Raw genomic sequence first — 60,948 nt, 5'->3', positions numbered from 1 at the left:
TACAATCACCCCAAAATGCTGATTAGATGATCCAACTTGGCTTCCTCCCAAGATCCACAACATCACAGAAGCCAGTCTCCAGGCAATTCAATTCACTCCATGTGGTACAGAGAAACACCTGAGAACACTGGATACAATAAAACCTGCGGATCAGACAACATCTCACCTGCAGTACTTATGAATCCATGATCTAAAATTAGCTGGTCTCTAGCCAAGAAGCTGCTGTACAGACACAGCATGGCATCCACCCACCAATGTGGAAAATTTTCAGTTGTCCCCCTCTCAAAAAGGGGAAATTCAATCTGGCTAATTACTCACCTCACCCCCCCCCCCCCACCCCACCCCACCCCAAACACACACAATCTACTCTCGATCAATAGCAGCATGATGGAAGATATTGTTGACAATGCTATCAAGTTCATTTAACCTACTCACCGATGCTTATTTAGATTTTGTCAGGACCACTCAGGTCCATACCTCATTGCAGCCTTTGTCCAAAGGTGGGGTGAGAGTTGCTACGCTTGACATGAAGGCAGAATTTGACTGAGTATGGTATCAAGGCTCCCTAGTAAAACTGAAATCAATGGGAAAACATTCCAATGGATGAATATGGCTGTGGCTGTCAGAGGTTAATCAATTCTAGTCAGAACATTTCTGCAGGATTTCTTCAGATCAATATTTTTGGCCCAATCATCTTCTGCTGCTTCATCAAAAAATCTTTCTTCCATCAAGGTCAGAAGTGGGTTTGTTCAGTCACAATGTTCAATTCCATTTGCAACTCCTTAGCAAATGAACAGTCCCTGGCTGTATGCAGCAAGACCCAGGTATTCAGGTATGGGCTGATAAATGGCATGCAACATTCATGCCAGAGAGGTACAAGGAAATGACTATCTCCATCAAAAGGGAATCAAACCACCTACCCTTGCCATTCAATGGCATTACTATCACCGAATCAAACACCCATTAATATCCTGGAGGTCACCAGAAACTCAACTGGACTAGCCATATCATGACCACTGAGCAGGTCAGAGGCCACGTATCCTACTATGAATGACTCACCTCCTGATACCCCAAGGACTTTCCACCATCTAAAGACACAAATCAGGAGCATCACGGAATACTCTCCAGTTGCCCGGATGAATACAGCACCCATGTGGACTCAGGAAAAATGTGCAAATTCCAGACAGACAACACCCAAAGTCAGGATCGAACATGGGTTGCTGGAGTTGTGAGTCAGCAGTTCTACCAGCTGTGCCACTCCAATCTTGTTAGTAATAAGAAATAGCTTATAATATGGGTAGAGAGAAATAACTTGATTTGGAAGTAATGGAGCTGATAAGGTAGATATAGGCACAAAAAGTAAAACCTAGTTGTTCAGAGTTGTTGCCCATGTTCAATTACAAGCTGCTCACACAATTATATCCATTAATATGGAACTCATGAATGCCTAAACTTGAGGTTAACAGATTTCATTAGTATGTGGTATGTAAATTAGTAATTTGCCTGCATTTCCTCTATGGAAGTTAAATGAAAACTAATAAAGCCAATGAATGCAAGATGTTCTATTGCTCAATGAAACATTATATAATGCCTTGTGTTTGGAACAAGGAGTGTACGAAACATAAAATAGTCTAGTTCTGCAATAATATCAGTGACACTAAATTTATCTCCAGAGTATCTTTCTTCCCCTCAATTTGTTTTGCACTGTACCTATGAATTAGAGGACGCAAAGAAATATGTGCATACAGATATGTGCTACACATCATCTGTCTGCTTTTAAAAATGTGGCTTATCTGCCAAATATACCAACTTGTTAACTGACACTTCTTGGAATAAATATGCTGAATATCTGTAAAACTGAATTTTATGTATACAACAGCTACAAGAACAAAAATATAATTATTACAATGCTTAATGACATAATTTGTATCTTAGAATTGCTTCTAGATTTTCTACATAGACATATAAAAACTTTTTTTTTTGGTAAAATGAAAGACATGTATTAACAGAACTTTTCCATAATGCTTCATATGGACAGGTTAGGCTAGACATGGTCTAGTCTTAATTGTTAGCTTCAAAAATCATTGCAGCAGTGATAACATATAATTCTCTTGTGTTTTAAGAGAATGAGATTAATTTAAAGGATTAAAATTTCCCACAATATTTAATCAATGCAAAAGAATAAGCATATTTTCTTAATGCAAATAATATAATCCAAGATTAAAAAACATATCTTAACAGATATGAAGTGACAAAACTGGTTACATCTGAATTAAAAAGGTTAAAACCTTAGTCCACTGTACACAGACAGCTTAGTTATCTTACATAATGGAATTAACTAAAAATTGATTTGCTGTTCAATGGGCTCGTTGTATATCTTCGATAAGTACATTAAAATTTAATAAAAATAAAAATAATCTTTGTAGTTCACCAATGATTACTCAGTCTTTGTTTTGCTACTTAGTGCACAGTTAACAGGAGAATCACCAAACTGTCGGCAGAGCTACGTGGAAAGTAAAAATATTGAGTTCTCAGTGATGGTGGCTTCCACCTGTTGCAGTGCTTTTCTCAGAAATATGGTGCAGGAAAGTGCTCTCGCTGTGACATCTGTGATTTACTGCTTCAGAATTGAAGAGGGCTGGTGGTGGTGGTGGTGGAAGGTGTGCAACAGTTGGAATTGAAAGTGTATGGTGATGAAGATGCAGATGAGAAAGTGGATGGGGCATTGGTCGCGGAGGAAATGAACTGAGAGAGCTTATGGTGACTGGTGGAAGTGAGGAAGTAGTTGTGATGGCAATAGAGGCAGTGGTAGCACTGGTTGGGAAGTTGACAGGACTGGTTACTCGGAAACACTTCTCTTTGTGAGCTTTCAACATGTTAGAGAATCGGAATCGTTGGCCACAGACATCACAAGGGTATGGCTTCTCCCCGGTATGAGTTCTGCGATGGCGTTTCATGTTGGGTCTGCTTGTGAAACTTTTTCCGCAAATTTCACAGATAAATGGCTTTTCACCTGAAAAGCAAATTAAAGAGTTTGGTTACACAAATAAATATTTAAATATTTCAAGTTTGCTGTTGACTCCAAGTAGACTGATTGGAGGAGTAAAAAGATAGAATGGATTTATCCTGCTTTATGTGGACAGGATATTGCTAGGTAATTTTCCATGTTGAGTAGATGCTGGCACTGCAACTATATTTGAACAATTTGGTTAGAGGTATGCCTAGATCTGGGGCACCAGCCTTGGTACTATGGCAAAGATGCTGTCAAGGTCCAAAGTTTACTGTATCCAACAGGCTTGGTAGTTTTCTACAACACAAGCTGTGAACTGAGTTGGATGGCATGGCTTTTGTGATGATGTTAATGTCAGAGGGGTGAGATGGTCAATTCATTCAGCACTTGTGTATAGAAGATTAGAAACACTTGCTTATCATCTTTTGCACTTGTGTGTTGGCTTTGCTGCCATCAAGGACATTCATGGAGCTGCCTTTCCCATTGTTTAGTAGTCTGTCAGTATTCCAGACTGGAAGTGGCAGTATGCAGAAGTTTGATCTGATCCATTAGTTGAAGTATTGCTTAGCATCCATCCATAGCAAGCTGCTTCTGCTCCACAGCATTCTATAATACTATGCTGTAGTTTCACTAGGTTGGTGCCAAGTTTTTTTTTTAAAAGATACCTCTAGGGCATACTCTTCTGTATTTCTCATTGAACTAAGGCTGATGCTTTGGCTCAATGGTAATAGTGGTATGAGGGATGATCAAGGCAATGGGTTTACTAACTATGGTGAAGTACAATTCTGTTGTTTTAATTAATTGCTCACAATGCTTTATGGATCCTGTGTTTTGAGCTGATAGATCCCATTTAGTATGCTATTAGTCCCATTAAACAAGATGGAGCATATCTGTGGTATGAAGATAGGCCCTCTTCTCAAGAAGGATGCTTTGGAGGCCACTTGGACAAATGTAGCAATAATGGTACATTGGTTCCTCATGTTGCTTAACCAACTTTGGCATTGGTTTATTATTGTCACTTGTACTGAGATACAGTGGAAAAATCTTGTCTTGCATACAGTTTGTACAGATCAATTCACTACACAGTGCATTGAGGTAGTACAGGGTAAAACAATAACAGAATGCAGAGTAAAGTGTCACAGCTACGGGGAAGTGCAGTGCAGGTGGACAATAAGGTGCAAGGTCACAACAAGGTAGATTGTGAGGTCAAGAGTCAATCTTATCATACAAGGGGACCATTCAATAGTCTTATAACAGCTGGATAGAAGTGGTTCTTGAGCCTGGTGGTATGTGCCCTCAGGCTCCTTATCTTCTGCCTGACAGAGCGAGAGCGAATGTCCCGGGTGGGTGGGGTCTTTGATTATGCTGCCTGCTTCACCTAGGCAGTGAGAAGTATAGACAGAATCCATGGAAGGGGAGTTTGGTTTCCATGATGTGCTGGGCTGTGTCCACAACTCTGCAGTTTCTTGCGATCCCAGGTAGAGCAGTTGCTATACCAAGCCATGATGCATCCAGATAGGATGCTTTCTATGGTGCATCGATAAAAGTTGGTGAGTGTCAAAGGGGATGTGCCAAATTTCTTTAGCCTGCTAAGGTAGCAGATGTGATGGTGAGCATCAAAAAGAAAATGTTTGCAGGCAATCACAGTGGAAAATGCAAGATTGAGCAACTCACCGATTTTCTGAAATTGTGATCTGTAGCACATGGCCTTAGCAAAAACTGGAAATTATTTAAAATTACACTAACAGATTTGCTTGACTGACAGCATAAATTCTTATGCAAAAAGAAAACAATTACAGCATTGGGTTTAAATTTCATCATTTTGTTTTAGTCATACTTCATCAGCATCATGTTTCACTTGTTTACAACTTAATTCAAATTAAACCAATTTTATTGGCCTTGTTCTTGATAAAGTCAAAGAAACAAAATTAGATTCCACCACCTCTCATGACACAATTAAATGTCATTTTTCCTCCAAAAGTATTTGTTTGAAAGAAGCTGGCTCTTTGAAATACTCACATGGTAGTCAAGTTGAGGACAGCCAATTTCATAAAACGTACATAGATATAAAAATTCTGATTAGAAACAGACAAAACTTTAGTCACAGAAGCACATGCTTACCAGTGTGAGTTTTCATATGCTCATCAAAATACTGTTTCATGTTAAAATCCTTGCCACACCACTGGCACATAAATTGTTTATGACCAATATGAATACTCATGTGGGAGCGAAGTTGATACTTGTATTGAAATCGTTCATCACAGTTCTGAAATGAAAAGATGAATCTATTTTAACATTTGATTATTTCACATTGTATAATGATGAATCAATTTGTTTCATGGTCCCTTCAACAACTTCTGGAGCAAACAATTTAGAAAATTATTCAAACTTTGAAAAGATGCTTTTAGCTTCATATAAATTAATACTTTGAGCATGATATAGCAGAGTGTATAATAATTTTAAAGTATTTATTTCAGTTCTCCATTAATGAATCTTTAAGAGCATATTGTTTACTGTTGGAATATCAACATTGGCTTTAACTTGGCTGACTGATAAAAGGATGCGCTTTCACAATTGGTTCATGGATACTTTGTATTTGGACTGCATCCAGCAACAATCAGTAATCCAATAATGAATGACCATCGCAGAAGACGTGTAGTTCAAGTTCACATCAGTTTTTTTTAATGTAACTATATGCTTCATCTGCCATACTGTACAGGTCTTACTTCACTACAATTGATTTTCACTAGTAACGTACAATGTTCAAGTAAACTATTCAGTTAGATTCTAGGATCAATTTCTAGTGTCCAGTTTAGTCATGTCAATTTTTCAACATTGTTTGATATACTTACATTTTACCTAAGCATATATGACCAGATTTAGTCACATTGCAAATAGCTTGTCAGGTTAATGACTACTATTTAGGGTTGGGTTTATCCACTTAACTAAGCAGTGTTCAGGCACCTTGTGATAAGACAGGCAATAAATTACCACTGATCCATTTTGACCCAGAGTTTGAGGTCAGTAACAGAGCAATGGTACTTGCTGCCAATCTCAAAGAAAGCTCCCCGCATACATCTAGTAACTTCTATCGCAAGAACCCTGCATTTTCCAAATGCCTGCACTTATTAGGTGTCAGCTCAATTGGATCACCGGTGCCAATTTGTTGTCACCAAGTAATTGCCTTAAAGAAATCTCTCAGTGCACCCAATTGCAATAGGTACAAGTTTTAAGTAACAAATATTACAGAGTATAATAGAAGCAGAAATAATAAATACACCTTAAAATCATTAAAAAATAATTACCTTAAATCCCTTGGAAAGGTGTCTTAAGTACAAGGGCAAAGCCCAACTTATGAATGCCACGTACATGCAAATATGCTCCCTTAAATTCAAAGGTCTGATGTACGTACACATGTTCGTTCCAACAAATGGCAGAACTAGTTTCCTCTCTCCCCACTTTTAGCAATTGTTCTTTCAATGGTGCTATTCGTTACAATACTGTGGAGGGATTGTTACCATATTGAGTGATTTTTGCGTATTTTCCGACTTATGGTCATCTGTAAGAACGGGACCCATTCAATACCCAGGGATGGCTTGTACAAGAACCTGCTAATGCAAAATTTAATTGTGCATGAGACCAAAGATATTGGGAAGGCTAGCATGGTTAATGTTGGGGATGAAGGGCAGGGAATAGAGAAACTCAGAGATGAATAAGGGTTAAGTAAGTCAGTCAAGGGTGTGATGGTTCAGGTCACAATTGGGTTGTCAAATTGTGATGGGGAAGGGGTGTTGGGGGTCATGAGAGGTAGGTTTTTTTTACTTTAAGTCAACTTACTTGAAGCTGGACTCCATAGACCGGAACCTGCTCGGGCAAGTTCCCTTTAACTTATACCAGATGCGAGTTGCATGCTATCAGATGCCATTCCACAAGTCTGGTATATCCATGCATTGTCGTGTCAGATGCATGGAAGATTCAGAAGAAAAATCAGACTTTGCACTGTGCAATAAGTATTCATTTATGCATTGCAACAAATTGTGTGAAGAAATTCTATCTCCTGGTGCACATAATTGCTAGGCCCTTATATCTTGAAATAGTCATGCAAGAAAATGATAATGCACATCTATAAATTTCTGGGGCCATACTAATCTTGGCTTAGTATATCTTTGCAAACTCACTTGGTCCTTTTGTTACCAAGTATTCAATCCTCAGGATATTTTGCCATGTGACCAGCTCAAGTGATTGCTGCCAACTGCAGTGACAAAGGCTGTAAATATGCAGTCTGTGGATGTATGTTAAATCTTGAAGTTACTGTCAGTTTTGCAGAGCTATAACATTAATGCTGGTCGTCTTTACCACATAAATCCAGACTACAGCTTCCTTTGTTTTGTTAACTGATCTTAAACATTTTTAAAGAAATATTAATAAGCAAAATATCTTAACTATGTAGCTTTATATCTTATCTTTAAATAAACCAAAATATTGAACTAAGACCTTATCTTTAAGTTCTTCTACATCCTTACTAACTTAAAACTTATCAACTTCTCCTCAGGTGGTTCCTCAGCACTGAGGTTTACTTTTTTCTACTTCAGTTCCATGGGTTCTGAGGTATCCACAGCCCTTTCCATAGGTGGAGCAGGAGGTGCCTGACGGAGGGTGGGAGAGGGAGTATGTATGCAGTTTGAGAGATGAAGTGTCCCTTAGTTTTGTTTTATTCTTTGCATCTGAATGCTTCTGATGAAAGGACCTGAGATACTCAATGTCATCCCCAATGCTCCTCCATTTAGAGCAGTTTTATACTAGGGATTCCCATAAAATATTAAGAGGAATAGATAGAGTATAGAGCCAGTGCCTCTTTCCCAGGGCACAAATGCTCAATACAAGAGGGCATAGCTTTAAAATAATGGGTGGGAAGTTCAAGGGAGATATCAGGAGGTTTTTTTTAACCCAGAGAGTGGTTGGGGCATGGAATGAGTTGCCTGGGGTGGTGGAGGAGGCAGGTATAATAGTCAAATTCAAGAGATTGTTAGATAAGCATATAGAGGAATTTTAAAAAAGGCGATATGTGGGAGGAAGGGGTTAGATAGTCTTAGGTGTGGTTTAAAGGTCAGCACAACATGGTGGGCCAAAGGGCCTGTACTGTGCTGTACTGTTCTATGGTTCTATGGAGATAGCTGAGAAGTTAAGACTTTTTCTAGGGAGACTTTGAGAACATTCTTGAATTGTTTCCTCTGTCCAGCCAGTAATAACTTGCTATGGTAGGTTTGGGATAGAGTGTTACAGGAATTTGACCATGGGGATGCAAGCCATATGGTGTGCCTAATGGAGTGGGCTGACTGTAATTAGAGACCTTAAGTTTGAGGTACTTTGGCTTCAAAGAGAATGATGACGACATTGGTTTTCTTATCCTTAATGGATCTGGTGCATCTTACAGAAACAGTTATTATTCCAGAGATTTCAGATGTCTGCTGTAGAGAGTACGAAAGTGTATAGGAGGGCAGGGCTACTAATGCCTGGTAGACCACAAGGTTTGTGCAGAATTTGAGATGTTGATCTTTATTCCCCCCTCCAGACAGCCAAATATTGTACTAGTGCACTGAAGGGAATAGTGAATTTCATCATCCACATCTGCCTTCGCTGAGGGGTTGCTCCCAAAATAAGGGAAGTGGCTGACATATTCCAGGATTGATCTGTTGACTATTATTGTTTTCAGGGCAGTGCTGCACAACAGGGGCAGGTTGAAGCTACGAGATTTGAAGGCCACAGACAGCACAGCAACCCCCCCACCAAGAGCTTCATATTCTCTACTTCAGAGAATTTAGGTGACAGCAAGCAGGTGAATCTAGACCAGAAAGGGGAGGGAGAAAATCAAAATTTGGCATCCATCCCACCTTAAAGTGTGGATTGCAAGATTCTGTCCAGGATCATTAGCAATCGAAACAAGTTTGCTCTAGACCTGGTGATTTACCCAGGCCAGATCTGCACTACACCTGGCAGGAAGATTGGACAACCTTGCAATGCGCAGGGATACTATCACCTATGCAGAGGACAATGAGACTGACACTTGCCTTGTCAGTTTAGTCCAGGAGAAGGCCTTTGATAGCATAAGATAGACATGTTCTCCAAAATGGGTTTTGGTGAGGGAATCATGAGCAGACATGATCATCTGTAATACAGTGTTAATCCATGGGTAGGAAACAGAAAGCTTCCCCATCATATCTGGGGCTAGGCAAGACTGATTTCTCTCATGTCTTGGCTTTGTCACCACAGAAACCTTTGCAGAGTGTATCAGGAAGGAACACACAAAAGGAGCTGAAGGAACTCAGCCGGTCAGGCAGCACCAATGGAGGGAAACTGACAGTTGTTGTTTTGGATCGAGACCCTTCATCAGTCCTGTCAATTGTCCATTTTCTTCTGTAGATGCTGCCTGACCCACTGAGTTCCTCCAACTCTTGTGCGTTGCTTCAGATTTCCAGCATCTGCAGTGTTGTGACTCTATCAGGAAGGACGTGTGTTTAACAGGAGTGACGATTCCAGGTTGTTGAGGTACTCAGATCAAAGCCTCCCTGCATATGGACAATGCCACCAATTTTAGCTTGAACTCACTGTTGGCCCACAGATTAATGTCCATTTGCGACATTGAGGGCCAAAGCCAAATGAATATGCTCTTTGACAGCTGCTCTGAAAGATCTATTTTTCCTCTCACTGTCAAGTCCAGTTCTTGATGGTGCTGGATAAGTGGTTAGGAGGAGCTAGGACACAAACCTAGAATGGGATTTAGATAAAAGGTAAAGAAAAAGCTCACAGCCAATTACGTGAACAAATCTGGTCATCAGGTATGAGGTGCTCTCTGTGTAGCTGTACCTGGCATAGGTGCAGCCCTATTTCACAAATGCACTGTAATAATCACTTTTTCTGCTTTATCTGGAGCTCAAAAATGGAATGAATTTGCATATCTTTGACGTATAAAGCTCCAGAAAAAAGCAGAAAAATTTATCCAAAGAGGCCTTCATTCTGATGGCTACTTTTGTATGTGGTTGCATCAAGCTGTGCATATATCCCAGGTACACAAACACCATGCATCACTATGTATTGAAATTCTGTCTGTCACCAATGTTGTGAAGGATGGGTATCCTGTAGAATGCTTTATAGAGCAGAATAACTGATACAAAAAAATTAGATAGGAGTCTGTATGAAATGTTATCAGAGCCTTGAAGGCAAAGGAAATGGTACATCCTATGGTATGTTTCCCCAAGCAGACTGTCAAAGTCATTTGGCAGAATGCCTCATTATCAAAGTTTTCCAACAAGTATCAAGGTCTCGCTGCCTTATTAGTTATGAGAAAGGCCCTCCCCATAAATGTTCATGTGTTACTGGCATTTGGCCATATTGCATGCTGCCTTTGTTATGATCTTTGCTCATCTCCTTAGCAGATCCCTCATTGCCAGGAAGGTCTGGGATGAGATGCAGGTGTATTTGTGCAGGATTACCCTGAACAGCTGGATGACAGAACATTCTGTGCTGTACTGACTGTTCTGGGGATACAAACTGAGCCAAATATTATCTGCTGCTTGGAAACCATTAATGCAGTGGAAGAAACCTTCCAGGACTAAGTGCTAAGGAACATGCTGAAGCTGCGACAACAAATAAGATGCTGGAGGAACTCGGGGGGCCAGGCAGCATCCGTGGAGGGAAATGGACAGTCTATGTTAATTCTGGAGAGGAGGCCAAGTATATTAAAGTTTTCCATTTACTCTCCAGATTTGTTCCGCACCAGCAGGAAGATTGTTCGACATAAGGTGTAGCAATACATTGAGAAAGATTGAGAATGACACTGCCTTAATTGACACCAATCGGCAATGGGCTTGCTGAATGAAAACAAAGACCTAGGAGCTAATTAGTTGCAAACACAAGGCAGTCCTGGATTCAAAGGTCTACCACACCTCAAGTGAAAAGCAGCAGCTTGACAGACATCTCAAAGCTATGTTCTATCAGAAAATCTAGAGGACAGATATTGGGTGGAAACAGCACACCGATAACCATTACATTCACCGTTTCTTCAGCACCTTCAAGCCCATCTATGACACAAAAATGGAAGGAGCACTTGAAGAACTCAACTGTGACTTTGACATGAGCATTCTTGACTTCCTCCTACAGCAAGCTATCTAGTTCAGCCTTGTCACCATCCCCAACTGATAGGGAATTGAAAAGGCTGTATGCCAAATAAAATAAAAAAGGCCTTGGGGGTTGACAATATTGCTGTTAAAAGTTCTGAAGCTTGGCAGATTATGAACTTGAGTTGCAAATTTGCTACCTGGTTGTTCACATCTGAAGGACATGTCAGCTTAGCAATATATATGATACAGCACTTCCCAATACTAGAAATGTCCATCCGCGATATTTTGATTTTGCTGTAATTGTCTGGCAGGATAGATTTTTCTCTCTCATGGAACAAATATGCAATATGGATGTATATGTTACCTAGTTGTTAGTATTAAACAGAAGTTATTTTGGTTACAGAATTAGATTAGAAATTTTGCACAGTTGGATATATATAAAAAACGTTGCAGCAAATTTGAAATTGAATGATTCTGTTACAGGTAATAAATATATTGCCTCTAGAAAGCAGATCTGCACATTAAAATTATACATAATTCAAGTGAAGATAGAAGTGTTAGAGTGCATGTTCATAGTAAAATTTATTTTGTTTTTGTGTTGCAAACATTTGGAAACCCAGGTCATAAAACACTAAAATAGCCTCAAAAACCATAATTTCAAATATATAATATTTACATCAAAAATGAAACATTACCATATTAACATACCTCACACTTGAAAGGTTTTTCTCCTGAATGTTGAAGAGAATGGACCTTCAAAGACATACTGCGTTTGAAAGACTTTCCACATGTTTCACAGGTGAATGGCATGTCCTTTGTATGTGCTGAAAATAACAAAAGGTCAGAAATATTTCACTGATACCTATCATCTTTCAATTAACACACTATACCTTTCAAAATGTCACAATAATTTTCATAATGTCATCAAGCTAAATATTTACTAAAATAGATGAATCAAACCCAAGTGAAGAACAAAGTACTGGAGGAACTCAGCAGGTTGAGCAGCATCCATGCAGGGAAAGGAATTGTCGTGGTTTCAGGTCAAGACACTGCATCAGGACTGAGGGGGGAGAGGGAAGGCAACTGGCATAAAGAGGAGAGGAAGAGGGTGAGATGGGGCCAGTGGGTGATAGGTGGACTGGTGGTGGTGGTGGTGGTGGTGGGGGGGGTGCACAGCGGGGAGGATGATGGACAGGTAGAGCTAAGTGTGGGAGGGGAGGGGCAAGGTGGAGACAGTCTAGAGGGTAATAAGTGGGAACATAAAAGGCTACAATTGCTGAAATCAGGTAAGTAAGAAAGGAAAGAGATGATGGGAACCATTCAAGGGAGAGTGGGCAGCTGGAAACAGATGGGGGAAAGAGATCTGGTGGGTGAAGTGGGTAGGTAGTAGGTGGATGGAACTAGGATGGTGGGGGGGCATCAAAAGGTGATGGGGGGCTGTAGGAGGGGTATGGAAAAGGGAATAAAAATGGGAGGATCATGGGTGAATCAAAAGGAGAAGGAAGAACACAGGGGGTAAGGGTTACTTGAAACTGGAAAATTCGATGTTCATACCACTGGGTTGTAGACAACTCAGGCAGAATTTTAGTAGCTCCAAAATCAAACATGGATCCAAACCAAATTGTGCATGAAAAAGTTTGCTGAGTGATACTTAAACTACTATTAAAGCTATAGACTGCATATTAAAACTCTTATTGTGACTAATCAGCATCTTTAAATTATATAGCAACTAATAATTCTCAGCTACATGTCAGTGCTTTCTTACATCAAAACATAGCATTATTATTATTCCAATGTAATATCTAGTCTTTTTTTTAAAAACTAATTACAAACATTTATCTTCAGTCTACCCGACGTAGATTTTATATAAAGTTATTTACTTGAAATAAAAAGGTACAGAGGACCAGAAGAAAGTACAACTTTGAAAAATTTGCAGTGGAAGATAGTAATCTGCATACATATTGTTTTCCCTTGATTCAGTAATTTGCCAGAAGACTGGGAGTGCATTGTAGCTCAGTTAAGAGTGGAAAAGGTCTGACAATGCTATTCTGGCTTTGATAATGAAGCCAAAGAAAAACCTGTGCAGCAGACATTGGATCGTAGAAAATATAAACCGTTCAGCATCTTAGACTGGAAGTAGGAAGAATAAAAGGATTTTCAAATTCCCTTGGAGGTCAAGGCACTAATTATTCTCTAGAAAAGTTTGAATCCTTTTCTAATGTAGATCCAAAGGAACTATTAATTTCCAAAACTAGCATTATCAATATATAATTTCAGCAATGTTATCCTGATTTACTCTTGCAGTACTCTTGTGGAAGTACTCTAGTTGCATAATGTGCTTGTAAATGTCCCCATTAAACCCAGATCAGAGATATGCCCTTTGTTCTACCCATCTCTCCACTACTGAAAACTAACTTGTTTTTATTCCTTTCCCAGTTCTGACAAAGGCTCCTGGACTAGAAACATTAACTACTTCTCTTTCTGCAGATGCTGTCTGTACTGCTGGGTGTTTCAGGTATTTTCTGTTTTTATTTCTAATTTGAGCTCTGTTCTTGCATGCTATATTTTATTGCACAAAGGAACATATCCTACATGCCTTCCTAATCACTGTATCTACCTGCTTTCCCAAATTCAAGTGTCTTCTACACCTCAGTACCCTACCATTTAATAGTTACTGATTTGCCTAATCTGTCCCCCGCCCCCCATGCATTAGTTCACCCTTCTCCAGACAGAATTCCATTTGTTACTTTTCTATTCACCTGACAATTGATTCATTGATGTTTTTCTTCAGTTTATAGAATTTTGTTCTTACTATCGTCCACATGGGCAATTTTTGTATCACCCACAAACTTCCTAGTGATTTAGATTTAAATGTAGGAGGCAGCATTATCTATACCACAAAAAGCAAAGAACATAGCACTGAGCCCTGTGATACCCCTATGCAGCAGACTTCTAGTCAACCAAAACACATTGACAATTATCTTGCTTCCAGCCATTAACCCAGTTTTAGTATTTTCTCATGATTCTCATAGGCTTTAAGCTTTCTAAACTGCCATGCAGGACTTCATTGAATGCAGTACCTTTGTTAATCCTCGTTACCTCTAAATCTTTTAACAAACCCAGCTGGCTATCTCTGATTAAACTCTCTCTCCAGTATACTCTCCCCAACATTTTGTTCCCATAATTTCCTTACCAACATTATTAGGTTGATTGGCCTGTAGTAACTATTTCCCAGAAAAGGTATCTTGTTAACAGTCTTCCAGAACTCCAATACCATTCATGTAGGCAGACAGGATTGAAAACTGAGGCTGAAACTCTTATTTCCTCTCTTAACAGTCTGGTGCATTAACAACTTATTAAAAAGCAGAACCACTTAATATATCCTACATTTATCATACCCAATACTACCTGACCTTCCTCGTTAAGTATGATGACCGCATACTGTGTGTCCTGTTTGGTAAAGATAACTACAAGTATTTACTTATAATCACACCTGTACCTTCTGCTTCTGCACACAGGTTACCACTTAGTCTCTAATAGGTTCTAGTCTTTCTTTTGTTCTCATCTTGCTCTTCATTAAAATTATGCTAAAATCTAACCTGATGTTTACAAAAGCCAAAGTGATCTTCTATTAATCCCCCTTCAAATGCCCCTCTTCATTCTCTAAAATTATATCCAGAATTGTTCCTTTCTTTTTAAGCTTGCTACATGCTGAATAAAAATGTAGTCAAATGCATTTTAAGAACTCAACATCCTCTACCTGGTTTATGATGAAATGGTTGAAATTGTTCATTTGTGGTCTACTATTTTTGGACTTCCCAGTAATTTGCCCACAGATTTATCTCCCTCTCCTCTTATATCTCCCTCCAACCATTTGGAAGCTATTCTACACTTTTCAGTAACGTGACTGTCCCTATTGCATCTTCAGTTCAATTCAAATTGCTTCTTTTGTTGAGTTCTATGATGTACCCATAAGTCATAACCGTTTATTTGAACAATACTGCAGCTATATTTTTGTTCCAATCCATCTCTCTTATCTGAAAACCTTGCAACTAGCAATATCAAATGGACATTCCTTCCCTTTTATAAACCATGCCTTAGTAATTGCTATATCATGCTTCCACATAGGCCCATTTGTGCTCTCAGCTCACCTACACTTCTGGATTTTTTTGCACTGTATTATTTGCATTTGTATGATTTCACGTCAATGGTCTAAACGGATATGAGCTATGATCAGAATATTCAAAGTAACAGCATAAAACTATAGTAATTTTTTGTGTTGCCAATGATGTCACAGAATTTATCCCATAACCAAAATTTAGAATGCAGCAGTGATACCCCTTGCATATTACTAGACTACTTAATTTTGAAATGGGCATCACCTACATTGATTTTAGTTAAATTGCCCTCTTTTCCAAGTAGTGAGGGCCGTAACTCGGAGCGAGAGGCTGGACTCTCTGTGCGAGAAGTGGGAGCCATGTAGAGGTGAGCGTCAGGACCCAGTTCTTTTCCAGGTCATCAGAAGTGGGACTCTTGGTCTCCAGTGCCTAGCTAAGCAGTGAAATAGATCCAGGGTCAGTAGTGTGTTCTTCCTGCCAGATGTGGAAGATCAAGTCCCCCAGATAGCTACATCTGCAGGAGGTGCATACATCTGCAGCTCCTTAGACAGTGTTGGGGATCTGGAGCTGCAGCTGGATGACCTTCAGCTCATACGGGAGAATGAGGAGCTGATAGATAAAAGCTACAAGCAGGTAGCCTCACCTAAGTTGCAGGTGGCAGGTAGCTGGGTGACTGTTAGGAGAGGGCAAGGGAATAGGCAGGTAGTGCAGAATATCCCAGTGGCCAGTCCCGAGTAACAGGTGTACCACTTTGGATACTATTGGGGGGGTGAGTGGAGACACAACCTACCAGGGGAAAGCCGCAGTGGTCAGGTCACTGGCACTGAGTCTGGTTGTGTGGTGCAGAAGGGAAGGGGGTAGGAGAGCGGTAGTGATAGGGGATTCGATAGTACGGGGGGCAGACAGGAGATTCTATGGCTGTGAAAGAGACTCATGGATGGTATGTTGCCCCCCAGATGCCAGGGTCAGGGACGTCTCAGATCAGGTCGACAGCATTCTGAAGAGGGAGGGTGAACAGCCAGACGTTGTGGCACATATTGTACCAATGACAGAGGTAGGAAAAGAGATGAGGTCCTGAAGAGGGAATAGAGGGAGCTAGGTAGGAAGCTGAAAAGCAGGACCTGAAGGGTAGTAATTGCTGGATTGCTGCAAGTGCCACGCGCCAATGAGGGCAAGGATAAGTTGATTTGGCAAATGAATGCGTGGCTGAGGAGTTGCTGCAGGGGGCAGGGTTTCCAGAGTTGTTGATCATTGGGTTCTCTTCTGGGGAAGGTACAACCTGTACAAAAAGGACAGGTTACACCTGAACTGGATGGGGACTGATATTCTTGTGGGCAGGTTTGCTAGAACTGTTGGGGAGGTTTAAACTAGTTTGGCAGAGGGATGGGAACCCGAGTGATAGGTTAGCAGTTGGTGCATTTATTGTACAAGTAGATGCAGCATATAGATAGACTGAGGAAGGATAGGCAGTTGAAAGGGCAAAATTGCAGTTGGATGGGCTGAACTGTGTCTACTTTAATGCGAGAAGTATCAGGAACAAGGGTGATGACCTTAGGAGCATGGGTACATACATGGAACTAAGACATTGTGGCCATGACAGAGACTTGACTATCACAAGGGCAGGAACGGCTGCTGGATATTCCAGGGTTTAGATGTTTCAAAAGCAAAAGGAATGGAGGTAAAAGAGGCGCGGGTGTGGCTTTGCTGATCAGGGACAGTGTCACAGCTGTAGAAAGGGAGAACAGCCTGGAGGGACTGTCTACCGAGTCAGTGTGGGTGGAAGTCAGAAACAGGAAGGGAGCCACTAATATTCCCTAATATTGATTGGCACCTCCTTAGTGTAAAGGGGATAGATGGGGCAGAGTTCGTTAGGTGTATCCAGGAAGCATTCCTGACACAGTATGTGGACAGACCGACTAGAGGAGAGACCATATTGGACCTGGTACTAGGCAACGAGCCCGATCAGGTTTCAGATCTCTTGGTGGGAGAGCATTTTGGAGACAGTGACCATAACTCCTTCACCTTTACCACAGCCTTGGAGATGGATAGGAGCCGATGATATGGGAAAGTAGTCCTAATTCCAACCAGATGTTATTTCTGCTTACTTTCAACAAACCTGAAGGGCTATTATCAGGTTGATTAATGCAGCACTGAAGTGCTTCAGAGACTGCTCCTGCATTTGATCTGAGGGTTCCCAGTATTTTACCAGACTTGCTTATATTCTCTTAAAGTAAATGTGTTGTAACCGTTTATGATTGCACACAGTTGAAACACACTGCTCCAAAATATTCCAAGAAAGAATAAGTGGGATTAGACCCAAAAGGTAAAAGCATTAAGAAATTAGGTAAAATGGACAGGCAGGAGAAAGCAAGCAAGAATCATGCTGAGAATACTGGGGGGGGGGGGGGGGGGGCGAAAAAAAAAAAAAAAAATCGGATGAGGTATCACTAGATGCTCAAGAATGTTTAAAGGGCTCTTTTTGCTGTAGTTGGTTGTTTTTTTTTTTAAAAAGTGCACTACTATGACTTAGGTTTATAATCCTCAGCACCTCGGGAAAGGAACAGCCAGATATACGGCAATACCTCCCTCGTAGTTGCTCAGTTGGTTACAATCTAGCAGCTAGAACTTGAATGTATTTTGATTAGGCAGAAAATAAGCATTTAAAAATATGTCGTCTTAAGTTGTGAAAGTAGTAAACAAAAACTTTGGGCACCTCCTTTATTGGTGTTGTGCCAAGTTCCATTTCCCCTTGGGCCATAATTTCTGAAAGATGTTGGGTTATAAATTGAATGCCACACTGTACATTTTTGGATGAGGTGCAATATTTGCAGCATCTTCTACCCTAAAATAAAAGTGTTGAAAAGCATTGTTATGAAACATGGATTGTTGACAAGTGGTCAGCAATCACAGTAGGGCCCTTGGTTGAAAGGTAAATGTAATTGGTTTGGTCCATGGTCAGACTATTGTTGTTAAGTGGTGCCATAAATGATTTCCTAACCCTGTAGTAATCTAACAATTTGTTTTCGCACCTATCTGGTTTATATTTCTACACGATACAAAGACTGTAAACAAAAGAAAAGAATGCTTTGTGGTATGATTATAACTAAATGATTCAAATTATGTTCCTCATTGAGCTGCTAATTTAGTTTTGCACATCAGATAAAATGTTATAGCCAAGGCTAATATAGTATTTTCCTTACACACACAATTATAACATGAAGCCAAGATCTGGGCTTTGAAATTAAGATGGACCCAACACTTCTCATACGAAATTTCTTTATCTGAATGAGAGTACTTGTCCCTAACATTGGTGGTGTTCATTTTATCATCAAATGTGGAATATTGATATGCAAAACTAGCTGCTACATTTTCTCTACTACAACAGGGGCTACACTTCAACAGTACTTCACTAGCTGTACTTTGAGAGATCTGCACATTATCAAAAATGCTATAAAATGGAAATAACACATTTAAAAAACAGTCACAGTCATATAGGAGCCATTCTAGTGATGAACATCTGCTTGGCAGACAATTCTATTTTTCCTCAAATGTTATCTACAAACTTTTAGGCTCTCACTTAGTACATCCAGTTCTGGACTACAGCATGAAGTTGGAGCAACTTCTCCACAACTTACCGTGGGAATCCATTTTAATAACCGAATACCCTAATGTACCCAAGGTAGTAACTACTTCTGCATTACTTTAAATGGAGGTGAACTGTTGCACAGGGCAAATGTAAGCATCAATTAAACTCAAATAATTTATCAGAATTGGTTTTAAACATTTTAATTTTTAATACTTAGTTTTTCAATTTTAATAACGTGGGTAGATTAAAAGATTTCAATACCTCAATGCTTTTGAATGTATTGTTTTTTGGTAAGCTAAGCCAGGCAAAGGAGGTTAGGAGGAGAGGCTTAGTTGAAGGTTTTTATCCCCCCATCATGGAGAATCATTGTGATAGATGGAGTTAGTTTCCCTTAGTAAGTTTCCACTGTGGAGGTGGCAGTGGTTAGGATGTGATAGCACGAGTTAATTGTAAATCTTCTGAAGAAATCAGCTGGGATTCTGGTCAGCTCATCACTAACCACAAATTCTGGACCATATACTGTGCTTGGGTTGATGACTTTACCTCAGAACTGAAAAAAGTTCACATACTCAATAGTGTTGAAACAGCTATGAATGATGTTGAAAGAGATTGAAGTCTTAAGAGATGTCACATGTTCCAATAAAGGAAAAAGAATATTGAATCACAAGGCCAGAATGGTCATGACCGATCTTTACAGTGGTCTGGTCAGAACACACCTCAAGTACTGCACTCAGTTCTGGCCAATGAACTTAACGGAGAGGTACACAACACAGTAAGTACTACTATGAAGAAAATAAGTCTAAAAGATTAAATTTTGAACTTGTCACCATATTCTACACAAATTATAATAATTTTACCAATGATAAAGAAATACCATTTTACCTATATTTGTTATAACCTCTGAAATGGTAGAAAGGAGAATTCTGGATAGATTCAAGAAACCACCTACAGTAGTAGGAGCACATTTTAAAAAAAGTGATTTCAAAATGTAGAATACATTGGCAGTTCCAAAACTTAGTTGTGCTTCTCCTTAGACTGTTTAATCTTTGTGGTATGGTGCTTCCATAAATGTTGCAAAGAAAATTCTAGGCACACTGACCCAGCAACAAAGAGGGTAATTGAAGGTAGTGCCCTCATATTTTCAACTTACCAACCATGTGTTTTCGAACATGAGCCATTGTGTAGAACTTCTTCTCACAAATCTCACAGGAGAATTTCTTTTCAGCGAAGCCATGGACAACTTTGATATGTTCATGCAGAGACCACAGTTTCTTGAAAGATTTTCCACAGGAAACACACTAAGGGAAAATAGGAAGATTTTAAACATTCTGTATAATGGTGTGTCTAACAAGGTGAAACATACTGTGGGATACAATTCAATGAATGCCATGTTTCTCTCTCTCAGATTCAGCAATTCATCCTGCAGTAAAATTCCATGAGCACTGGAGCCCTTTGGCACTTCATCCACATGACTAATGAGATTACTTGGATATTCAAATATACTTTCAGCCAGAGGGAGGCCACAGAAAGGCAATAACAGCTGCCACATGCACTTTTAAGAAACACTTTCAAAATTCCTTGCAACTAACCACTGACAGTTTTTATTATTGTTTCATCATTCCACTTTTAGATGATAGGATTTCTGTGTAGGCCAGCCATAACCTGATTGCATAGAAAACGGTCAAGGTGATGAATGATCTATTCCTTTATGTTCTACCATAAGCCTTTGTTTTTACTCAGGTAGATAGGATGGATGGGGATAAACTTTTCTCTCTAAGAGGTGCCTAGAAACTGAGGGTTAGGGTTAAGTTGAGGAATAAGAGGGGATCTGAAAAAAATTCTTTTCATCAGAGGGTGGTTCTGTCTGAGAAGGCAGATACTCTTACAACGTTTTAAAAGAACTTGGATGAGCACATGAAATGTCAAGGCATAGAAGACTACAGGCCAAGTGATGGTAAATGAAATTAGAATAGATAGGTACTTAATGGTTGCCATGGACATGGTGGGTCAAAGAGCTTACTTCAGTGCTGCACGACTATGAATCTACAAATCGATATCGTGGTCCAATAAGTGAGCAAAATTAATATAGTTCCACAGATTCATCAAGGAAATAAGTGTAAATTACCTATTTACATAAAATATATTTGCTATCTTAACTTTATCAGTCTAAGATAAATGGAATTCCAAAGCTATGCTTGAGTAACCAAACCAGGCAACTAGAAAATCTACATCCACTTCCAGGGTTTCCATGTTCTCAAAGCATATTGTACAACTTCTTCCATATAATTCCACTTGCTTCTGAACTTAGGATCCCCAAGTATAGATAAAAGTATTAGTGTGTAATTCACTAAAATGATACATCAGACCTGAACAGATCACCATTCATAAGCAAGCAATTAGGGAAGACAGATTAAAAGTAAACTAGCACAAAATAAGAACAGATAGTAGAAGTTTTTTTATTATTATATAAAGCGGAAAAAGGTGGCTAAAGTGAACGTAGGTCCTTTGGAAGATGAGAAGGGGGAATTAATATTGGGTAATGTGGAAATGGCTGATACCTTGAATGACTATTTTGTGTTGGTCTTCACGGTAGAGGACATCTAACATGCTAAATAGAGATGTTATGGATGCGATGGGAGCTGAGAACCTTACAATCGCTGTCACTAAAGAGGTAGTGATGAGAAAACTAGTGGGCCTAAAGGTAGGCATGTCCCCTGGTCCTAATGAGATGCACCCCAGGATACTGAAAGAAATAGTGGAAGTTGCAGTAGACACACTTGTGGTAATTTACCAAAATTCTCTGGACTCTGGGCAGGTCCCAGTGGATTGGAAGACAGTGAATATCATGCCACTGTTTAAAAAAGGATGTAGGCAAAAGGCAGGTAACTATAGGTCAGTTAGCTTAACATCTGTAGTCAGAAAAATGCTTGAAGCTATTAAGGAAGAAATAGTGAGACATATGGATAGAAATGGTTCCACCAGGCAGACACAGCATGGATTCAGGAAGGGCAGATTCTGTTTGACAAACTTATTGGAATTCTTCAAGGACATAATGAGTGCAGTAGATGGAGGGGAACAGGTGGATGTTGTATACTTGGATTTCCAGAAGGCATTTGATAAAGTGCCGCATAAAAGACATACATAAGATAAGGATGCATGGAGCTGGAGGTAATTCATTAGCATGAATAGAGGATTGGTTAACCAACAGAAGGCAGAGAGTTGGGATAAATGGGTGCTTCTCTGGTTGACCATCAGTGGTGAGTGGGGTGCTGCAGGGGTCAGTGCTGATCCCCTTCACTATTTGGAAGAGGGGACCGAGTGTAGCATATCTAAGTTTGTTGATGACACTAAATTGAGTGGAAAACCAAATTGTGCAGAGGATGTGGAGAGTCTACAGAGAGATATAGATAGGTTAAGTGAGTGGGCACGGGTCTGGCAGATAAAGTGCAATGTTGGTAAGTGTGAGGTCATCCACTTTGGAAGGAAAAATAGATCATATTATTTAAATGGTGAAAGATCACAGCATACTGTTGTGCAGAGGAACTTGGAAGTGCTTGTGCATGAATCGCAAAAGGTTGGTTTGCAGGTACAACAGGTTATCAAGAAGGCTGGCCTTCATTGCTAGAGGGATTGCGTTTAAGAGCAGGGAGATTATGCTGCAACTACACAGGGTACTGGTGAGGCTAATCTGGCTTTGGAGGAGGTTCACCAGCTTGATTACAGAGATAAGGGAGTTAGCCTATGAGGAGAGATTGACTTGTCTGGGCCTATACTCGCTGGAATGCAGAAGAATGAGAGGGGATCTTATAGAAACAAAAAATTATGAAAGGGATAGATAAAATAGAGGCAGGTAGGTTGTTTCCACTGGTAGGTGAAACTAGAACTAGGGGACATGGCCTCAAGATTCAGGGGAATAGATTTAGGACAGCAATGAGGAAAACTGCTTTTCCCAGAGAGTAGTGAATCTGTGGAATTCTCTGCCCAGGGAAGCAGTGGAGGCTACCTCATTAAATATATTTAAGATACAGTTAGATAGATATTTGCATAATAGGGGAATTAAGGGTTATGGGGAAAAAGGCAGGTAGGTGGATCCAAGTCCATGACCAGATCAACCATGATCTTATTGAATAGCAGAGCAGGCTCGACAGGCCAGATTGCCTACTCCTATTTCTTACATCCTTATGTCTGCTATTATTTACGCAGCTTTTGATCACCCACCCACTTAGAAAGGGCAATTTGGTGTTGAATGCTTCAACAACTGGTTTCATTTGTCAACCAAGTAATAATAGTTTTGTGGACTTCTGCAGCTTAGGTATCAACTTGATAAATTTACTATGCATGTTCAAAACTTCCAATGTCACATGCAGGATCACAAATGAGCTGGGAGGAACTCAGTGGGTTAGGCAGCCTCTATGGAAAGAAATGGACAGTCAATGTTTTGGATCAGGACCCTTCATCAGTCTTGAAATGTTGAGATTTCAGCATCTGCAGTCTCTTGTGTTTCCAGTGTCACATGGCATTTTTGTAATCATTTGGCCTGTCCAGAAGCAAGCCACTAGTTAAATAATAGACAACTCTCAGGAACAGCAGGAACTAGAGTTTAACACAAATTTGTGGAAACCCAATTACTTTGGTTGAGATTTCACATTTAAACCTATAATTTAATCAGTTGGATTCCTGTGCCATCTGCAGGAGATATGTAGCAACTGCAGTTAAAAATAACAGCAGCATCTTTTGGTGAAACAGGAGATGAATATGGCAGTTTTGAATTCACTGCAAACACACACATTACAGTTTAAATACTAACTATATATTTCTCTTCATACATAGATAACGTGACATTTATCACTGAGAAATAAATATCTTCATGGAACATTACAGCACAGTACAGGCCCTTCAGCCCACAATGTTGTACTGACATTTTATCCTGCTCTAAAATCTATCTAACCCTTTCCTCCTACATAGCCCTCCATTCCTCTATCATTCATGTGTCTAACAGTCTCTTAAATGTCCCTAATGTATCTTCCCCCACAACCTCTGCCAACAGTGCATTCCCTGCACCCACCACTCTAAAAATAAAACTTACCCTTGACATCTGCCTTATATCTTCCTCCAATCACCTTAAAATTATGTCCCCTCATGTTAGCCATTGTCACCCTGGGAAAAAGTCTGACTGTCCACTCGATCTATGCCTCTTATCTTGTACACCTATCAAGTCACCGCTCATCCTCCTCTCCAAAGAGAGAAGCTCTAGCTGACTCAACCTGTCCTCAGAAGACATGCTCTCCAATCCAGGCAGCATCCTGGTAAATCTCCTCTGCACCCACATCCTTCCTATAATGAGGCGACCAGAACTGAACACAATACTCCAAGTGTGGTCTAACCAGTGTTTTATAGAGCTGCAACATTACCTGGCAGCGCTTGCACTCAATACCCTGACTAATGAGGGCCAACACATCATACACCTTCTTAACAACCCTATCAACCTGCACAGCAACCTTGAGGGATCTATGGACGTGCACCCCCAAGATCCCTCTGTTCCTCCACACTGCTAAGAGTCCTGCCATTAATCTTGTATTACACCTTCAAATTTGATCTCCTGAAGTGTATCACTTCACTTTCCTGGGTTGAACTCCATCTGCCACTTCTCAGCCCAGCTCTGCATTCTATCAATATCCTGTTGTAATCTACAGCAACCTTCTACACTATCCACAACACCACCAACCTTTGTATCATCAGAAAACTTACCAACCCACCCTTCCACATCCTCATCCAAGTCATTTATAAAAATCACAAAGAGCAGGGGTCCCAGAACAGACCCCTGCAGAACACCACTGGTCACCGACCTCCAGGCAGAATACACTCCATCTACTACCACCTATGAACGAGCCAATTCTGAATCCACACAGCCAAGTTTCCCTGGATTTCTGAATGAGCCTTCCATGAGGAACCTTATCAAACACCTTACTAAAATCTATGTACACCACATCCACTGGTCAACCTTCAATATCCTTTGCCATATCCTCAAAGAATTCAAATCAGGCTCATGAGGCATGACCTGCCCCTCACAAAGCCATGCCGACTGTCCCTAATCAGCCTAAGCTTCTCCTAATGCCCATAAATTCTGTCTAAGAGTCTTCTCCAGTAATTTGCCCACCACTGAAGTAAGACTCACTGATCTGTAATTCTCAGAGTTATCCTACTCCCTTTCTTAAACAAAGGAACAACATTTGCCACCCTCCGATCATCTGGCACTATTCCTGTGGCCAGTGAGGACACAAAGATCATCACCAAAGGCACAGCAATCTCTTCCCTTGCTTCCCATAATAACCTTGGATATATCCTGTCTGGCCCCAGTGACTTATCTTAATGTTTTTTCAAACATTCCAGCACTTCCTCTTCCCTCACGTTGACATGCCCTAGCGTATCAGCCTATCCTCACAAACGTCAAGGTCTTTCTCTGTGGTGAATACTGAAGCAAATTATTCATTAAGGACCTCCCCTACCTCTTCTGACTCCAGGCATGTTTCCTGTTATCCCTAATCGGTCCTACCCTCACTCTAGTCATCCTCCTATTCTTCACATACATGTAGAACACCTTGGGGTTTTCCTTGATCCTACTTGCCAAGGACTTCTCATGCCCTCTTCTAGCTCTCGTAAGTCTGTTCTTAAGCTCCCTCCTGGCTAACTTGCAACTCTCCAGAGCCCCGTCTGATCCATGCTTTCTAAACCTCAGGTAAGCCTCTTTCTTCCTTTCCCATATCATCTGCTCCTATCCCTCTCCAAGGCAATGGTATAAGGTCAAGGAGTTACGATCACCATCTCCAAAATGCTCTTCCACAGAGATCTGAAACCTGATCAGGCTCATTGCCTAGTACCAGGTCCAGAATGGTATCTCCTCTAGGCGGCTTGTCCACATACTGTGTCAGGAATCCTTCCTGGACACACCGAACAAACTCCACCCCATCTAACCCCTTTACACTAAGCAGGTGCCAATCAATATTAGGGAAGTTGAAATCACCCATGACAACAACACTTGTTTTTGCACCTCTCCAAAATCTGCCTCCTAATGTGCTGTAGAATACTCCCAATAGAGTGATTGCTCGCTTCCTGTTTTTGACTTCCACCCACACTGACTCAGTAGACAATCCCTCCAGCACATCCTCCCTTTCTACAGCTGTGGCACTGTCCCTGATCAGCAAAGCCACTCCCTCACCTCTTACCTCCACCCCTGTCCCTTTTGAAACATCTAAACCCCAGAATATCCAACAGCCACTCCCGCCCTTGCGACAGCCAAGTCTCTGTAATGGCCACCATGTCATACTTCCATGTACTTACCCATGCTTTAAGTTCATCACCCTTGTTCTTGATACTTCTCACATTAAAGTAGACACACTTCAGCCCATCCAATTGACTGCAATTTTGCCCTTTCAAATGTCTATCCTTCCTCACAGTCTTTCTACACTCTGCATCTACTTGTACACCAACCTCTGACCTATCACTTTGGTTCCCATCCTCCTACCAAACTAGTTTAAACCCTCCAACAGTTCTAGCAAACTTGCCCACAAGAATATTGGTCCCCCTCCAGTTCAGGTGTAACTAGTCCCTTTTGTACAGGTCATACCTTCCCCAGAGGAGATCCCAATGGTCAATAAATCTGAAACCCTGCCCCCTGCACCAATTCCTCAGCCACACATTCATTTGCCAAATCATCCTATTCTTACCCTCACTGGTACGTGGCACAGGCAGCAACCCAGCGATTACTACCCTTGAGGTTCTGCTTTTCAGGTTCCTACCCAGCTCCCAATATTCCCTCTTCAGGACCTCATCTCTTTTCCTACCCACATCATTGGTACCAATATGTACCATGAACCTCTGGCTGTTCTCCCTCCCCCTTCAGAATGCTGTGGACCCGATCCAAGATGTCCCTGACCCTAGCACCTGGGAGGCAACGTAACATCCAGGAGTCTCTTTCACGTCCACAGAATCTCCTGTCTGTCCCCCTTACTATGGAATCCCCATCACTACCACCCTCCTCTTCACACCACCCCCCCCACCACCACATCACATGACCAGGCTGAGAGAGAGACCTGGTCACCGAGGCTTTCCCCTGTTAGGTCATCCCCCCTCCAACAGTATCCAAAGCACTATACCTCTTATTGAGGGGAATGGCCACAGGTACTCTGCACTACCTACCTATTCTCCATCCTTCTGACAGTCACCTTTTTGCTACAGAAGGCATATTTCCTTCTGTAGCAAAAAAAAACAATGTAAAGAAATGATTCATAACAAAATACTGCCCAAGAGTTTGAAAAATAATTCACTTGAAAATAATGCACACTCAAAATAATTAATATTTTTATTAATTTTCCTTTTTCTCTGCATTAATAATTCTGTGATCTACCCTGATACTCCAGCTGAGTAGCAGGAAAACAGCAAATTGTTGGGAGGTTTTGTTCCATTACCTTCAATAGATAACTTATCAGTTCTGTGGTTGTTCTCACTGGTTAAGGAACAGTAGGGAACTTTGTGTGCTGTTCAATATTTCTTTAACCATGACTATCAAAATTTGATTATTAATCTCATATTGGAATTCTTTCAAGTAATGTGCGATGGATAAAGGGGAAATCAGTGGATATACTGTACTTAAGATGCTTTCTGAAAATCTATTTGCTGCATCCAAGGTTATTGTAGAAAATAAACATTCATGGTGTAGGAACAAACATATTGGTGGGTTAGAAGACTGGCTAACAGGGAAAAGCAGCAGAAATGGGTCTTTTACTGGTTGGCAAGATGGGATGAGTGGTGTGCCACAGGGATCAGTGAGGGATCTCAACCTTATGACTTGTATAAATAACTTTGAAAACATGCATGGTATGGTTGTTAAATTTGCTGGTGAAAAGAAGATAGATACAGAAGTAGATCGTGAAGAGTACACGAGGAAGTGGCAAAGGGACAAAGACAAGTAAAATGAGTGAGCAAGGATTTGGCAAATGGAATTTAATGTGGAGAGGATGTTTTGTAGAACCTAGAACTAGAAATCACTGTTTAGATTAGTTAAGATAGGAAGTGAAAGTAATTTTTTTTTCTCCCAGAGGATTGTGCATTTTTGTAACTCTTTCTGAGGGAAGCAATCTTTGAATATTTTTTAAGCAGAAGCAGGTAGATACTTGATAAGCAAGAGGGTGAAAAGTTACATGGATAAACAGGAATATGGAGATGAGGTTACAATCAGTCATGGCCTACTGTTGTTCCTATTTTGTACGTTTATATGTGTAGTTTCAAAGTTAACCTATACTCAGTTTTGCTGTTGATTTGCACTGTGAAATTGGCTTTAGAGTACACGAGTACATGTATCCAGTGTACCTTTAAAGCAAGGTGTCAACTAGGAGTCTATAATTCTCTTGGATCAGACTGGATTCAAACCAATGTGTTAACCTTCCTGTTTTAAATATTATTCATTACAATTTTTTTTCAGATAGGACAATGAAATCAAAACTCATTAAAATGTTAAGATTAAACTAAAATGAGCAAGTTCTTTTAAAGCATCTTTTTGCAGTTTACAATTAGTTGACATACAAACCTAAACTGAAAGTAACAATTGGCTAAGCATAACTTTCTTAGCACATGAATTTAAAGAACATGAACAAAGCAATAAAACTTCAAGAAATTGCACCTCATGTTTACAATTTCTTAGTATTTTTGCAACTTCACATTGCTAATTAAAAAAAATCTGTTTTGTGCTAAGCAGGAAACACATAGCAATTTTTTTATTATTGATTTCAAGTTATACAGGGGTGTTAATGGCACAATCACGTAAAAAAAATGACCAACTTTATTATTGCTTCAAATGTCTGACTGACAAAATGCAGAGTTGGCATCCAAGAGAACAAAGTAGGAAAATTTCTGTTGGCACAAGTGCAAAAATGGGAGGGAGACATTACGCAAGTCAATGAGGTTGCAAGAGGTGACAGAAGGGTGTAGGTGTTATGTAGGCTTGGAAATATTTAGGGCAGAGGTGGAGTGAGATCTAGGTCATGGAAGTGGTGGGTCAGACTGAAGGTGAATGATACAGAGGAAATGGAGTTTAGGGACGGAAAGGGGCAATAATCTTCTAAGACAGCAGTGAACGAACATTACAGCTTTAATGACCTGAACTGCTAACATGTAGTTGTGTGCAGTTCTGGTTGCAACACAATAGGAAAGATGTTGAGGCTTTGGGTAAAGAAGAGGTTCACTGGGATGTTGCTAGCTAGAGGAGAGGTTGGACAAGCTTGGATTGTTCTCCTTAAAATGTCAGAGGCTGAGGGGCAACCTGATAGAAGTGTATAAAATTATGAGCGACATAGATAGGGTAGATAGAGTACCACTTTTGTGTGTGTTTTAAGTCCTTTTGACATGCAGTACAAAATATTAGGTATAATTTTATAAGCAATATAATAGACATTTCCTCATTTTAGTAATACGCAAGGCATCTTTGGAAACCTGTTTTTTGGCTTCAAAATTTATGATGCGAAGAAACTTGCAATTGGCACAGAAATAATTACTGCCATTTTCTCAAGTCTTCAGTTTAGATGAAGATATAGATTTTTTTTGCTTAAAATTAATGGTTTGGAATGTGTGGAAGCCAAATGGCAGGTGCGCACAAAATGCAATGATGCGCTGCAGCGCATTCCAGGCTTTGTGCCTGCGCACTGCAGTGCAGATGTCGGGTAGACATTGGAAATTAGACCCATACCCACAGGGATCTTTTACTTTGCCTTCAGCTCAGAAGAGCCCAGGGCCATTCCGTAGACTACAGAGCCGAGGATATGGGTATATTTCGTATCCGGCTCATCAACTTTATGAGAGTAATCCTGGCACATCTAGTGCTGCCCTCTACTTTCATTTGAAAGGCAACTTTTTTTGATAACCTATTTCAACTGCAAGTTTATGTTTCTAATTAATAGTTTCATATTTTAAAACAAAAGACTGGTATCAGGACAATTCATGGATAGAGCACTACTTTCCACCTCCTGGAGCTTACTGAGCCACGTAGAAGGGTTGCAGCAACAGCTTAACAAGTTTCCAAATCGGCTGCGAAAATTTAGTTCAGCCATGGGGCTAGCGTAGGCGACAACCAGATAAAAGGAAACTAATTATAAAAATTAAGAAAAATGCCCATGAATCTCCATAAAATTAATCCCAAAACAAACTAAAATAGCCTCAATTGATCCAGGAATTGATTAAGACCAGTTGATGCTGCTGACGATCAGTTGAACCTTCAGTAGGATTTCCCCAAAATGAAATTATATACTTCTAAAATTAAAGGATTCATTAAAACATTTAAACTGAAGAAACCCTTCGCCAAACATGACTGTTGCAACTATGTCTCACCCATTTAGGATACAAGATATACAATACATAGCCACCTCTAATGTAAAACTTAGTAAGGTTGATTGTAACATATGAACTTAAGTGATCTCATCTCCTCTACTGGGTGGGAAATGGGTAGTAAACTCAGTCAAATAATGAAAAGGGAATGGCAAGAAAATTCAAACCAATTTTTTACACTGATCTATTTTAATAACAGGTTGAAGATCAAAAGTAAACCACTGATTAATTCTGGGAACATCCAACCAAGAATACAGAGCAATTAGGAATTCCATTTCCATATGACCATAAGACAAAGGAGCAGAATTAAACCATTCGGCCCATCTAGCCTGCTCCACCGTTTGATCATGGCTGGTTTACTCCCCCACCCCCCCAAACATTCTCTTGCCTCCTCCCCGTAATCTTTGACACCCTTACTAATCAAGAACCTATCAACCTCTGCTTTAAATATACCCAATGACTTGGCCTCAATAGCATCTGTGGCAACGAATTCCACAGATTCACCACCCTCTGACTAAAGAAATTCCTCTTCATCTTTGTTCTAAAGAGACATCCTTCTATTGAGGCTGTGCCCTCTGGTTCTAGACTCTCCCACTACTGGAAATCTCCTCTCCACGTCCACTCTATCCAGGCCATTCAATATGCGGTAGGTTTCAATGAGATCACCCCCATTCTTCTAAACTCCACGCTCAAAGCCATCAAATGCTTCTCATATTAACCCTTTCATCCCCAGAATCATTCTCAAACCTCCTCTGGACTCTCTCCAATGCCAGTACATCCTTTCTTAGATACAGGGCCCAAAACTGCTCAATACTCCAAATGCGGTCTGACCAATGACTTATAAAGCCTCAGCATTACATCCTTGCTTTTATATTCTATAACGTCTCAAAATAAATGCTAATATTACATTTACCTTCCTTACTATCAACTCAACCTGCAAGTTAACCTTCAGGGAATCCTGCACTAGGACTCCAAAGTCCCTTTGCACGTCTGATTTCTAAATTATCTCCCTGTTTAGAAAATAGTCTGCACCTTTATTCCTTTTACCAAAGTGCATGACCTTACACTTCCCTACGCTGTATTCAATCTGCCATTTCTTTGCCCATTCTCCCTACCTGTCCAAGTCCTTCTGCAGACTCCCTGCTTCCTCAACACTACCTGCCCCTCCACCTATCTTTGTATCATCCGCAAACTTGGCCACAAAGCCATGAATTCCATTATCCAGGTCATTAACATAATGTGAAAAGTAGTGGACCCAACGATGACACGAGAAACACCAGTAGTTACCGGCAGCCAACCAGAAAAGGCCCCCTTTATTCCCACTCTTTGCCTTCTGCCAGTCAGCCAATTTCCTATCCATGCTAGTACCTTTCCTGTAATACCATGGGCTCCCATCTTGTTTAGCAGCCTCATGTGCAGCACCTTGTCAAAGGCCTTCTGAAATTCCAAGTAAACATCATCCACTGACTCTCATCTATTCTGCTTGTTATTTCCTCAAAAAAATTCCAGATTTGTCAGGCAAGATCTCCCCTCAAGGAAACCATGCTGACTTCAGCCTATTTTAGCATGCACTTCCAAGTACCCTGAAATCTCACCTTTAATAATGGACTCTAACATCTTACCAACCACTGAAGTCAGGTTAACTGGCCTATAATTTCCTGTCTTTTGCCTCCCTCCCTTAAGAGGGGAGTGACATTTGCGATTTTCTAGTCCTCTAGAACCATTCCTGAATCTAGTGATTCTTGAAAGATAACTACTAATGCCTCCACAATATCTTCAGCTATCTCTTTCAGAACCCTTGGGTATAGTCCATCCGGTCCAGGTGACTTAGCCACCTTCAGACCTTTCAGTTTCCCAAGCACCTTCTCCTTAGTACTAGCGACTACACTCAATTCTGCCCCAACTCTCTCAAATTTCTGGCATGTTGCTGGTGTCTTCCACAGTGAAGAATGACACAAAGTACTTATTCAGTTCATCCACTATATCTTTGTTCCTCATTACTATTTCTCCAGTGTCATTTTCTAGCAGTCTGATGTCCACTCTTGCCTCTTTTACTCTTTTAGTATCCTCTTATATTATTAGCTAGCTTACCTATTATTTCATCTTTTCTCCCTTTATTACTTTTATAGTTGCCTTTTGGTGGTTTTTTAAAACTTCCCAATCCTCTAGCTTTCCACTAATTTTTTTTAAACAATATTGTATGCCCTCTCTTTTGCTTCTAGGTCTTTGAATTCCTTTGTCAGCTACAGTTGCCTCACCCTCCCTTTAGAATGCTTCTTCAGGATGAAATGATCCTGCATCTTCTGAATTACTCTCAGAAACTCCTGCCATTGCTGCTCTGCCGTCATCCCTTCCAATCAACTTTGGCCAGCTCCTCTCTCATGCCTCTAGTTACCTTTACTCAACTGCAACACTGATACTTCAAATTTCAGCTTCTTGCTCTCACACTGCAGGATGAATTCTATCATATTATGATCACTGCCTCTTAAGAGTTCCTTTACCTCAAGCTCCCTAATCAAATCTTGTTCACTGCAAAACATCAAATCCAGAATTGCCTTTTCCCTAGTGGGCTTGACCACAAGCTGCTCTAAAATGTCATCTTGTAGGCATTCTACAAATTCCTTCTCTTGGGATCCAGTGATTTTCCCAGTCTACTTGCATATTGAAGTCCCTGATGACCACTATTTAGTTTAAAGCCCTATCCACAGCCCTAGTTATGCAATTCACCAAGACCCTGGTCAGAATAGCTCCCTCCTTCCCCCCCATACTGTTACAAATGTCCCATGAATTCAAACTCACTTCTCCCACAGCCACATTTAACTCTCTGATGTTATTGACCCTGTGCCAATTTGCACACAACTGTTAGCAATCCAGAGATTATTAGCTTTTTGGTTCTGCTTTTTAATTTAGTCCTTAGCTACTCAAATTCCCTTAGCAGAACCTCTTTCCTTGTTCTGCCACACCATTGCTACCCACGGACCATGACAACTGGATCTTTCCCCTCCCACTTCAAATTCCTCTGCAGGTCAGAGATGTCATGAACTCAGGCACCAGGCAGGCAACACAGCCTTTAGGACTCTCGCAATAGAGAATTGTGTCTATTCCTCTGACTATACTATCCCCAATTACAACTACATTTCTCTTCTCTCCCACTCTCGAGTGGCTCCCACATTGTCATAGCTAAGTTGCTCATTCTTTCTACAGCCACCACTCTCATCCTAATAGAATACTGTATTGACACAAGGGTAAAACCATCACACTGCTAGTTCAGAATAATGTTTTTTTTTGGGGGGGGGGGGAAGGGGGGGGTGTGTGGTCAGAACAGAATAGGTGTTCCTTTAAAGTGGCAATTTTGGTACACATAATGAAACTCCAATAATCAAGCATGCTCAGGACTGAGCATGGGACCCAGGGTCCAGTGATTGGAAAGGAAGCATCACCTGGTAAGCCAGATATTGAACTGTTGGGATTTATGAATCGTCCATCAACAGGTTTTTGAATTTTTCTGTAATACAAGCTTGTTTATCAAGAAACAAGGAGATATCAGACAGGGTAGGAAACCATGGCCCAGATTTTTTGAAGTGCCACTGAGCCTCCCAGTCAATGGTATAAACTGACTTTACATTAATTGACTATTAAAGGAAACATAGGAAGATTCAGTAATTACATTACATACTTAATGCTATTTTAAACAATTCTTCAAAAGTTGCCCAAATAACCAGTGCACATTGAATATTTGTGCAGCTGCATTGCACTGACCTCTATGTAGACTAGATTATGAATGTTAACAAATATCTGTGGTTTACCATGAATTAGTGATCAAATATTGTACAATCTAGAGGACAATAAAGAAAATGACTGAAGGAAAGTAATTAAAGATTGTTCTGTGTGTGGAAGATACTGAGTCGGGTCCCAGTTACTACCCTTTAGAGTTTGTTAAATTGGGCACTTGTTGAATCCCTGAAATTGGAGATAATTGTCCTCCCACAATGTTAATAGGCAGGGATAAACTGTTTCGTTATCAAATTTTATAGCAAATGTTTACAATTGGTTGGCTTGTTAGGTCTCAAGAGCAGATTACTTGTGGGGGTTTCGAATCTCCTCTCAATCAAATGAGATAGGAGTAGAAGTCAGTTAGTGATGGATGGTACAGATTTTGCTCATTTAATACACCAGTGTTCAATTAGAGGTTTTTTGGTTGTTTCTGAACTCACACATTCTAGACAAGATTGTCAATGTCATGATTACACATGGAAAATTTATGGAAGTCTGCTTGCCCTAAAGAGCTGACAGATTACCAATCTGTGAAATGAATACATTTTAAGCAGTATATTTTAAGCCCACAGTGATTCAAACTTTCTTCCCCACAATATTTTTTTATTTTGGGCACTACAGTACATTTGTTCAACTTAAACACAAACCTTTGACATATTTACCATTGTTCAGAATAATGGTATAAACATCAGATGGTTTCTAGCTCCTACACTCCCATCCTGAGTGCAAATATAGTAATTGTATTGGTTCACACAAGTTTAAAAATGCTGATGAAACCAAGATTATAGAAGAAGCCTCTAAAAGGCATCAATTTTGTAAAGAAACTCTGCATTTTGAATGAAGATTAAAAAAGTAATCTTCAACAGTAATTAGGAGTACGCCTCTAGTACAGTTTGAAAAATAAGATAATTCAAAGATTTAAAAGCAAACAATGTTGAGCTGGAAGGTCAGGCATTACCTTATTGAATGTGGAACAGAGCCATGCAACCTACTCCTGCACTTGTATCTTACTTGACTGGTGGTAGCAATTAATGACAATCTAAGTAGACTAGATGGATTAAATTAACCAATGGTTAATTGAATTGCAGGCAACATGCCATTTTCATGCTCCCTGCCAATTACAAATTACATAATGGTTCCATAGAGCCAAAGTCAAACACATTGGCTGCATGTTTCAGCAGGAGCCACAATCATCATCAAGCAGTGTTTAAAGCTTGACACACTACTGCATTAGATGTCATGATGTATATGGGCTATAACAAAATTTTATTCATGAATTATCTGCAGTCTTCTGATGGAAAATGACTGAATACTGTGGAGGTTAGCAGGAAGTACAATCAATGAAGTATAGAGTAGGCTATAACAATGAAGTGCCTCTCTCTCAATTATCTGACCCTTTGACTGAAGCTGCTCCCTAGAGTTGGATACGAGTGAGTTCACCCTTACACTTTAGCTCTTAATATTTATCCAGAGGGAGGACTGAGTAATTTATAAATATTTCAAATGTGAAAATCTTTTACAGGTCCTATATTTAAAAAGAGGAACGTAGCCACCAGTTTATACAATGAGACAAATTAAAGCCCATTAAAATTAAGTTTTATATAGTTACTATAAAATTGCAAAAATCTTTACCCCTACTATAGACTTTATTCACCATATTAAAATGTCATTAGCAATTTTGCAGCATTATTTGGCACAGGTAGCTACACTAATATGTTTATCTAATCTGTCAAGGAATGGATTCAATTTTTTTTTAAAAAAGGTCCCTTTTTTATTTTACTCTTAAAAAGCTACTTACAGCACAGTAACAAACCATTCACCCCACAAGTCCCTTGGTGTGTGTATTGCAAGAGCCTCCCCCCACCTCTGTCATATTCTATTAACACATTCCTCTTCCTTCATCTGCTTATCTAGCTTCCTTGCCTTGAAGGGTGTGATAAACGTATGACAATTATTCAAGGAACAGCAGCATACCTCTCCAAGGTAAGATGGTTAATACCCAAAATCGATAGGCTATTTACTTCATTGCAGTTTGTAGGAAATTAGTGCGATGCTTTCTTACAACTCAGTTTCAAGAGACAACACTTAATTGAATACAAATCTCTAGGAGGTCCTGAGAAATCCTTTGTGAAACAGTCCAAGTAAATTGTTAAACTAATTCTTGTCTGCCTTGGTCAGAAGCCATAAAATTAACTGACAAAAAGGTGAAATATTACACTGTTTTTCATTTTACTCCATTTGGGATCAGAGCAATTTCAAACCTTCGACTGCTATATCATTCTCAGATATTTCCAATGAACTCAATAGTACAGCATCTCCGCATCTCATTTCTAACAATGCGGGATATAATTCAATAGGAAATACAGGAAAGGGAGCAAATTGGTTAAATTGACAGACTATTAAACCAGAGACTTGGACTGATAAATGTGGAGACAAGTATGAATCTGACCCATTAAATAAATAATCTGAAATAAAAAGTTAGCTTCAGGAATGGTGACCATGAAACTACTGAACAGTCAAAGGCTCATCTAGTTCAAAGTCCTTCAGGGAAGGAAATCCATTGATTTTGTCCAATCTGGCCTACACAACACAAGATTGATAGCAGCGTAACTGATTATAAACAACCTTCTGAAATGGTCCAGCCAAATACATCAAGACATAGAAGTGATAAAACTGGATTGGTCACCTTACATTGACCCAGGCACCAGATTCCAAAAATCTAATGCAACAGAGTCCTTCTCACAAACATGAGCTGTCCCATTAATAATCAAGAGCTTGACACACCCAGATGTAAATCATGGATTTCAGATGTGCAGATGCCTCTATCACAATATCCAAGATGGCTTCAGAATCATTAGTAAAGGCAGTGGGCCTGAGAGTGCTCAACATCAATTGCAGACCATGAATTCTCATGGCTTCAGGTTAATAAAGGCAACAACAACATTTCCTGCTGACTACTACCTTATAAACTTCCTCTGCTCGTAAATGTGCATGTTGATCATCACTCGGAAGCAGAAATGTCTGCAAGGGGAAATAATTTGTTCTTGGTGCGTAACTTCAGTGCCCAAACTATTGAGTGGGTTAAAGAACCATTTAGTGAGCACCTCTTATGGACGTAGCTCCAAACTGGGCTTGCAGCAGATAGCCAACACAAGGTATAAACTTTAGACATCATCCTCACGAATTTATCTTTTGCAGTATTATTTGCCATTGTATTGTTAGGAGTGGCCAATGCACAGTTAAATGCCCTTATAATGGCCTAGCAAACCACACTTGTATCATTACCACTACCTATAAATAGATAGAATAAAACCTGATAGATCACTGGCATTGATCTAGACAATGAATATGGACATAGCTAAGCTGCTCCCAGCTTAGTCAACCTTGCAAAGTACTCCTCACAAACATCTGGGGATCATTGTCTAAACTGGGAGAACTATTCTGCAGAAAAGTCAAGCAAACTGACATTCATACTGAGAGAATCAAATTTTAACTGACCATGTGCCAGTCCACTCTATCACAATCCCTGAAGATGCCCTATCCTACTTGCAGAAGAGATCCACTGGAGGTGACAACAGTCTTATACAAACAGGACAGAGTAGCTGTTAAAGTGCTCAACATTTACTTTAAACCCCATACATTCAAGGACACCTTGGGTAGGAAAACTCCTCCTGATTACTACCTACTGTCCTCCCTCAGCTGATCAATCAGTACTCCATATTGAGTAACTAGTGAAAGCATGAGATTTATCAAGAGCACTGAGAGTAAGGGGTTCAGTGTCATCAAGAATGGCTAGATAGCTAGACTAGGTCTGCTGCAGATGGTGAGTGAACTTGAGGAATAAACCTACTTGACCAGTGATCTATCTACCAATGATAGTAATGATAGAAGGAACCACTGCACAATCCACATGAAGACAAAAAAAAAAATCACATCTCATTAGCGTGCTAATTGGGAGACTTAGAATAGATCTGGCATCTGAAAACTGGACATCTGAGTCCCCATAAACTATCTGCAGTAACAAAAATATACACCACCATAATCCATATGTTGTTGCCTGGTATATCCCTCAATCTACTATTATACCTAAAGCAGGGGATTAACCCTGGTTCAAGTGCATTAGGACAAAACAGGCAGCACAAAAGCCTGCTTAAAAATAAGATGCTAACCTGGAAGCACTATGTGTGCTAAACTGTATACAAAGATAAGCAATCCCACACTCATCAGATGAGAAATCTGCAGTCCTGTCACATCTAGTCCCTAAAATGGGGGCATACAGAAAGTGCCCATTTCAAGAACATCCCCATCCTCAATGGTGGTACTCTACATGCGAGTACTAAAAGGTTAAAGCATTACTTTTTGCAGCCAAAATTGCTCAAATATTCCATCTCAACTCTCTCAAGATTCCCATCATGAGCCAACAATTTAAATTTACTTCACATATAATGACTGAGAGCACAGCATACAGAGAAGGCTATGGAGCCAGACAGCTTCCCAGCTGTAGCACTGAGGACTTGTGCACTAGAACTACCTGCACTATTCAAGCTGCTCTAGTTACAACAATGCAATTTACCCAACAATATGGAAAATTTCCCAGCTATATCCTGTTCACAAAAAAAAAGGACAAATCAAACTGCTAATAATTGCCCTATCAGAGCAATCTCAATTTTCAAAGAGATGGAGGGCATTGTTGGCAGTATTTTCAAGCAACATGCAACTCACCAATAACCTGCTCACCAATGTAATTTGGATCCACCAGGTCCACCATACTCCCGACCTCACCTGTTTTGCTTCAAGCATGGACCTAAGAGTCAAATTCTAGAGGCGAAAGAAGAGAATGACCTTGCTATCAATGCAGGATATGACCAAGTGTGGCACTAAGGAGGCCTGGTAAAACTGAAGTCATTGATTAAAAACTCTAGTGGCTAGAATCATACCTATAGTTGTTGGAGGTTAATCATCCCACCATTAGAACATCATTGCAGGAGTTCCTCATAATATCTCAGACTAAACAATCTCCAAACTGCTTCAATGATATTCCTTCCATTATAAGGTCAGAAGGGGGATGTTTTCTATTATTGCATAATATTCAATTCATTTGCTCAAGAGTTGCAAATCAAAGATGTCCTTGCAGCAAGACCTAGGCAATATTCTGGCAAGGGCTGACAAGTTGCAAGTGAATTTACATTACAAAAATGCAAGGCAATGACCATCTCCAATAAGAGAATAACCAGCTATCCTTGATATTCAATGACATTAGTATCATCAAGTCCTTCACATTGATCAGAAACTCAAGTGGACCAGCTACAAACACTGGTTCCAAGACTAGGTCCCGTGGTGAATGACTTTTCCTTTCCACTATCTACAAGGTACAAGTCAAGAATGTGATGGAATTCTTTCTTGGAAGTTAAAACCTTAACGCATTCTATCTTGCTTTGGAAGTTGCCTGGAAGAGTGCAACTCCAACAACATTCAAGAAGCTTCACCCACTACAAGGAGCAGCCTACTTAATTGGAATCCCATCCACCACCCTCTTCATTCATTCCTTTCAACACTGCTGCTATGTACAAAAGGCACTGCATTTATCACTCAAACTACTGACAGCACCCCAAAAACTGCAACCACTACCACCAAGGACAAGGGCAGTAGGCAGTCGTAGACTACCCCACGGAAAATAAAAATCACACACCATATTACCATTACTTCATCACTGCTACATACCCAAACAAAACATACATTGAAGCAACTCAACCTCCCAAGGCTGCAATATCTACCATCTTGGTGAGACAAAGGCAGCAAGCACTTGAATGTCATTACCTGCAAGTTTCTCTACAAGTCACATGGCACCTTAACGCATTCTATCTTGCCAATCCTTCTTTATCACCGAATCTAAATTCCAGAGATCCCTAACAGCACTATGGCTGTACTTCCACCACAAGGACTGCGATGGTTCAAGGCAGCAGCATACCTCATTATCAAGGGCAGACAGTCCTGATATTACAAGTAATGCCATATCCCATAAAGAAATAAAAAGGTAAAATTTTGAATACATAAATATATCTTTGACTTCTTCACAATTAGTGGCAGACTTTCTGATAGTAGAAAACACTTGATTATGAACGTGATTTCTCGGAAACTAAAGGAGTTCTATATACACAACGTCACTGATTCCTGTAGACATGCCAGGGTGCTTCACAACTAATTATTTCTGTAATGGTAGTTGTCATCATTATTATGATTGTTATAGAAGGTATAGTTTAAGTGTACTACAAAAGGATCTTCACATAATCTTAACACTCTTGTACTTAGGTTTGCTTTTCAAAACATTTAGATGTCTTGCATTTGTCAAATTAAAAATACTGTTTTGTTACTCAATAGAAGTCCAACAATAAATAACTGATTAGGCAGAATTGTAGCAGCTCTGGTACAAGATCGAAAATTGAAAAAAGTTAACCTTTTGCTTTCTAAATTCTTGGTGGGGGGGTGGGGGGGAAATCACAATGATGCAAAACAGGAGGTGATTCAGCCCATCATCCCTGTATGGGCCCATGATGGACCAAGTTAATTCCACTCTTTTGCTCTATACGTAGCCCTGCAATTTTGTCTCTGGAAATATTTATCCAATTTCATTTCAATGTCAATACTGAATACACTTTCACCAATCTTTTTTGGCCATGAATTCCAGACTACTGCATTTCACTGCAAAAATGTTTCTTTATGTTGCCTCTTGTACTTTTCCAAATCACCTTTGAAATGTCCCTCTGATTAAAGTGTCACTGAAGACCGTAAGTCCTAATTATACAATTTTGAAAGCAATCAAGTTTGTTCAGCACGAGGGAGACTGATCTCATCTCCTCCAGTGTTTCCAAATAAATGAAGACCCTTATTCCTACCAAGTATTTTCTACACCTTTTCCAAGTGTGACTTCCATCCTGAAGTGCAGTACCCAGAAGTGAACACAATGCTCTCAATGACAAACAATAATCAGAATTTTATAAACATTTCCCATGTTGTGTTTTAAACATTGATTATTAAATCTTTGAATGCATTTTCTAATGATAATTATTGCCGCTTTGATTTCCATTGGAGGATCAGCTTTAAAATATACACTAATGAACTTAAACACTGCAAAGGAAAGCAAAATTGTTCTCACACTGAAAATATTTATACAAAGCCCAGCACCAAAAGGAGGAAAAATATTTTACAATTTCAATAGCACATATTCAGCTAAGTTGGATTTTCTTAAATTCGAAACTGATTTGTAGACTTGGGACATCTACCAGATTCTCAGATAAAAGTAAAATTAGAAGGAAAAATCAAGTATTAGCTGCAGAAAAGTTATTTCACAGTTTTCTATTTTCAGGCAATACACTGCTAGATGCTTGTGAAAGCAAGCCATCAGCAAATGTCTAAATTCAGAATATTTCTATTAATTGCATTGATCACTTGTCTGGAGAAGGATAACACCACCAGAGTAACTAAATCTGCCAATTTCACCAAATTGTGCACCCAAGTAAAGAACTGGATAGATTGAAGTGGGCCCCAAGATCGTCATGTGGCACTTCATAGAGCATACAGCATGGATACAGGCTCTTTGGCGCAATGAGTCCATTGCCATCCATAGTGCCCACCCAGCTAATCCCAATTTCCTGTGTTTGGCCCATATCCCTAAACCCTGCCCCTCCATGTACCTATCCAAATGCTTCTTAAATGATACTATTGTACCTGCCTCAACCACTTCCTCTGGCAGCTCATTCCATATACTCACCACCCTCTGCGTGAAAAAGTTGCCCTTCAGGTCCCTTTTAAATCTTTCCCCTCTCACCCTAAGTCTATGTCCCCAAGTTTTGGACTCCCCTACCCTGGGGAAAAGACTTACCATCCACCTTATCTATGCCTCTCATAATTTTGAACATTTCTATAAGGTTGCCCCTCATTTGCCTACATTCCAAGGAATAAAGACCTAGCCTGGCCAATCTCTCCTTGTAACTCAGGCCCTCTGGTCCTGGCAACATCCTTGTAAATCTTTTTTGCATTCTTTCTAGTTTAACCACTTCTTTCCTGTAACAGGTTGACCAAAACTGTGCACAGTACTCCAAGCGCAGCCTCACCAACGACTTATACAACTTTAATTTAATTTTGACGAATGTAAAATAATACATAATAGGTATTAAGGGGAACAAAAACAGGAGAATTTCAGAGTCTCCTTGACCTCTCCCTCAACTTTACAACATGGATTCAGAGAACCCCTAGTCTGAAATACTCGGTGGCATTTGAGCAACAACCACACTGGTTTGGATCTGAAGTTGCGCTAGGGACAATTTGCAGGCAAGGATGGCAGGTTTCCTTCTCAAAGGACGTTAACTACTTTTTTTTTTCAAAATCCAAGTCAGAAATGTTTCTTTTACTTCTGTCAACTTTTTATTTCTTTATTGTAAATTGAAAGTTCTCAGCTGCCATGGTGGTATTTGAATCACTTCTCACTAAGGATCTTTGACCGTTTCCCTTTCTACAGAGGCTGCTTGATCTGCTGAGTTTTCAGCATTTTCTGTTCTCCTGAACATTAGCTTAGGCTCCTGGTTACTTGTTTAATTGTGTAATAATTACTGTGCCCTTGGCCTAGAAATTACTTTGCTATCCTTCACTGGCATTGAAATGGACCCATGGATTATCCTGACGCTATTTGTGAAAGTATAACAAAGATCAAAAAATTCTCTTCCAGTTCCCAAAGCTACAACTGAGTGAATAAATGCTGCAAAGATGAAAGCTATCCTTCCAATGACTCAGAGAAGCCTGGTCTAGACTTGTGTTAGACACTGCTAAGGGTCACAAAGATCATCCAGGGCCATCACTCAATATTCCTAGCAGGTTGCCAGCAGGAAGATCTGCATAAACAGTAATACCGCAAGTGCAGGCTGTGAATGCCAGATCTTTGCAGAAGCCTATGCCTGTAGCAAATCCCTATACTCATTCTGCTTTCTTCTCTACAGCCAAGCATGGAGATTAGGTTACTTCCCTAATGCAGGAGGGAGCAGCATACCACTCATGTGGAAGAGATCAGCAGCATCCCAAATTGGATGTGAAACAGTTCAATGAAGAATAAAGCACTTTACACCATTCTGTATGAATGGAAGAACTTGTACCTCTTTCCTGCATAACGTCAGTTTGGTAGTATATAATGTTGCATTTGCCCACTGGTAACTGGATCGGAAGAGCCCAAATTGACTTAAATACAAACCTTAACACATGGCCACCTGATAAGAAATAAGTTTGGGATATTACACCTGGTCCCTGAGAAAGGGGATGGTTTGCTAGTGCACTGTTATCTCAGGCTCCTCAAGGAAAATGAATATTGTTCAAGGAGTCATTGCATACAAATTTTCTGGACATTAAATCTTTTAAGAAATAAATTGAAAGTAAAAGACTCAAGACTTGCAACACCCGAGCAAGCTCAAAATTTCAAATTAAAATTTTGACAAAAAAATACAATCTTTTAATGCAGAAAAAAACTCAGTATTGATGGAGGTATACCAAATCAATATGACCAATCATTTTCTCCTTTACATAACAGCAGCTTTTACACTTTTTTCCTTACCCAAAGTTCATATCTTCCTTCCATTAACTAACAAAATCAAAAAGCAAGTTTACATCTACATTTGCTGGACATCTGAAATAAAAATATAGAACACCTTCAGAAGGTCAGACAGCATGCATGAACATAAAAACAAAGTTTCAGGACAGTGAGTTTTCACCAAAACTAGGAAAAGTTGCAGAGAATTGGGAGGATGCAGAGAACTAAGGGAATGTATATGATAGATCATGAAAGATTGAACGACACAAAGATGGTAGAACTGGCTGAGAGAGTGGTCAAGGTTTGTTAATCACAGCTGATCAATCTGGAGGATAGAAAATAAAATATAATGCTGAAACTGGATAGAAAATACTGCAGGTTCTGAAATCTGAATTTAGAATGTTGGAAATTGTCAAGTCAGCTAGCATCCCTGAAAAGAGGGAAAAAACTAGTTAACATTAAGGTTGACAACTCTTCATCAGAACTGGCTAAACTTTACAAACTAGAAAAGCTGGTTACCTGGAATTATTTAATTCAGTGTTGAGTACAGTGGGCTATATTGTACGTAGTTGGGAGGTAAGATGCTGATCCTTGAGTTTGTGTTGGACTTCATTGGAAAAGTGTAGTAGACCAAACACAGATAAGACAAAATGGGACAATAAAGGTGACAACCAACTGGAAGCTCAAGTCACCCTTGCAGACTGAAGAGGAAAACAGTCATCCACTCTGCATTTGGTTTCTCCAATGTAAAATAAACCAAATCATTAGCAACAAATAGTGCAAACTAAATTAATACAACAAATGAATCACTGCTTCACTTGGAGCATTTGGGTTGTTGGATGGTGGGAAGGGGAGCAGTAGAAAGTCAGGTGTTTTCTTATGTGTAGGGAGATGGAGAGTGAGCTTCAGTTGAGATGGAAGAATGAATTTGGGTGTTGCAGATGAATGCTGGGAGGGGAGAGGAAGATGCAACTGGTTGGCAACATCACATTGCAGATGACTGAAATTACAGAGGATAATTTGTTGAATGCGGTAGCTAGTGGTGTTGATGGTGAGGACAAGGAAACCCCATCCTGGCTGTAGTTGTGAAGAGTGTGGGTGAGGGCAGAAGTGCAGGAAATAGAACAGAGGTAGTTGAGAGTCCCTGTCAAATATGGAGAAGACATAGTTAAAATCAAGATCATTGGTTAATAATTGGAGGATTATAAAAAGGATAATAATCAAGTGGCAATCAGCTGATCTCAGATACAAAGTAAATTGTCTGCCTATCAAACTAGTCTGGATAGGCCCACATGAGAATAGTTAATTTGCTCAATAGTAACCAAGATTCAGCTTCAAGAATAAAACAGCTTAACTTCTCGTAATACCAAAGTAATCAAAAATATCTGCAATTTACCTACAAATTGACATGATCAAAAATATACTGTGAACAGATCCATTCATAATTCTGTTTATCACCAAATTAAATAATGGTTCCTTTGTGCTTAAAAGTATAGAATTAAAACCATTTTATACAATAATTACAAATGCTGGGGGAATCTAATACACATAATCATTTACTCCCACACCATCATTCCTCAGCCCAGTAAAGCAATTCCCCATTTGTAACAAGAAAACCAGAAGAAATAAAAATCAAGATCCAAAATGGATGAAACAATTTTACAACTTTTAGTAGACAGAGCAAATACTTAAATTGATGAATGTACAAGTACTATTGCATGAAGAATCGACTATTCACAAAGAATCCTCAGGATCAGCCCCATGAAAGCCACAAAAACATCATCGCAGGAATCCATCTGGTTAACTCTCATTTTGCTTCCATATTCTCCCCCAGGAAATAAATTTCCAAAATTCCAGATATGATCTTTGCCATTTACTAAATTATAGTTCAGACCCCATGTCAACAATCTTACAATAACAGCCAACTTGCCTCTCAATTTCTTGCTTTACCTGAATCTGAAGTGTGTTATCAAGTCGCAAACACTAGAAATTTAAATACCAACATAAAGGGGTGAAAATACTCAGCAGGTCAAGCAGCAACTGTGACAAGTTAATTTTCACATTGATGATCTTCCATCAGAAATTGTTTCTCTTTCCACACATGCTGCCTATTTCCAGCATTTTCTTTGCTAACTGTGTGACTCAGTACAAGAACACTTTAATCCTTCCAAATATTTCCTGGATACTTAATTTTTGTTAAAAAGTTTCACTACTTTTTCCAGCAGTAGAAATTTCAAATCACAACCCATCCCCATTTCACTCCATCTAGCACATTCTAATCCAATCACTTAATCCTTTTGCAGCCTGAGAGTCTTCACATTTACAAATGCATCTAGTTTACATCAACAAACTTCAACTCATTCAATCAGTACTCCCTTTTAAGTCATAGATTGTAAAATACTGAGAGTCATAAATTAATCTTTCTAGTACTCTCATAATTGGAATTACAGAATGTTACAGAACAGGAGGCAACTGTTTGACCTGTGAGGTACACACCAAGTTCTAAGAGCAATCCAGCTAGCCCTCTCCCCATAATACAAATTCTCTTTTCAGATACTTACTCAGCTTGCTTTTGAACATTACAATTTAATCTGCCTCTTTATCCATCTCTGGAAATGCATTTCAGGCCCAAACTATTCACTGTGGAAAAACAAAAATATTCATCTCTCAGCTAGTTTCGCCACTCAACTTCATTCTATACCTCCTAGTTTCTTGACCTTCTGTCAATGGAAACTGCTTCTATCTACTTTATCTATACGCTTCATGATTTTATATATTGCTGACAGATTCTCTTGCAGACTCATGTTTTCCCAAGGCTCCTCTCATCCAATTACATATCAAAAACCCTTCAATACTGGAATCATTTTGGTAAATCTCTTCTGTTCCTTCACTAAAGTCTACACATTTCCTAAAGTGTGGTACCAGAACTGGATACAATACTCCCAATTATGGTAGAATCATTATTTTATAAAGATTATGGGTTCCCTGCTCTTTTAAACCTTCATGCTTTTCTTTTAAGGAAACCTTTTCTCAAACTACCCTGCCACTTTCAACAAATTATGTCCTTATACCTCCAACTCTGTTCTTGCATCTCTATTGTTTATAATCCCATTATTCTTCTTACTAAAATGCAATACTTCACATTTTTACCATTAAACTTTATTTGCTTCCTATCCGTCTATTCCACCAGCCTGTATACATCTCCTTGAATTCTGCTACTATCCTCCTCACAGTTAACAAAACCTCCATGTCATCAGCAAACATGGGGAAATCAGGGCACAATTTCTAGATCAAGTCATTAACAAAAAATTTATAAATAGTGGTCCAGGTACTGAGCATTGGAGAAAATGTCTGCATTCCTCCAGTCTGAAAAACATTTTCTCATGACTATTTGTTTCCTGTTACTTCACCATTTTTCTATTCATCCTGGCAGTCTCTTATTTCATAGCCTTCAATCTTGACAAACTTTTATGTGGCACCCTAACAAACAACTTTAAGAAGTTCAAGTACACTACATTAACCACATTTCCCTCACTGAAGCTTTCCATTACTTCAAAAAAAATTTCTCATGTTAGACAGACACAATTTGCCTTCAATCCACATGTCCAAATGACTATTACTTCTATCCCAAATTACTTTGTTTTTTTTTGAAAAGAGTCATACAGAACAGAAACAGACCCTCCAGCCTGACTAAACCATGTAATCCAAGATGCCCATCCACGTCAATCCCATTTTGCTGCATGTGGCCCATATCCCTCTATTCCTTTCCTATCCAGGTACCTGTCCAAATGCTTTCTAAACAGTCTGAGTGTACCTGCCTCTACCACCACCTCTGGCAGCTTATTCCACCTTTGAAAAAGACTGACCATCTCCCATAATTTTATAAACCTCTAAAAGGTTACCTCTCAGCTTCTTGCACTCTAGTGAGAACAATCTCAGCCTATCAAATCTAACTAAAGCCCTCCATTCCAAGCAACATCCCAGTGAACCTCTTCTGTACTCTTTCTAGTACTACCACATTCTTTCTATCGTGGGGTGACAGAACTGCATACTAAGTGTAGCCTAATCAATATCTCATACAGCTGCAATATGATGTCCCAACTATTATACTCAAATACCTCTGCCCATGAAGCTTGCCCAATGTAAGCTAAAAATCCTCGTTCATTACCCCATCTACCTGCGTTGCCATTTTCAGGGAGTTATGAACTTATACCCAAAGGTCGTTCTGTATAATAACACTTCTAAGGTTCCTGCCATTTACTGTACGTGTCTGGCCAATATTAGATGACCCAAAATGCATTACCTCACACTTGTTTGGATTAAATCTCATTTGCCACCATTTTGCCCAACTTTCCAGCCGACCTATGTTCCTCTGTATCCTTGGGCAGCTATCTACAACTCCACTAATCTTCGTATCATCAGCAAACTTGCACACCAGACCATAAATCATTAATATATGAAAAACAGAAGTCCCAGCACCGATCCCTGTGATACATCTAGTCAGTAAAACAAATCTCCACCACTGCCCTCTGCTTCCTATCACTAAAGAAATTTTCAATCCAGTTTCTAGATTGTTCCCAACAAGGGAAACAACTGTCAAGATTAAACTGACTGTCCTGTAGTTACTGGCTTTCTTCTTCAATCTTTTTATTAAGTTTCAAATAAAACACAACAATAGTAATTATACACATGATACAAAGAGATCAGGATTACAATAATAAGTTAACATATACAGACACAAGGAGTAAGATATATAATCTGAACCCTCCAATCTTGTTAATTGAACATGAAAAAGATTTAAAAGAAATTTGATTATATATAAAAGCCAAAATTAAAATAACAACAAAAAATAATAATAAACAAAAACTAACCAAGAACTAAACAAAAGCTGGGCTATCGCATTCCTTCAGTTAAAAGCATTATGTCATTAACTCCACTCCTCTATATTCAAACAGGAAGTTATTGAAAAGGATTCGAAAACAAACAGTCTACTTATATATATGAAAATGCTGGATAAATGGGCTCCAAATTCCTTCAAATTTGACCGAAGGATCAATAGTACCACTCCTAATTTTTTTCCCCAAGTTTAAACATGTTATAGTTTGATCTGGCTTTATTTCTGCACCTACTCTCAAATAGTTACAAATTGCCAACCTGAAAACAAACTTTTTTTTAAAAACTGTTCAGTAATGAATCATCACCCATGCTGATATATTACCTTAATTCCACAAACCCAAGTTTGGGTGATAATCTCTTGCAAGTCATTTTAATTTTTATTTTGAATAGTACATAAAAACAAATTTACATTTCAGGATCAGGAACATATTATTACAGGATCTCAAAACATATTGGGAAGCAGAGCATGCTAAATCTACTGCAGCATAATGTAACAGGAAGGAATCAAGACTATTCTCCACTCCCCAGAGACATTCACTTCAACTCTGGAAAGACAGTGGTTGGTAGCAATTAGGTCTGATCCCACCTGCATGTGGATAATGGGAAAGTCCAATAACCCATTGCTCTAACCACGAACACCAAATCAATTAGCACTACAGCACTGTTGGATTATCAGCAAGCCATTTATGTTTTCTACCAATATGAATACTGCCTGAGGTAAAACCTGCAAAACTTGAAAACAAGGTGTACATCTGTACTTGAAGGGAAGCAGATCCTGAAAGAAAGGTCTCTTTTTACAATTTCTGCCCAATGACCTGCTAACTTCAAATGTGCAAACTATCATTTATTAATATAACAAAAAGCTGCGGCCTACCTGAATATTCTTTTCACACTCAGTTTGTTGATGAAGAACAAGTTCACTTTCCAACACAAATTTTTTTCCACACTTATCACATATCTGCATTCGACTGTGAGTGACAGTCATGTGTTTTTCAAGATACCAACGATTGTTGAAGACTCTGGGACATTTTTCACAGGTGAGATTCTGCTTTTCTTCAATCTGCTTTTCTTTCTGTGTTGGAGGTTTAGAAATTTTATTTTTTTTCTTTCTCTGTTCAGGTAACTGAATCTTTGCACTTTCCCTTGAAAGAGTTGTTTCTGTTGTTTTCAATCTGGTCATTTCCTTAGGTTTTCTGTGTTTGATATCTTCTGTTTCTTCATTACTTTGTCCATTATCTTCTATGTCAATACCATCATCATCCTCATCATCTCCTTCATCATTTTCACCATCACTCGAGTCAACCATGGCTGATTTTTCAGACTGTGAAGTTACACCTTCTGTCCCTTTAGACACATGTAAAGTCTGATTATTAAGGTTCACTTCAACAATGATTTGCTCCCGGTTATAGGATCCTTGGTCATCTGAGTCAGAATCTTCTGCATCTCCTTCCATTCCATGAACATCTTCAACTCCTTTACTTTCTTCATAATATGTTCGATCTCTTGCTTTCAAGTGTCGTTTTGCCATTGTATCCTCAACTTTCACCAGATAGGGTTTATTCCCTTCTCTAGGGCAAATCTTGGTTGATAAATCAAGTTCTCTGTCAGCATTACCATAAAATTGAGGGATCTGGGAGCACTGTTTTCCCTCCTGGGCCATTCCAGCAACATAAGCACAGTTGTCAATCAGATTCTTGCAAGAGTTGACGATGTTATTCATTTGAAGGTCCCAAACTATATTTACCACCTCCTGTACATTACATGCATTCACATTAAGTCTAGATGTATAAATAAAGCATAGGATCTGCCTGAAAGTTGCCGACGTTAAGATTACAGTAAAAAGTTCAAACTGCTGCAATTGCTTGGTTTGTGCGAAGAGTAATAGAAAGAACCAGCTGAAAGCAGTCTGCTCTATTTTGTTAGAAATAAGTGACTGCTTCTGTTTTATAACAATGTTGTCATCACAGAGGTGAGGCTCAAACATGCGCTGTTTTGTTTGTCCATCAAACATGTACAATGGAAACAAATTCTCCTGTAGAGGGTACCCACAGAGAAGATAGAAATATTTTCAATCTTTAGCTGCAATAAGAAGAAACAAAATTTGTTACCTGAAAAATGGTAAGCTTATTACATGTGGAATTTTGACAACTACAAGAAAGCAAAAAAAACCAGCAGTTTACAACCAAGTAACGAATTGAAGGTACAGCATGCTTCTTCAAATATCTATAGCTCCATCTTTCAATTATCACATAAGAGTTATCTTGCAGTACATCTTTCAATACTTCTACAAGTCAATGCCATTACTTTCAAAAACATACAGCATTTCCAAGTTAATGGACACAATTCCATCATATGAAATGTTTTGAGCTTAATGTGATGAAATTAATTGTTTTATCATAATAATAAATCAAATGGAAATTCCTTCAATACATTAATAATGATGGCAATTTTGTTTTTTTTAAAAGAAGGATAAAGAGCAAATATGTTAATACTGCACCACTGAAATCTGGATAACTGAAAGACTAGGGACTTTATATATAAACACTGACACACTCTTGAATGTGTGACACAAAGAAACCACTGGCAGTCCACAAATGAACCATTATTCACTTCATCAAAAGCAGCAAGAGCTTTCAGATGCTTGTTGGTATATACATGTGGTGTGGGAGGAGAGGGTGTGAGAGGGCACTAGTTTTTAGTACAGACTTCATGTATATTAGTAGCCAGACAAAAATCACACAGTATATTCAATTCCTGATGTTACTTTTAAGTCCTTAATTTTGGTACAATATAATAAATACATTTAACTACAGAAAAAAAACATACATTTCAGAAGACAATTTCATCTTGACATGGGTCTGTCTTGGGAAGATGTCTATACATCTTTCATTTCGGCAAAACTCAGGTCCCTACATTGTATCAAGACAGTAATCTCAATGGATAACAGTAAAAATTACAGATCCTCCACGAGTGTTGGATAACACGGCTGAGTGCAAACAGGTATTAAGATAAAAGACAATAACACATTCCAGGTTAAATAACTCCTAATAGCGAGAATCTGGTACAGGCAAAATGGTACACAACCATTTGCAATTTTTAGTCTACCACTGAAGTTATAGCAGTGTTCCAGCCATCCTAGTTTCAAGCACTTTAGAGAAAAGCACATTAAAATTCAGTGAAAGCACTGGTGGTAATTTATATAATGACCATTTACTAAAATAGTGGGAAGATTTAGTTCAATTATAAATCACATGAATTACTTACAATTGGCAGTTACCTACAAGAGGTGTTTTTTTTGTATAGGTAATAGCACTTGAAATGGACAAGAATGATAGGATCAGAAACCATGCCCACAAAACAGCTGACAGAAAAATTTGACTGAAAACTTCAATTTATAAAAGCTAAATTGCTAGTTAGTTGTGACCAAGTCAGTAACATGCTGACTGAAGTCTCACACAGAGCTACTTCCACTTATTTCCATGTGTGTCAGTTGTGGTTCAATTGCTAGTGCTCAAGAATCTTAATCATAGGGCTGTGTACTTACATCCCACTCTAGAGATCTGACATGATCAAGATCTGTAGTCTACTGCTGGATAAAGGAAGTTTTGGTTTGGGGATGATAGCTTTCAGAAGATATATTAAATCAAGGGCACCATTACCTCTCAAATACAAGAGGACATTATACAAATCTTACTATTTCAAAGAATATTAAATTATATTTTGTATTTAAAATAAATAGACAAATAATGAAAATACATATTAATATTAAAAATTCACCCAATCTCAGACCAAACAGAATGATCACATTGCTTTTTGTGGGGGACCTATTATGCATAAACTGGCTATTACATTTGTCTTTACATTACCAAAATAGTAAAGTTTAAAGAATTGATTTGTGAACTGAAGTTTCACAATTATCAATAACTCTGACAAGGCACAATTTTTTTTAAAATCCTGCTCTATTGCTGGTACTACGAGCTATATTGAACTATAGCAGGTACCAAAGCCAATTCCTACTCCACAAATAGGATAAAGTAGTAGCAACAGACACTTCAGCAGAAGAACACCAAACTGTGATAATAATCTTAACATTAATGTGAAAAGATTAGGATTTAAGCACTTACATGAGAAAGCAGAAGATACACATTGAAGTGCAAGCTTGGGCCACTACTTTTTTTTTAAAAACAATTTTGCAGGATGTGAGTATCACTGGCAAGGCCAACAATTATTGCTCATCCTTAACTGCCCATGCCCTTCACAAGATGGTGATGAGCCATCATCTTGAACTGTTGCAATCCTTTTTGGTGAAAGCACTGTCATAATGCTGTTTGGTAGAGAATTCCAAAATTTAGATGAAAGAATAGATTATATATTTCCAAAACAGAGTGATGTGCAACCTTGGGGACTTCCCTTAAACTATGGTGTTTCCTTGTATTTGTTGCCCTTGTCTTTGGTGTCTGGGGTCATAGGTTTGGGAGATGCCATTAGAGTGGCCTGGGCAAGTAACCACAGTACTCTATGCATCACATTATACAATCAAACAAGATACTTTATCCTGGATCATGTTGATCTGTATATGTTGATGGAACTGTATTTATGTGGGCAGGTGGAGAGTATTGCATCATGCTCTTGACCAATACAATAGTTTCCTGTGCTAATAGGCTCAAGAATCCAGATTGCACATAACAGGAACGTCAACAATCTTGAAACCCAAGGTCATTGACTAGTTAGCTTTGGGAGTGAAATGATTCATGGTGGATTAGAGCTGTGCTTTTAATTAATTCACATTATTGCATAATTATGGAGTGAACTATGCATTTCATTCTACAATAAATGCCTACTCACTGCCTTATTCTGGCTACCAATCCATCTTTTCCAAATTGCTCCGAGGCATTGCAATAACCCATCTCTGTAACATCCCCCAGTCCTACAATCATGCAAGGGAAACCAAAGAAAAATGTCTTTCTACTACAAGGCTTTGGTGGGGCAAGAGCAGGAGTAATGTGACAAAAAATAGAAAAGACTGGAAAAAGTAGAATCTGGTGTTTCAGGTTGAAGACATTTCGTGGTAACTGATGTTAACCTAGCATCACACCCAATGCTTGGGCATTATATCTTCAGCCTCCCAGAACATTGTGTATAGTTTTTGAATCTGTATTCAAGATATACAGTGGCATGCAAAAGTTCAGGCAACCCAGTCAAAATTTCTGTTACTGTGAATAGCTAATCGAGTAAAAGATGACCTGATTTCCTAAAGGCATAAAGTTAAAGATGACATTTCTTTAATATTTCAAGCAAGATTACTTTTTTAGTTCCATCTTTTACAGTTTCAAAATAACAAAAAAGGAAAAGGGCCCGAAGCACGGTCAGTACTTAGTAACACCCCCTTTGGCAAGTAGCACAGCTTGTAAATGCTTTCCGTAGCCAGCTAAGAGTCTTTCAATTCTTGTTTGGGGGATTTTTGCCCATTCTTCCTTGCAAAAGGCTCCTAGTTCTGAGAGATTCTTGGGCCATCTTGCATACACTGCTTTTTTGAGGTCTATCCACAGATTTGCGATGATGTTTAGGTCGTGGGACTGTGAGGGCCATGGCAAAACCTTCAGCTTGTGCCTCTTGAGGTAGTCCACTGTGGATTTTGAGGTGTTTAGGATTGTTATCCTGTTGTAGAAGCCATCCTCTTTTCATCTTCAGCTTTTTTTTTTAAACAGATGGTGTGATGTTTGCTTCCAGAATTTGCTGGTATTTAATTGAATTCATTCTTCGCTCTACCAGTGAAATTTCCCCGTGCCACTGGCTGCAACACAAGCCCAAAGCATGATTGATCCACCCCCGTGCTTAATAGTTGGAGAGGTGTTCCTTTCATGAAATCCTGCACCCTTTTTTCTACAAATATACCTTTGCTCATTGCTGTCAAAAAGTTCTATTTTAACTTCATCAGTCCACATAGGACTTGTTTGCAAAATGCATCAGGCTTGTTTAGATGTTCCTTTTCAAACTTCTGAAGCTGAATTTTGTGATGAGGATGCAGGAAAGGTTTTATTCTGATGACTCTTCCATGAAGGTCATATTTGTGCAGGTGTCACTGCACAGTAGAACAGTGCACCACCACTCCAGACTCTGCTAAATCTTCCTGAAGGTCTTTTGCAGTCAAATGGGGGTTTTGATTTGCCTTTCTAGCAATCGTACAAGCAGTTCTCTTGAAAAGTTTTCTTGGTCTTCCAGACCTCAACTTGACCTCCACCGTTCCTGTTAACTGCCATTTCTTAATTATATTACAAACTGAGGAAACAGCTACCTGAAAACACTGCTATCTTCTTATAGCCTTCTCCTGTTTTGTTGGCATAATTTATTTTAAATTTTCAGATTGCTAGGCAGCTACTTAGAGGAGCCCATGGCTGCTGATTGTTGGGAAAAGGTTTGAGGAGTCAGGGTATTTATAAAGCTTTGAAATTTGCATCACCTGGCCTTTCCTAACAATGACTATGAATAAGTCATCGCCTTAACAAGCTAATGAAGGTCTGAGACCTTGGTAAAAGTTATGAGAGCTCAAATCTCTTGGGGTGCCCAAACTTTTGCATGGTGCTCCTTTCCTTTTTTCACTCTAAAATTGTACAAAACAAAAATAATACACTAATCTTGCTTAAAATGTTGAATGTTTCATCTTTAACTTTATGACTTTTGGAGATCTGTTCATCTTCTACTCACTTAACTATTCACAATAACAGAAATTTTGACCAGGGTGCCCAAACTTTTGAATGCCACTGTACTTCCTTTGAAGCCAATGTAGTGTTGAAAGGCCCACCCATGTGGAAAGAGGAAGATTGTTCTATACTTGAGTTTTTTTCTCAAAAAAAGTTGATCTCATTGAGATGTACAAAATCTGAGGATGTTTGACAGGACAGATTATCTCTTCCAGCTAGAGAATCTAAAATTAGGAAGTGGAGTCTCATAACATATCACCTCCTTATTAAAAAGGTAAAGGGAAAATTTACTCAGGTTGAAAATTGAGGGAATTCTGCTCGGAGCTGTTAATGCTCAATAGGTGAATATGTACAATATTAGTTGATAGATTTTTGGGCAGAAAATTAATCAGGGGAAGTGGAATGAGGTACCAGTCTTATCACCATTTTATTGAATGGTCTGGTAAGCTTGAAGGGCTGTATAGCCTTCTCCTGGTTCTATTATTTCTTATGTTGCTAACCTTCCAAAATTTAAGTCCTATAATTCTGGTCTTAGATTTCCAATGTGCACTTTTTGTGGCCTTACCTTTAGTTGCCTAGGCCAACAGTTTGTAATTCCCTGCATGAACCCATACCTTTTTCATCCCTGTAAGACAATCCATAAAATGCATGTCTCTAAGATTGTTCTCACTCATCCCAATAGCTCAAGGTACATTTTTGTATCAGGACTTCATTAACAGCAATCCAACTATGAAGTTCTAAGGAAGACTTGCTTTGTTAAAGATGCTTCAAAAATAATTTGTTTAACTATTTAATTTTGATGCTGAAAATAGATAACGGTGTTCAAATGCTCTGCAATTGTCTCTTTCAGTTGATCCAAAGAGTCAATCCTTGCCTTGCAAACCATTTGTCGGAATGCATATCACTGCAGACACCACAGGGGTCAATTTCAGTTCAACTGTTCCATGGAAGATAGGACCATCTGTCAATTTTGAAATCAGACCAATTCAGTTGTACAATGGGTTAGACATTTGTTTCACCAGGTTGCTATCAGACAGCCAAGTTGAAAATTAATTAAGGACTAATTCTCCTTCTGGTTCTTCTATTGGCTACCACACTCTATTACCAGAACCATTGGAATTTTTCCTTACTCAAAAGTTTTGCTTTCCACATGTTGTACTCAGAGCATGATCTGGGTGGCGAATCTCAGCCATGTGACATGCAATCTAACCATCATAAAATTATTATATGCAATGAAATCTGCTCCTGCCCTCAATATCCAAAAAGCACTTTCCAGTTTTCAAGGTCTAGATCTTAGCCTCGAGTTTGACATTCAAAAGATACTCAAATGATTCTTACATTTCTATGTATGAATTTTCAATTTTGGGCAGTTTTGAATCAGAAAAAAAACATTTGTTCTGTCTTTAATGCATTGGTTGTTTTGCATGTAGCACCAACTTATGAAACAAACCCAATTCCAAAGTTTTAAATTTAGTATGGAGTACATGACAATTGCATGTAATTTCAAAAGTCAGAGTTCCAGGTTAAGTGTGGAAATGAAACCTCAAGCTATTTGTTGCTTTTTTGATCTGGGTATTTGATGATAAACAAAAATAAAACTTTCAGTTCTTCTGGAAAGTTGTCAAAATTATGGTATGGCAAAGGAATTAATTTTCCAAATCACAGCTAAGATTAAGCTTGAAGAGTCCAAATCACAGGCAGATAGGTTCCATCCAATATAAATTTGCAGGAATAAAGTGTCCAACCTAAGCCATCTAGTACTAATCAGAGCATAGTTCACTTCTTAAATCAAGAAGTATCCAACTTCTTTTATCAGTTAACTGTGAATTCAATTTCAACCAGCACCACTCCAGGAAGCAGACTGTGGGTCCTGATTATTGCCAGTGATTTTCCTTCCTGTATATTGGAAGTCATGTATCAGTTCTCAAATATATACTTTGCGACACACAGCAAAACAGCTGACTAATATCAATTCAGGGTAGGCATTGTAGAACTCAAATGGCATAAAAAAAAATGTATGCAAACATTATTTCAGTGTTCTCAGAATTAACCTCTCAGTTTACCACATTTGCAGAAGGTGAATTACAACACATCTCCAAACTTTTACTCACTTTAACGTGTATACCCTATATTTAAACATGTACTAACACACAGGTCGATACTAACTGCTTCTGTAATATTACAGCCATTTAACTGCCATAAAAATAGCACCATCCCCAAACTAATTTTTTTTTGTTTACATAAAACTTCTCTGTGTCTCTAAGTCATGTTCAAGTTTTAAAAATAAAATTGATAAAGGATTGTTAGTGTTTTTTAGTTCTTCCTCAGGTTCAGTATCACTAGCCATTTCTATGTGGGCCTCATTCCTTTCTTCATATCCCATATCCAGGTAAACGGCGATATCCAAAGATTGTGACAAACAACTTTTATTCTTAGCACCAGCAATAAACAGCTCAATTTTCCACTCTTCTTCAGAAAAAAACTGGTTGAATGCTATTCTTCAAACATGAACCAATATGGCTTTAATAATGGAAGATTAAAAGAGAGATATGCACACAAGATTTTCTAGTTTTCTCTCCAGACCTGGGCTTAGAATACAACTTTACTCAGTATGTAGGGCAAACAGATCACCAACTGAAAGAAAATTGACTGTTCTGTCACCTGGCCCATTACAGGACATGTAGACATTAAACTCTGACTATAAATTGACCCTTGGGTAATACAAACTTCCCAATTATTTGAAGCCATATAGAAACAGGTGGTTATCCAAGCTCTCTCAGATCAGCAATAATATTATAGGTTAATAGAGACATCTAATTTAGGAATTAGTCTCCATGTTCTTAAATTATACTTCATGAATAACGTTTATCCAAGCCAAAGTAGTAAATATTAGATAGCTGACTAAAAGCTTGATTAAAGAGGCAGGATCAAAGGATGGAAAGCAAAACATCCTGGAAATCTTAAAAATGCAAATTTCCTAACTTACAAGTTGCACTGAAGCAACTTAGTGCATGCTGCTTGTTTTTTTTTTAAAAACTGGTTCTTTTTTCATTGTGCCTGACCATCTAAACATTTCCAACATTATCAGGTTTTTAAGGATGGCCTTCAACACCAAGAGCAGAAGAAAGTCTGATTTTAGGAATATTACAAATGATAAAGCACAGGAAATGAAGTAGAAAATCCAGAATAGTCACAAGTTGAGCTGACAACTCAAAAGTCAAAATATTTGAATAATCCAGAATTGGAAGATTGAAAGAGGTAACAGAGACAGGGTAGAAAAAGGCAATAAAGAGACTTGATCACTCAATTTAGAATAATGAATAAATAGCTGAGACAACATAGGGCAACAAACACAAGGATGACTAGTCAGCACGATAATGCAGATTAGGGTGTGGGCAGGTGGAGTTTGGATGAGTTGAACTACAAAAATGGTAGAAGATACATAGCCAGACAAGAAAGCATTGTAATAATAGAGGACAGAGTTTAAGAAAAAATACTGATAAGAGTTTTTTTTTGACAAGAGACACGATGAGGAGTAGTGACCCCTTGTTACAGAAACAAAAAGTGGAGATGACGTGAAACCAGGTCATCCCCAAGTCAAGCAGTTCATCAAGGTTGTAAACAGTTTGGTTTTGACTAATACTGGGGCATATAAGGAGACAGAGTTGGTAGCAAAGCAATATTGCTAGAGGAAAGTTCAAAAATAACAACTTTGAACTTGCCAAAGTTAACAAAAGGAGATAACAGGTGGATTACATGAGTAAGAACTTGGCATAACAGAGATGGAGGAGAAGGAAGAGAAAAATGTGGATTCAAGATTATCTTGGGTTATAGTTTGGAACTGATAACTTGAAAGGCTTGTTTATTCAACCAACATAGCTACTTCCATGAAGAAAGGCTTATGATTTGTTTGCCTATAACAGGAGGCGTAACGAATGAATTGAACAGCAAAATTACACAACATGCTCAAGTGTTGCTGAATTGTCATCGTGATCTAATGAAAAACAAAATCAAATAGCAAGTTGTCACATGTTCATGTAATCTGGACTTGCATCTTAAATTAGATCAAATACAAAAAAAAACATGCAATTACAAAGTTCAAACAAAAATGATACACCATACCCAGGCCAGCAGGAAATCTAGGATATAGTTGTGAACAGTCTGGCATTCAGCCTACTCAATCCATTTTTTTTAAATATAGGAAGAAGTAACATCATGTAGAATGTATGGTACAGAAACAGACCGCGAACCCAACTAGTTTGTCCTGATACTTTTATTCTCAAGTCTCTTTCCAACCATATCATACAGCCTTTTAGCCTTATGAAAAGGATTTTACAAAGGCTGTCTTATATGATTTTAAACCATTAAAGAAATAGAAAGATTACAGGTTTTAAAAAGGAACTTAAAACAGGAGGATTGATGGACATGGAAAATTTAACTTTAGTCTCAATTTAATAATTGAAACAATGCTATTCTGCTTGGAATCCATTTCTGATTTTCGATGTCCATTGAAATTAAGGCATCTTCCACCTATTGTTTTAATGTCTATAGTTGAATTTAATGTTAACTATCTCCAGAAAAGTACATGTATCACATATCTAGAATCAAGTTACATGTTCCAAAAAAATAGAACTTAACCAAAAATTCAATACAAGTACAAACTAAATCTTTGAATTTCAAATTATAATAGGAAGTGCAGATTAAAAATGCTATTTTAATATGTTTTGTATTTGACTGGTATGTAAATTGACCCATTTACTTCATCCCAGTTAACACACAAAAGGTAACCTTTAATTTGTAATCAGTTTGTACTGTTAGATCTTGATTCCATGTGAAAACGATTATCCACACACAAAGTGCTCCTTTTCATTCTGATAGAAAAGAGTGTTCCTGAATCTACACAGGAGAATTGAAGTAAAGATGCAAGCATTGTATCAGGGAGTCCCACTGCACCGAGTTTTTCAAGATTACATTTTCAACTGGAATGAGCTCAGAAAATATACACATTAATATACATGTTAAATCTCAAATACTGAAATAATCAATAGAAACAGTTGATGGTTACACACATTTCAAGATTTCTTTCCACTACCCTTTTTGTTGTACAATTTTAGGCATCTTAGAAATATTCATCTATGCTCAAATCATAGTTATACCTTAAAATGAGTTGTTCATGATATACAACTTTTACAAATTACCTGAAGGAACCAATCAACAATAACAACTTCCAAGAGAAGCACTTTCAGTTCCATCATAAAATTTAAAATTGCATTTGTATCATATTTTAGAGCTACTTTGATAATGCACAAGCCCAGTATCACATTGGGCACCAATGTTGGTGACTTAGGTTCAATCCTGATTTCTGGTGATGCCTATATGTGACAATGTAGGTTTTTGCCAAGCGCGCTGTTTTCTTCCCAGTTTGCTAAAATGTGTTGGCAAATACAGCAAAACTCTTAATCCAGCACTCTAGGGATTTCAGTGATGATGCTCTGGTAGATTTTCTGGACTACTGGATTTATACCCATTAACACTTCAGCACACATTTAATGCAATTTTTGAAAAGATGTATCAGAAACTAAAAAATATCCAGTGAAGCCAGAAATATGATCCTGCTGAGATTAAAGGGAGTGCAGCAAACAGGGCCAGGTGAATTTAAAGGAAGCACAGGAAACATCACCTGATGAGCCAAATGCTGAACCATTATGATTTCTGAATAACTGGATTACAAGAGAATCAGAATGGGGTTGATGGCCAAGTGAGGAAAAAGACAAGGTTACAGGAAAATAAGTTACAAGAATG

At 38.9% G+C, this 60,948-nt stretch overlaps 1 protein-coding gene across 1 annotated transcript; it reads right to left on the bottom strand.

Moving 5' to 3' along the window:
• Positions 1 to 1,830: 1,830 nt before the first annotated feature.
• Positions 1,831 to 50,458, bottom strand: LOC127582891 (zinc finger protein 652-like). Its single transcript, XM_052038532.1, is given in 6 exon segments — positions 1,831 to 3,013; positions 5,132 to 5,276; positions 11,836 to 11,951; positions 19,982 to 20,129; positions 49,320 to 50,440; positions 50,443 to 50,458. Coding segments are annotated over 6 exon segments (2,019 nt in total). The 5' UTR covers positions 50,450 to 50,458; the 3' UTR covers positions 1,831 to 2,531.
• Between the last annotated feature and the right edge of the window lie 10,490 nt (positions 50,459 to 60,948).

This window comes from Pristis pectinata, chromosome 25 (genome assembly GCF_009764475.1).
Source record: "Pristis pectinata isolate sPriPec2 chromosome 25, sPriPec2.1.pri, whole genome shotgun sequence".
NCBI classification, from domain to species: domain Eukaryota; kingdom Metazoa; phylum Chordata; class Chondrichthyes; order Rhinopristiformes; family Pristidae; genus Pristis; species Pristis pectinata.
Note: the sequence above shows the minus strand (reverse complement) of the source record. Positions and strands in the feature narration are given on the sequence as shown.